A 72,089-nucleotide genomic window follows, 5' to 3' on the forward strand; every position below is an offset into this window, starting at 1 on the left:
CTTTCTGTTCTCATTGAGTCTCTTCTAGTTCCAGGTCTGGTTCAAATAGTGGAATCATCCAAAAGGATGAAAACAGTCCTCCAAGCAGACGTCAGATTGAAAAGCTCATCAAAGAACACATCCAACTAGCCAATCAGCAAAGCACTGACAAGCTGGACTTGTGCTCTCCTTCAGTGAAGAACCTCCTCCTGCTGCTCCTCCATCTTTAGCTCTGACTTTGGAAGTCTTAGCTCCTCCTCCTCACCATCACTGTGACTGTTGACGTCTTCCAACTCCTCCAGAAAGCTGTTTTCTGATGAAGCTCTAACATCTCCTCCCTGTTGCTGCTTTCAGTCCAAACTCACTCTGTTCATGTCAATTCACTCCAGAGAAAATCCTTTTTCTGGGAAGAATTTGCTCCAAGTTTTCCTCCAACTAAGAATCTGCAAACCCAGATGAGAACTCCCAGCAGGAAAAGAATTCATCTGCAGGAAACTAGAAAAAGGCCTTTTTGTGGGAGGAAACCATTCCAGATCTTGACAAACACCAGAAATCCCAACTTTTCCTCCACTTAGCCTGAGTTTGGGTTCCAGGAAGCGGTGTGTGTTCAAGCTCCGCCCCCAGCAGCATCTCATGAAGCCCCTCCTCCAACATGAGGCCACTGGGGAATTCTGAATGAACCTTTACATTTCAACAGAAATTTAAGCTACAAAACAGGAAAAAAAACTCTCTTCATGTTTGAAAACAATCAAACATTCAAACAGGAAGAGAAAACGTTTGTCAGGAAATCAACAGATTTGATTGATTGTAAATCTTCTTCCTGTTGGAGTTTGATGAATGGAAGTAGAATCTGTAGAAAGTCAGTTGATGTTTTCCATTTCAGTAAATGAAGGTTTGATCTGCAGATTTCCTGATCACTTTCTGACTGGGATCCAGACCTGATCTAGACGTGACTCATGAGGAAGCAAACAGCACAGAAACTGCTCTGAATGTTCCCTCTTCTTCACTTTCTGTCTGACTTCAACCATGAAGGGACTTGAACCCTCAACCTTCTGATCCATGAGGCCACATGGTCTGAGAGAACATCCAGGTCCAGCTGCAGGTGGAGGACAGCATCATCCAGCCGTCACAGACTGGGGGCGGAGCCTGGAGATGACTGCTGAAGGTCAGAGGGCGGAGCTTCATCAGGATGAAGGTGCTGCTTGGATTCTGCTTTGATGTCCGTCTGTTCTCAGTCCCTTCATGGCTGCTGCTCAGAGCTGTTTCTGGATGTTTCTGGAGAATTCATGTCTTTACTGATCCAAATGTGGGATTTCTGTTTTTCTTTGGACTTTTCTTTATTTCAGGCTTTTAGCTTTTGGAACTTTCTTTGTTTCTATGCTTTAACTTCCAAACGGGTTTATCTAAGACAATCTGATTGTTTTTCATTTGACTTTCTAGGAACTTTCTGTTTCATCTTTGAGGATTTGGACTTTTGAAAGACTTTTAGCTGCAGTTTCATCCTTTGAACCAGATGGATCTGAATCTAGAGTCAAAGATTCTAAGGAAATCATGGATTCACAGACATTTGATTGAATTTCTGTCTGGATCAGAAACCAACAGCAGACATTTCAAGCCGTCATCTGTTCCTAATGTTCATTCCCCGCCATCATTGAAAGCTTTTGGAATAGTCCCTAAAGCCAGCGATCGGGCCGCTTTGGAGCATGAACTCATCACTCGGTGTCACGGTGGCAGAGAGATGACAGATCCCAAATCTGAGGCTGAAATGATCACGTCCTACCAGCTACACTCTGGATTTGGGACCAAAAACCTTTGAAGAGGTTGGAGCATTGTTGGAGAATAGACTGACAACATTTGTTTGGAGGAAAGATTGACCTTTGACCCCCTCCCTCATGTGTTCCACATCCAGCTGCAGACACACCACTACAGCTCCCATTCCACTTCTGATCCAGCAGTTAGAACCAGAGCCTGCATTTGCAGCAGGTTCCAACCCACTGACCACTGATCCACACAAGGGGACGTCCTAAGGGGCGGAGTCAGCCACTGGAGAGAGCAAAAAGGAGAAATGGGGGTCACTCTGGGCCTCTCTGTGTCTGGACCTTCGGAGGAGCCCCAGCGCTGGTCTTTGCTTGGATTTGTTTTAGACTTGTTCAGAGTCAAATGCATGTTTTAAGGGGAGGAGGATTCTTTTGTTGTTGCTGTTTTTGTTCCTATTCTTACAATCCACTATATGTCCCGTGTTGAATTCTACTATTAAAATGTGGGAAACAAATGTTTATCAAATCCAAATCAATCCAAAAGCCTGGAGACTGGATGGCCGTGGTCCTCCCTTTGACCTGGACAGTGGTTGCCATGGCGACCTGCACACTCACCAAGCTGGAACTTAGAAGAAGAAAAAGAGACCAAAATGATTGATAAAGCAGGTTTTCCAGGGAAATCCCACAAAGTGTTTTCCAAGCTAGAACTAAGAATATCCAGCATGCATTTGGAAAAACTCATTAGCTTCTTGTGGAAAATGATGAGTCATTGTAAAAACATTCTATGAATGCTCAGAAAACTTCCTCTAAGGTTGTGGTTGTTTGGAGAAGTCCTCCTCTTCAAAGAAGTTCTCCTGACCATCTTCAAAGCCACTTTCTGCTTTTTCAAACGCTACTGTTCAACAAAAACTTGGTTTCTGCCACAAAACCAACCTTAGACACTGAAACAGAATGAATCCAATGCAGAAATGTGTTGACACCTTTAATTCAAAGCTTCAATCAGTTTGAATTTCATGAAGAACATTTCAAAAATCCACATTTGGATCAGGCGTCTTCATCAGAGCACAACTCATGTTTCCAGGACTGTGACTCACCAATAGATCCTCATTTCCTTTACACAATCTGTTTCCATCATTTGGATTTTTCATAAAAACTTGAGTTAGAAAAGAATTGTTGCCCCAAAATGTCCAGTTTGAATAGTCTACAGTTTGTTGTGTTTGGTTGCTAGGTAACAGGGTCTTTAATGTCTATGATGTCATGGTGGCTTTCAGAGTTGAACTCCTGAATATGACGGTAAACATTTGGATTGAACAAAAATGGGATTGAAGCTCATGCTAAATCCTGATCTCAATGCTGAAAAAACCTCCTCCTAGATTCTGGTTGTTTGGAGAAGTCCTCCTCTTCCAAGAATTCCTGAAAAAAGCCCTCATTTCTCCTGACCATCTTCAAAGCCACTTTCTGCTTTAGTTTAGTCCAAACTTGCTTTATGCTGACAACATTTACAGCTTGAATCCATCTGAAGAATCCAAGGAAACAAACCAATCTAAGTCTGCATTCATGCCACTTCAGAACCAACAAAGCATGTTTCCAGGACGCTGACTTACCAATAGAACTTGGGATTTCCTTTGCAGAATCCTTCTCCGTGTGTTTTCCTTTGTTTTTCTCCCCAAAACCTAAAGCAGAGATTTTTGCTGAGCTGCAGAACAAACGTCTGACTGCTTTAACCGCCGTTGATGGTTTGTTGTGTTTCCCTCTATAGCTGCTATGGTCTTGGTATGGTTGCTAGGTAACGCTGTCTTTGATGATGATGACGTCAGAGTGGCCTCTAGAATGGACTTTTTTCTTGTGTCACCAGGAGCTGTAACCTTTAGGGCACTAGGACCCAGAAAGAGGTCCAGGCAGTGACGGTGTTCAGGGACGGACTGCGCAGCCGCACTTCCTCCAAACGCCACTATTCATCCAGCGCGTGGAGCGCCAGAGTCCAAACGGGCTTAATCAGATCAAAAAAATGTGCCTCCATACCTCATCTGTGGATGGCGGGTTGTTGAAATCCCACTGCGATCATCTTCTGATCTAAAACTGTTCCTGATGATAATGATGCAGTTTTTAGACAAAATAAAGATATGGTAAAATATTGTGTCGTGTTCTAGGATATAGTTTCTCCAGAGCAAGAGAAGTTCATTAGTAATTCACGTCTGAGGCAGGACTGTTGATGCAGATTCAGACTGTTTTCTTCCCATCATCCATCTGTGTACAAACTCCCCCACTAACTTACAGCCCCCCTAGCTAACATCAGCAGTACAACAAAAACAGCAGCAATGTAGATCCATCCATCTGTCCAGTTTGGATCGGGATTCCAGCTCAGACCAGGAAAACAAAGACATCTGTGGATCAATCATAGTTATGGACGATCAGAATGGAGCAGAGCAGAGAGACTGTGTTCTGCAGAGTTTAGTTTTTAATTTACAAGCTTTTATAAAATGTTTCTGTTTATCAGGACAGGATTTTCTTTATGTTTTTTTGACACAAGAACGATTTTTTTTATACAACCCATCGAAGATAAAATATCAATAAAAACAGTTATTTCATTTTTCTTATTGCCTTGGCTAAGCATTACATAAAAACAAGGTTTTTAATCATATATGTTTTCAAAATGCACTCAACCATTTGGCTGAGCAGGAAGTTCACGGATATGTGATATTATTTCAAATGTAGTGTTGTTCCCTGTCAAAACACAAAAGAAAACTTTTATTTGGAGTCTTGACAACAAAATGGAGCAGGAAATAAAAGTGGAGATGAGAAGTTTTTGCCTCCTTTCTCTGCCTGTGATGTGATGAAGGCTTCAGTTTCTGTCTCTGCTGCATCGACTGTGGGAGCCGAAGTTCATCAAACCTGTCTTCTCTGTTGCCTTAAAATCCCTCCAGTTTTCTTTTTAGAACTCATGTTTGCACAAATATACATAGATGATGACAGTTTTTCAAGTGACTCAACACTTTCCACAATGTGAGAGAAAGGGGAGGAACCTGAGGTAAACCTGCAGGATGGAGAACATTTCTGTCAGCATCTTAACAGCAGCAGCTTTGATTGGTTTAGATCATAATAGTTTGTCTTAATTAATATAAAATTCAGTTTTCTTCATCGTCTGAGGACATGGAGCAGCAGATCTGAGGAAAAATAATCCTTGATTTAACCATCAGAGATGTTTGACCTCCATCCAGACACATTTAGGATCTCCAGCTGCAGAAAAACGTGTCAGATTTCTGTGTCGCTTCCTAAAGCTCAGAAAAAAACATTTTCAACTCCAGATTTTCAAATTACAGATTAATGAAGAGAAAAAAAACACAAACATGAAATAAAACAGGCTGATGAATCTACACAAAGACTGAAAAGGATCCCAGTGCATCATGGGATATCCCCCTTTATCAACTGTTGTGGCAGAACCTCAGTCCTGTCAGCCTCTATAAACTCAGTCTGAGTGTGGAGCTGCTTTCTGGAGGATGTTTTCTCTCATCTGCTCCCTTGTTTTCCACGGGGAGTCGTGACCCCCCCCCCCCCACCCCCCACTGACACTAAGGATCCTCTTCTGTGGATTTTCCACGGTCAGTCCCAGGTCAGCAGGGTCTGAGTCCTCTCTGTGAAACTGTCAGCTTCTGTTGATGAATCTGAACTGATGACAGTAGATGAGGAATGTGTCTTCCTCTCAGTCTGTTTGCTGGTTTTTCTGGAGGCAGCAATGAAGGTTTGATGTTTTTATCCAAAAATGTCATGGAGGTAAAATCTCACATTCAAATTCAAGTGGACTGTCAGAGTTTAATAATAACCTCAGGACAGAGATAACCTGATCTGATTCATTCACACGTGTTTTTACTTAGCAGATCACAGACTGCTAAGTTAACAGTTTGGTCTCACAATTCCTGCTGCAGTCACTTCATGGAGAGTAAAGATGAACATAGGATGAGGCTTAGTGAAGGTTCCTGATATGTCTGATAAGGTTCCAGAAGGACCGATCCATCTGTGATCAGATAGATGAAGGCTTTAGGATGACTACTAATCTCTGAGACAGCTGAACCCAACAGAGAAGAAGATAGTTTGACACAACTGGACAAAGATGTTGGGGAATACTTGGTGGAGTTGAAGCTATTTTAACATTTCACTTATAGGTTGCTTTGATGATTGAAAATAACTAAAATGCTTTTTCTATTCAGAAACAAGCTGCAGTCTGATGGAGGAGGTGTGAGTCTGTGAGTCTTCCATGCATTTTTATCCGTCCTTTTTATTGTTATAAAAATGAGCATATGTGCCGGCTCAAACTTAGACATATGTAGGTTCAAGAAATTTAAGTAATTGAAATGGAAAAAGGATTACTGGAGTAATGTGACATTTAGTTAGATAAATACGTAAATTTGAGTTGTATAAACAATTATTGAGTTTGAATAAATTTAACTAAATTATTTGTTACCAATAGAAGTAATTCATTTAAGTTTACAAGGGAAATGGAAACAAGATCAGAAACTGGTGCCTTTACTTCGTCTGTTATTTGTCTCCAAGCAGAAACTGTTTTTTTTGATGATGCAGCCGTGTCACTTTTTTGGTGGACATATAATCTTCATACGCTGTGATTAAAATCTCAGACTCCGTCTCAAGTGTCGCGCTCTCTTTTTTTCCCCCACGTGTTTCCATGGTGATTCCAGAAATCGGCGATCTATTGAGAATGTCTTTATGTACCTTCCGTGCACGTGCATTAACCCAGGGTTACCAAGTCGAGCGTAATTACGCCAACTCATATCCTGTCATTTGGAACTGACATACCCAGAGTAAGCAAGTTCAGGCGGATTTCAGCCAGAGTTCAGGATTAAAGTCAGGCTATTTGTAAGGAATGATTAGAAACAGAATAGTTAGAAACTCCTTTTTACATTTTATTAAACTAACTTTTACCTTTTATCACATTAATGGCTTAACCTCGATTCACTATGTATTATCATCTCAAAATTATATTACACTCCAGACAGAGCACAACCAAGACTATTGTCTCGCAAACATTCCTTTAACATCCTCCCTTTTCATCTTTGTGTGTTCTGGTGTATGCGTTCTGGCAAATGTCTCTGAGATCTGACACTTTAAGTGGTCTGACCTTCGAGCATCTAGCCTGCAACAGTCTGTGGTTCTGAATATGCAAATACAAGGTATATATGCCAGGCCTTTTTCTGAACTCCTTTGTTCGGACTTTGAATGCACCATGTTCATCTGTCTGCAACCCTGCGTACGAATCTGTGGTCTTTGTGCGGAGTAAACCTAAAAAAGATAAGTTACTGTCTCTAAGTCATTATTCATTATTTCTGTGTGCAAGAAACTGACGGGATTACGAACTAATACAATACAGTCCTTTCTAGAGAATCCAGTTTCTTCACACTATTTTAAACATGCTTCCTGGAATACTCCCCGGGAACAGCAGAACTGCTTCGTTTGTTCTCTTCATCCACAAACAGAGAAACAGATCTTCACAGCAGGAACCACTGTGGACTTCACTAACATGCTTTGGTCCAATCAGATCAGAGATGTTTTCTCTGTTTACTTAGCATTAGCCTAAAAGTAACGTGTGCAGAAACTGGATGTTTCCTTTATCGTCACCGTCTGACCACACAGAGAAAACCATAGAGATCAACAGACATGAAAGAGACAAACAAGACATGAAGCTTCAACAAGGACACTCTACCATAGCAGCTGGATTCCAGTGAGTCTGAAAGGACAACAAAGAAAGAAATGAATCCTGGATGTCAGATAATTGACTATGTTTCCTGTCAGGAAGTTCCTCTCTCCCTCTGACTGCTAAATGCCAAGTTCTCTGGTAAAGAACATTATCTAAATCCAACCATGAAGGGACTTGAACCCTCAATCTTCTGATCCGGACTCAGACGCCTTGTCCATGAGGTCACATGGTCTGGAAGAAGCCCCAGTTCCAGCTGACAGAAGTCTGGTTCTGATCCATCAGATCTCACTAGCAACAGAACCAAACCTTCACGTGTTGCAGCAACAGTTTCCATGTTTGGGAGGATCTTCTGAAGAACAGCTCAGTTCCAGATCACATCATGATGTTTGATGTTTTCTTCATTCCAGGAAATCATCTGTGTCTCCTTTGATCTGTGCTGAGTCAGCACTTTGACTTCTTTTCAACTTTAGATCCATCATTTACAATCAAGGATTTATTGATAAAGAATATAAAGAGTAAATGTATTTATCATCCAGCAGTGATTGTGGTGATTGTAAGTCTTTTATTTTGAAATTCCTCAAGGATGATCATCATGGTGGGATTTCTAGATCTGCATGAACTCATCCTGAATCCAAAAGACACTGGAGCATCAAAGAATCCAACCCGTCTCTGCCAACATGAGGCTCTTACTTTGAAAAGTCCCAACTTCCTGCAGGGAAACAGGCTTTCTGCTGCTGCACTGACAGATGTGCACGAGCTTGAAAGAGCTTCCTGACTGAGGAGCTGCAGACTTTCTCCTGCAGAGCAGCAGCTGACTTCAGCATCGTCATGGGAACACAGTCTGCTGCTGCTTCTGGAAACGTCTTCAAGGCTGTGGTGGGACTTGTTGGTCTGGAGGACAGATTCTCTGAGCAAATGCTGCTTCAGCTTCAAGCTTCAGCTCTTTTCTTCTGGCAGAGCTTAGAAGAAATGGAAACCTCCTTTGTTCTGACTGTTTGCTCCAAATCCCAGATTCAGGAATTCCTCCAAGAAGTTCAGCTCAGAGATCATCAGCAGAGAAAAGCCTGAAGTTCTGATGGAAAATGACAACAGAACATGATCAATATTATTGATCCACATGGAATCCAGAAGAAACTCTGAGGTGAAGACATGAAGACACAAGCTTCAGAGACATGAGGAGAAGTCAGAGTGGATTCATTCTGGACTTTCTTCTCACATCTTCTCTTCAGAACATCTTTGTCTTTGATCCTTCAAATCTTCTGAAATCTGATCATCCATGGATTGTTTTTGTGGGATCAGATCCAGAGTTGCTGAAAGTTCTGCTGCCCTCTGCTGGTCAAAGTGTCCAAACAGCAGAGAGGAGATTCCCTGGGATTCATTGGAGTCCAGATTCTCCTGGATGTGAACAGTCTCTGCTTCTGGAACAGAAGAGTCCTTCTCAGAGCAGCATTGAGGATCTGTTCTGTCCGGCTGAGAGCGCTCCCTGCTGGTAGGAGACAGAACCACATCAGCTGCTTTTCTTTGGCCGTTCAGAAACAGTCTGGAGACTCTAAAAAACCTCCACTTCCTGAAGCAAACGGATGCAGAGCATCATGTTTGATCCTCTTCCTTCAGAAACGGCTCCATTGTTCCATCGCTCAGCAGTTTGACTAAAGCAGCTGAGAGTCTTGATGCAAACAGACCTCAGCAGCTCATCCAGAACGCCATGACAGAAGCACATGCAGCAGCACGTGCACGCTCCCAGAGAACAGCAGCTGATCCAAGTCCTGACTTTGAGGTGAGACCTTTCTGTTCTGCTTGGACCACACTTCAATATGAACTTCATTTCCCATCATTCCATCTGTCAGGAGAGAACAGCTGCAATCAGCTTCCTTCAGGAATGACTGCAGGTAGAAGGATCTTTCATTCTTCAGCACCACCAGGACCCACATCCAGCCCATCAACAGCCAGAACATCAGTCACATCAGCGTCTGATCTTCATCACATCATCATCATCAAAGGACCACCTCGACGTTTTTACAATCTGATGGATTTCAGTCTTTCTGCAGCTTCTCATCAACTGGATTGTCAAATATTTTCATTTTCGTTAACACTCTCAGACCTGGAAAAAGCGGAAAGGGTTCAAATAAAACCAGCAAGAAGTAATATTTTATAGAAACTACATGTGATATTTAAATAGTTATTAAGAAGGGAAAAAAATCCTTAAGTGTTTATTTTGTGTGAAATAATAAAAAAATAATTCCAGTTTTTTTTTTTATTAAACAAGTCTTTGTAGACGACACAGAAACAAGACACAGAATGTCGGTGAAAAAGGGTTAGCATTCTAAAAATATTTTATTTGTTCATTCATTTTTTTCACTTTTCTTTCATTATGTTATATCTCAGTTATAAATCTCATTAACGTGTTAATCTAAGTTAACTGAAATCTAGGAAACCTCTGTTTTGTTTTTTCACCGAAAGCATTACTAAAATATTATTTGTCTTTGTTTTCGACTAGAGTTGAATTTTTATTTATACTCCTAATTATTCTCTTTAAAAACAGTTATTTAAGATTTTTTGCTGTTAAATTTCTTTTTTTTCAAATTTGTTTCTTTGTTTCCTGAAGAAATTTCTTTATCGTTTACTGTAGTTCAGGCATACACTAAACAAATGTGAACAAGGTTAATTTAACCTCTCATGCCTGTTTTTGTAAAATGAACATTGGATTGAGAACGGAACAGTGTGATGACGTCACAACGGCTCTCATAAAGTTTCCCCAAAAATGATTTTTTTTTCTATTATGATTTTATTTTCCTTATCATTTGCAGAATTAAAACTTTTTTTTTAAAATCCTGAAAATATCTTGAACCATATTGCAGTTCAGCGAAGCAATTTATGCGTTTTTGTTTCAGCCAAATGTCTGCACGTGACCCGGAAGTACACAGCACGAGGCGCTAGCAGCGTTAGCTTGTTAGCAGGCTAGCAGCGTTAGATTGTGTTGAGAGGACGGTGGTGTTTGTGGGAGTTGGAGCTGAAGATCGGAGCAGGAACCATGTCTTCCCTTCAGTCTCTGAGAGAGTTGATCAGCGAGCGACTAGCTGCTGCTGCTGAAGAAATCTACAGACTCTGTGAAGGAACCATCGTCCAGTACGAGCAGGAGCTCTGTCGTCAGCGCAGACTGCTGGATGTCATCTGGAAACCACAGCTGCAGCTACACCACATAGGTATGTGACCTTCAGCAAAGAAACAGAGAAGCCCTTTGAGCTTCATGCTTTTCTTTTACCGCGGTCAAGTGAGCCGACATCTGCGGAAGTGCGGTCACGCCAGCCGTCACTGACTTTTAGCATGCGCGTTTACATCATAGTTTACGGTACACACACCCAGCGAGCTGGAAAGACGGCATAAACCGCAGACATCACCGATGTCACTAGCCGCGGTTACATTGGCAGAATATCTTGATCGGATCAATGGTCGGGTTAAAATTCACCCGTGCACATGGGATCAGAAAACCTTTTTCCGATTAGAACAAACGTTCCCATGGCTCACACGCTCATTCGGAATGAATCATCTGGGCATGCGCAGTAGTGTAAAATCACCCGGATTAGGAAATAGGTCCCGTTGTAAACAAACCACTGCCCCAGACATTTATGCAGCAGCTCGGTAACATACGAGACGATCTTCCAAATGTGCTTTTATTAATGTTATGAATATTATGAAGTGCCTGTTCGCTCATCGTTATATTTAATCTGTGTGGTCAGTGCTTTTTTTGTGGAAGAATTAAGATGGATGAAAGCTTAGGACAGGCTAACACGGGCTAACATCATTAGCCTGATGGATGGACACAAAATACAGGACCGTGCGAGAAACGCGGCAATCTGCAGCTTTCTAAGGACTGAGCGACATTTATTTCTGCTCTGAAAAGTTCATACACAGCGCTCCAAAGCCACTCTGTGAGCTAGCGGCCCGAGCTCTCTTCGAACACAGCTCCTCCTGAGTCCTGCAGCCGCTAACCCAGAGCGGCGGGACGGCTCGCAGTCTGAATTCTCCCACACATAACAAAACAACAAAACGCACACGTAAAAAAGAACCCCCCCCATCCGACACAAAATTATTAATCCAGCTGCTCTGTTCACTCGGGTGCCAGTGGACCGAGTGAGCGTCGGGGGGCATGAAGCGCCCCTCCCCCGAATCTCCCCCGTGAGGGGTGTAAGAGAGGGGAGAGCCAGCGGGGCGAGAGCGGAGCGGCGCTTTTCACGGGGCGTCCGCAGAGCCAAACACCGTCTATGCATGACGTAACCCAGAGCAGCAGTGACACACGATCGGAATGACCGTTTACATGCTCCACGATCGGATAAACGATCGGTATAACCCACCTATCTCGATCGGAAAGAAATTCTGATCCGAATGAGTCTGATCGGGGCAGAGTATTCCGAACGGCGCGTTTACATGACGCCTTTTCTTTCCGATCAGGCGTTCTTTCCGATTACTTTTGCCCATGTAAACGCGGCTAATGTTACCCATTATAGAAATGACATGTACTGTACTCTGAAATAAATGAGAGTTATTGCATGCCCTGTATCGTTATTTGATGTACAAATGTATTCATTTGGATTGCATGTCTGTTCATTCCATAATAAACTACCAGAAATAACGTTAACATGGTAACATTATTACCAACCATAATCCAGTGAAAGTTTTGCGTCACCTTTTGATAAAGTGCCCTTTTGAAGGGTTCACAAGTTTTATTTTAACTATACAAGCAGGATGCTTAGGTGTACTATAATGTCTAAATCTCTTATTTTTTCCAGTCAAATTTCCTCAAATTTACTGTGATATTAGTGAACATCATTACCAACAATAATCCAGTGAAAGTTTTGCGTCACCTTAAATGAAGCAACTTTAGAAAGAGTTGACAGGACCAGATGTGATTTTACTTGGAGTTTCTTCATTTCTGCTTGATTCCATTCCATGTCATGCTCAACAACCCACAAAACACTCTTGTCAGTGTTGAATCTCACTTTTAGAATCTGTCTGATTATTATATTTCAGACAAAACACGTTATTTCTGGTAGTTTATTATGGAATAAACAGACATGCAATCCAAATGAATACATTTGTACATCAAATAACGATACAGGGCATGCAATAACTCTCATTTATTTCAGAGTACAGTACATGTCATTTCTATAATGGGTAACAGTGACATCGGTGATGTCTGCGCTTTATGCCGTCTTTCCAGCTCGCTGGGTGTGTGTACCGTAAACTATGATGTAAACGCGCATGCTAAAAGTCAGTGACGGCTGGCGTGACCGCACTTCCGCAGATGTCGGCTCACTTGACCGCGGTGTTAGTTGGTGGTGGTTTTTCACCAGGGGTGTCAAACTCATTTTCACTGAGGGCCACATCAGCATAGTGTCTGTCCTCAAAAAAGGCCAGATATAACTTATACATCTAACTAAATGTAATGAATGAATGAATGAATGTTAAATAACCTTTTTTAGACCGAGGGCTATTTCATGGGCACTAAGCGGTTTGAAGGGCGCCACTAAAAACCTCCCAGCGTGTGTGTGTCTTTGGTCCTGTGTGTGTCTTTGGTCCTGTGTGTGTCTTTGGTCCTGTGTGTGTCATTGGTCCTGTGTGTGTCTTTGGTCCTTTGTGTGTCTTTGGTCCTGTGTGTGTCTTTGGTCCTGTGTGTGTCTTTGGTCATGTGTGTGTCTTTGGTCATGTGTGTGTCTTTGGTCATGTGTGTGTCTTTGGTCCTTTGTGTGTCTTTGGTCCCGTGTGTGTCTTTGGTCCCGTGTGTGTCTTTGGTCATGTGTGTGTCTTTGGTCCTGTGTGTGTCTTTGGTCCTGTGTCTTTGGTCCTGTGTGTGTCTTTGGTCCTGTATGTGTGTTTGGTACTGTGTCTTTGGTCCTGTGTGTGTGTGTTTGGTCCTGTGTGTGTCTTTGGTCCTGTGTGTGTCTTTTGTCCTGTGTCTTTGGTCCTCTGTGTGTCTTTGGTCCTGTGTGTGTGTTTGGTACTGTGTCTTTGGTCCTGTGTGTGTGTGTGTTTGGTCCTGTGTATTTGGTCCTGTGTGTCTGTGTTTGGTCCTGTGTCTGTGTGTTTGGTCCTGTGTCTTTGGTCCTGTGTGTGTGTTTGGTCCTGTATCTTTGGTCCTGTATGTGTGTTTGGTCATGTGTCTTTGGTCCTGTGTGTGTGTTTGGTCCTGTGTGTGTGTTTGGTCCTGTGTCTTTGGTTCTGTGTGTGTGTCTTCGGTCCTATGTCTGTGTCATTGGTCCTGTTTGTGTCTTTGGTCCTGTGTCTGTGTATTTGGTCCTGTGTGTGATGTCCTGTGTGTGTCTTTGGTCATGTGTGTGTGTCTCTGGTAGGGCTGGGCGATATGGCCTAAAAATAAAAAATTAACAATACAGCTCATATCTGGGGTCTAAGGCTTTAAAGAAATTAATAAACCCCGTCTTCTCCACGGAAAAGATGATGAAGCAGCAGGAGTCCCCCCCGCGGCCGACTCCTCCAAAAACAAAATCCTACAGCGGCCGCGTCTCAAATGAATATATCGGTACAAGTAATAATTACAACGCAGTGTTTTTTATTAACAAATAACAGTAACAACCAACTATCTAACTAATGAACCAATTATACAGGCGTTGTAGAATGAGTATGTGTGTGTGTCAGGGCGCGTGCGTGTGTAAGAGGACTGGGCGCGTGCGAGCCTTTGACTCCGATGGGCATTAGGCAGTGTGGGGGGGTGTCTCTTCCTCCACATCTGTGGCAGTAAACCCATACCAGTTCCATCAACAGATGATTTGATTCCTTTCTTGGGAACAAACTTCCAACTCTCGCCGGTAGCCATGCTGTCGCTTGCTGCTTCGTGTGTCGATTGTCATGTGCCATACCGCCGTGTGAAACTAATGCTACGGAAGCTCTGGGGAGCCAAAAATGCGCCACATAAAAACTCGATTTAGTTATTTTTGAAATCGCCCGTAACAAAAAATTCAAATTAATTTATTTAATCGATTTATCGCCCAGGCCTAGTCTCTGGTGCTGTGTGTGTGTCTTTGGTCCTGTGTGTGTGTCTTTGTGAAACATATCAGAGGGATTTGATTATTTAAAAACCTGTTATTGTGAAAATCATGTTTAGGTCTCATAAAACATTAAAAACTTAATTACAGAACTCCTCAGTGGGATTACTCCAAAATATTTGCCATTTTCCTAATTTTTTACAACACCAACATTAAAATCCTCCAAAATTCTCAATACTTTCATAAACAAATGATCTATTGTTTATTTATGGTCTGAAAAAGTGCAGCTGTTTTCCAGCCAGCATTACCTGCTGTCTTTATTTATACGTTACTATCACCAACTAAACAACCGTAAAAATAAATGGATATGGAAAATACAGACAAGTATTAAAAATGTCTGCTATAGTTAGTGAAGAATGACATTATTAGAATGAGCTGAGTAATTTAAGCCACCCGCTGATCCGGGTGTTCCACAATGGTCTCCCTGTGCCGTTTCACCTCGCAACCTGCACCCACTACCCCTCCCCTTCTCCTCCTCACACACACGCACCTCTTTCTCAAAGGCGGGAACACCGATTCACAAGTTTTAGGCCGTTCCATCCTCTGCCATATATTTCATGACAGCAGAACTGAAGTGCATTAATTACTAAATAGCAAGCACTGAATCACCACCCTTTACTATCCAGGTAAGTACCGTTGTGCCCAAGTCTAAATTAAATATCCTCTTACTTAGTAGCGGCTCCACTTGACATGTCCGAATCTGCTCCCCGTGCCCCATGGTAAGCACAACCCCAGTTTGTCGAAAACGACACTCACATATGTTGGCAGTCTGTTATGTCTGTTAATTTTGAACACGCCCACCAACATCCAAACAGCATTAAACTCACTTCTGCTCACAGCTCCCTCACTTCTGGTGAGCAATTGAACACACCCCAGATTCCCCACTTCCCATGAGTCTTAAAAGCTGAAGGCGGGGCTAAACCCCAGATCGCCACAATATATTGATTTGCTATATGAGCAGTGCTATTTTTGGGGCACTCCCGTTAAATGATATTTACCCTTCCAATCATTTTTACATTCTCTCTTTAACTGGGATAGTGATCTTTTTGTCTTTTGTGGAAATTATGTAGAAACTGTGGAACATCTTTTCTTGGAATGTTTTCATGTAAAAGAGTTTTGGTCTTCTTTTCATAATTGGCTCAAATACAAAAATATCATCATTAGCCCTTTAAATTGGAATACAATTAAAATTTGATTACAATTTATTCACAAAAATCTGGACTTTCTGATTAATGCACTGATTGTAATTTCAAAGCATTTTATTGGGTGAAATCTCACATTAATGGATTACTCAACCGTCTCAACCTATTCTCTAAATCTTTACATTACATGAATCATAAGAATGCCCAGACATTGTGTAATTTATTTGATCTATTTCAACTTTTGTAATGGACCCTTATTTTTATGGATTATTTTTTTAAGTTATATTTATTTTAAAAAAATTTTTGTCTACCTAATTGATAGTGATAGATAGCTGTGGAAAACATTGATGATGTCATGATTGTGAGTTTCCCACAGATTTCAAAAATGTCCCACAGCTGCTCACAACAGAGGACACACTTTGGACTTGGTTATTACCTACAGCAGGGGTGGGCAATTCCAGGCCTCGAGGGCCGGTGTGTCTGCACGATTTCCAGATAGTCTTGCCCTACTCATGGCTGATTACCTGGTTCAGGTGTGTCCAGCCAAAAATCTTGCCCTAGTCATGGCTGATTACCTGGTTCAGGTGTGTCCAGCCAATAATCTTGCCCTAGTCATGGCTGATTACCTGGTTCAGGTGTGTCCAGCCAATAATCTTGCCCTACTCATGGCTGATTACCTGGTTCAGGTGTGTCCAGCCAGTAATCTTGCCCTACTCATGGCTGATTACCTGGTTCAGGTGTGTCCAGCCAATTAGAACATGCCAGAGCAGGGTATGCTGGAAAACATGCAGGAATGCGGCCCTCAGTGCCCACCTCTGACCTACAGCCTGTCTGCTGGAGGGTCCAGTCTGTCCAGTTGTGTATTTTTGTGTACATCTTTCCAAAACTGTCCAGAAGCCACTTGTGTACACATTCCAATGTACACATCTGGAGCAGCTGCTTGTGCTGGTGGAACCACACCCCGGTGTGTTCAAGTCCCGACTGTGCGCCATAAATGCAGATGCCAGTAACATGTGTCACACATGATCCATGAGTGTTCATTGATGTTTTTTTATCAGACACTACTGTGTGTTTGTTTCTGTCACCAGTGGAATCAGCACTTTCCTTCTCTAGAACCAGAAGAACAAACTGGAAGGCGGGAGTTCAACCATCACCCTGAAACAAAGTTTACCTTTAAACTGTGTCAATGTCAGATGGAGAAATAGAATAGAATGTAGAAGATTAGAAGAACTTAGAAATGGAACCTGTGTAAATCACTTAGCATTGAATTTTAATTAAATAATGACAATTTTGATTATTTTTTTCCAATTTTAAATTAATGACACGTTTGTTTAATAATATAATGGCATCTATATTTATTGCTTCCATTAGTCTCTTGTTGTCCTCCAGACTCCTCAGACATATTCATATTCCAATGATCACAGAGTTTATTGAAGCTTGACAAAACCCAAAAGTCCTAAAAACGTATAAAAGGCTCCTTGTTGTGTTTGTGTCCCTGCAGTCCTCCCCCAGCATTGGATGACTGAAGAGGCAGATCAATGCAACCAGCAGAGGAACTTTAGAGTGGAACAGGAGGAACCAGAACCTCCACAGATTAAAGAGGAACAGGATGAACCAGAACCTCCACAGATTAAAGAGGAACAGGAGGAAACAGAACCTCCACAGATTCAAGAGGAACTGCAGAGCTTTAATGTAACTGATAGTCAGGATGAAGAAGGAAACCAAAATGAAGAATCAACATCAACTACAGATGAAGAGACAGACCCACAGAACAGAGATCAGAGGAAGAGGAGGGACAGAAGTCATGTCCAAAGTGTGGACAGCTCTCACATGTCAGCAGGTCAGTGTGACTCTGATCTTCATCTCCACACTATCGGTATGTTCACTTCAACAACGGTTCTATCTTGAGCTTCAAGCTCTCCAAACATGCAGTCCATCAACAGCGTGTCCTGGAAGAGTCTCTTGTGTCCCTTCCAGTTGAAAAGACAGAAGACATTGTTGGTCAGTGCAGCCGACAAAATTATTCAAATCATATGATCTTAGTTAGTCCCTCCAGCTAACGACAAACAGGAAACCTTAACAGATCAAAGAGAAAATTGTTAGCAGATAAAAAAGTACAATCTGTTTTGTCGTCTGTGGTTCTAAGTTTGTAGTTCAGTTCTTTTCAGCAGATTTCTCTGTCAAACCCAAAATCCCATCTAAACCTCTTTGATGTCTCCATGTCTCCAATTCCAGACATTCAGACAGATTCTATTTCCAAAACTACATTTCAAGCTAAAACCCAAAGACAGGGTCCTGCTCATGGATCTGCAGACAGAAAAGATTCAAACCTGAACACATCAGTGAAAAACTGCTTAGTGTCAGAATTGTTCTCCATCTTTTTCTGGACTGATTCTTCCTCCAGTGCAGCTTCATCTTCATCAAACTGCTCCTCATTGGTGGGTGGAAACACAACAGGGAGGTTTTTCTGTGTCCAGTTCAGCTCCATGAATGTTCAGGCTGTTTAATGTCAGTGATTTCAGTTTAGAAAAACTGCATCTCTGCTGAGATTTGCTTCACTTCCATTAGAACCTCAGCAGCATCAGGATCATTTTGTTGATGGTTTGTCTGTGGAATGACATTTCATACTCATAGCTTCAGTGGAGATCAAGAGTCTGGAACCTTTAACACTAAAAGAACCATTTGATCCAGTTTCTTCCAGACCAAAACCCAACAAGAGCCACAAAGTTCCACTTCACTGTTTAACAAAATACTTTTTATTTCTGTTTTTCTGACTGCTAAGAAAATCATTTATTAAATGTAGCTTTTAAAAATTTCCCAAAAATTAAATTATGACAGTGTTTTCAGAACTGTCAAGAGATGAATTCTTTGTGTGATTAATCAATCATTAACTATTAAGTCATTTCATGAATCTATTTTTAATCTAACCTAATAATTGCTGTAAAAAGCCTGAAGTCTCAAAAGAGCTATTTATCTGAGGGCTACATGCTATGTATCCCATCATTTATCAGACTTGTCCCATAATGCAAGTCAGGTCCATAAATATTGGGACAGAGACTCATTGTCAGCATTTTTGAATTTGAATCGAAACGAACAAGATGTGTTCCTCCACGCCTAATGTTTTTAGCACGTATTAGCTTAATGCTAAACCTTCTTCCAGCCAAGAAAGAAGCACTGGTCGCACGGATTTAAAAATTATGAGCGAGCAGGCCCTTAATAATAATCAGAACAGTAATAAAAGCACATTTAGAAGATCTTCTCCTGCAACTTCACGCTGATTTTGCTGTTCCAGGACAGCTATAGCCCCATGAACGGCTCTAGCAGATTTCACCATGCTAAACTTTTGCCGTCACTGACATCATCGCCCCACATCCCTCCTGGAAATGCAAACTGGAATTGAGTTTTGAAACACTATTCGCAGAGTGGATGTGAAAACGAAAATCCCCTCTTTGCATTTGTTTTAATTATGACGCAGAATAAGCGGTTTTAATGTAGAAAAAGAAAACGTATTTTGAACGATTGATTTTTTTATTTTAATTTTGAGTCATTTGATTCAGTTACATTGTGAAAATGAAAAAGCATTTCTGTTACTGATTATAATTGGTAACGCTTTCTTTTAGAGTACTTACATGGTACTTAAGTGGTATTTACGTGGTAATTATTGTGTAACTACTGGGTACTTTTAGGGTACTTACATGGTTCTTTTTATGGAATTTACTGGGTACTTACATGGTACTTTTTATGGAATTTACTGTGTACTTACATGGTACTTCAATAGGAAAATACTAAAATGAACTAACAAACTGACTAAGCTATACTAGCATCCCTGCCCTTAGACCCCCCCTTCGCGGTAAGGAAAAACTCCTAAAAAAACAGAGTCCGGAAAAAACGAAGAAACCTCAGGGGTGCCCATATGAAGGAGGGATTCTCCCCCAGGACGGACAGGCGATTTACCAGAACTCTTAGAGAAGAATGAAATTATCTAACACAACAACTACATATATAAAGTCCAGCAGACGAGCTTCATCCAGCCGTGTTTGGGGGGGACAGTCAAAGGCGCGAGTCGAGCCGGAGACAGGAACCACAGCGACAGTGGCTCAGGTGGTTGACCGGGTCGCCAATGATTGGCGGTTCGATCCCTGCTCCCACCAGCCAAAATATTGTTGTGTCCTTGGGCAAGACACTTCACCCTCCTTGCCTCCAGTGTGGCTCCACCAGCGTGCGTGAATGATCCCCGTGATGGTCAGAGGGGCCGTAGGCGCGAACTGGCAGCCACGCCTCTGTCAGTCTGCCCCAGGGCAGCTGTGACTACAACCGTAGTTACCATCACCAAGTATGAATGAGGAGTGAATGAATAATGGACACATTGTAAGCGCTTTGAGTGTCTTGAAAAGCGCAGATAAATCCAATCCATTATTATTATTATTACAGCCAGGTGTAGGAGCAGGAGCAGAGACGAGGTACTCGGTCAGGTACAGAGCAGAGACGAGCCAGAGATGAGCCAGTACTCGTCAGAGGCAGGATCCACAGCCAGGTGTAGGAGCGGGAGCAAAGGCGAGGTAGACGGTCAGGAACTGGAGCACGGATGAGCCAACTGTAGTCTGGAAGCACTCCCACTCCCCAGGAGGGGAGAGGAAAAGAGGGACAATACATGAATCGCACTGCACCAAACAGAGGCATGGAGAACTAAATGATAAATTATGATCAAAAATAGAGAAGAGAGGAAGGGTAGAAGTAGAAGAGAAAAGAGGACAATTTAAGTCTGCACTCACGTTTCATGGTATTTACCATAAATTTACCACAGAAACTACCCCTTAAGTACACTGAAACTGGACTGTAAAAGAAAGTCAGCCCTATTTCCACTCAACTACATGGTAATTTCAGTACTAAATACTGGGTATGTTCACTTGAATATTACTTGGTATTTACCATTTAAGTACACTAAAACTGGACTGTAAAAGCAATGGCGTGCGGGCCGCTGGCTGGCCAGTAGACAGAGACAGCCAGCTGATATTGTAGTTTGGGGTCGAATAGGAATAATAATATTCAGGGCTTGTCTTTTATTAACATACTCTTTACATGAACCCTCCAACTAGAAAAACAGAGTCGTCCATGTTTGCATCTTCTGCAGCAGACAGATTGTTTGTCTCTATGTGATCCTCTAATGTCAGCAATGCAGATATCGCTGAAATTGATGTGGTTCCGTGGGCTCACCTGCTGGCCTGTTCTCCTCCCCCTCCATTCATCCCCTCTGCCACATAATAAAACTTTAAGTTAAGAACTTAACCCCGGTTCTCTGAAACATGAGTGAGGTATCTCACTATGGGACACGCCCCCTGCGCTGTCCCCCAGAAGCTCTTTTTCATTACGCCAGTCTTGACTGGCAGACAGAAGGTGACGTCTGCTCTCAGGAGGCGGGACTTCCTCCTGCTATAAGACCCGGACGCCATCTTCTCTCCTCAGTCTAAGTAAGCACACCTCTTCTCGCTCCAGGCAAGGAGGGTGATCTGGTGAGATACCTCACTCGTGTTTCAGAGAACCGGGGTTAAGTTCTTAACCTAAAGTTCTCTTTCAACATTCGTTTCTGTATCTCACTATGGGATGTAGAGACTCCCGTATTGCCAGATGAGCTTACTCCGAAGACCAACAGAGAACAACCAGGCTGATCATACAGGTGTAGGTGTGGACCCCACTAGGGTTGGGCGATGTCCCTTAAATTGGCCGTTGACGATGTATGCAGTCAACCATCGGGATGGACGATGTGATCGTCGCGGGGGGGGGGGGGGGGGGGTATTTTTACATTTTTCGTTGCTATTCTTTATTTTACTTTTTTTCATTTTATTTCCCAACTAATGGTTAATCCGCGATGATCCACTATAAACTGAGGGAAGTGACTTTAACAAAAAAAGTAACAAACAAAATAGAAAAGAAGTAGTCGGCTCCCGCACTTAACTAGTGAAGTGGACCGGCGGAGCGCGGACTTCCAGCTTTGTGTTTGATGGGAAGGGGGGGGGGTGCTTTGTTACATGAGCGGTATGTGTGGGAGATTTAAGACTGCGATCCGTCCCGCAGCTCTAGGGGTACACAAGCAACCAAACTCAGAACCGGGTCTAAAGTGTGTGTCTGAGCACAGCTCGGATCGTCAGCACACACAGCGGTTTGAGCTTCAAAGCAGAAATGTGGCTCAGTCCTTAGAAAACATTCAAACAATCACGTGGATTTGTGTTTCCAGTCGTGTCCCGACTAAATAAAGGCTGATGTTATTACCACATGTTTACGTGCAGCGCCACTCAAAGCTAATGTTGTTAGCCCGTGTAAGCATACTGCTAATCCTGGCTTCGTTTAGAAAAAGCACTGACCACACGGATCAAAATTCAAATGATGAGCAAACAGGTGTTTCATAATAACCGTAACATTATTAAAAGGACGTTTAAAATATCGTCTCGTATTTTACCGAGCTGACATGTCAATGTATATAGCCGCTCGGCGCTGTTATCGTTTTGTATTGAATTGTTACATTCAATAAAGTTTGGGAAAAAAAGCCGCTCGGCGGAAGTTGTATCCACTTCCGGTTTTCAAACCCTACTGCGCATGTGCGAATGATTTATTCCGACCGAAATTGTGACCTTAGTGAACGTTTTTATATTCTGAAAACATTTTTCTGGGCCCATCTACACGTTTGGATTCTAATCCGACCATTGATCCCATCAAGATATTTTGTACATGTAACCGTGGCTTATGGCGTCGACTCGCAACGTGGCGGGGGCGTGGCATCACAATGGTGGTCTCTCCATCGGGATGTCAGTCACCCATCACGATGGACGATGATATCGTCCATCGGCACAACCCTAGACCCCACACCTAGCACTGCGTGAGGCAGCCCTGGTCTAGTGACATCCAGTCTATAAAATCTGATGAAAGTGTGAGGCGTTGCCCAACTGGCAGCCGTGCACACATCATCCAGAAAGATGCCCTGAAAAACTGCCCATGATGATGCCATGCCGCGAGTGGAATGAGCGCGCAGGCCCGCCGGGGGTGTTAACCCCTTGCTGTTATAAGCCATGGTTATAGCGCCCACAACCCAGTGTGACAGGCGTTGTTTGGTTATAGGCTTTCCTGTGTGAGGAGAAGCCCACGACACAAACAGCTGCTCAGTTTTTCTGAAGCAAGCCGTCCTCTCCACATACATGCGCAGCGCCCGCACAGGGCGCAATGTGTGAAGCCTCTCTTGCTCCGTAGAGGAAAAAGGAGGCGGATTCAATTCCAAAAACTCAATGGGGTGGCAAGGTATGGTAGGGTTGAAAACCTTGGGCATAAATGCCGGATTCGGTCTCAACAAAACCTTAGAATCCCCTCTGGAGAACTGCAAACAGGACGGGTGAACTGACAACGCATGGATGTCGCTCACTCGTTTAGCAGAAGCTGTAATAAGCAGAGCTGTTTTAAAAGAGAGCGCTTTGAGGCTGACTTGCCTCAGTGGCTCAAACGGTGCGCACGACAGTGCGTCCAGCACCACCGGTAAATCCCAAGGAGCAACAAGGCTTTTCGACACCGGTCGGAGCCGACGTGCGCCCCTCATAAACTGACAAATAAGCGGATGCTGGCCCACTGTTTTGTCATTAACACCTATGTGACAGGCGGATATGGCCGCCAGATACACTTTAATGGTGGAAAAGGACAAACCTTTTTCAATCAGTTCCTGAAGGAACGATAGAATGACTGGGACTGGGCTCTGGAAAGGCATTACGGCCATTTTTACGCACCAGTCCTCAAAAACGCGCCATTTGACGCCGTAGGCGGAGCGGGTGGACCGCGCTCTGGCACTCTGGATCGTGTCCATGACGTTGTGCGGGAGTCCCGCTGCCATGAGATTCAGCCTCTCACGAGCCAGGCGTTCCGGATGAGGATGAAAAATTTCCCCGCGGGCCTGCGACAGGAGGTCCCTGCGTAAAGGCAGAGGCCACGGTTGGCTGTGCAGCATCTGAATGATGTCCGCTAGCCAGTGTTTCCCGGGCCACCGAGGGGCTACGAGGATGAGAGAGTGTTTCCCCATCCGAACCCTGGTGAGGGTAGGGGCAATCAATTCCAACGGTGGGAACGCATACAGAAGTCGGCACGGCCACTCGTGCGTCCACCCCCAGGGGGGCGCTCTGGTCCGTCAGAGAGTAGAACATTTGACACTGGGCGTTCTCCGCTGACGCAAAGAGATCGACCTCTGCTTGACCGTAAATGCTCCACATCTGGGCTACCACCTGGCTGTGGAGCTTCCATTCCCTGTAACGCGGGTTCCCTCTGGAGAGCAGGTCGGCTCCCCGGTTCATTATCCCCGGTACATGGATGGCCCGCAGCGACAGAAGACGGGAGCTGCTCCACATAATCAGTCTGTGTGCTAGCGTGTGCAACTGAAGTGAGCGCAGCCCTCCTTGTCTGTTGATATACGTCACCACTGTGGTATTGTCGGTCCTGACTAAAACATGGCGCCCTTTCAGGAAGGGTAAGAAATGTTTCAGTGCAAGAGACACCGCCAGGAGTTCCAAGCAGTTTATGTGAACAGATCGCATGTGGGAGCCCCACAGACCGTTCACTGTCCTGCCCTCGTGAGTGGCTCCCCAGCCTGTCAGCTTGTGTAGGGCGAGAATGCACGTAACCGTAGCAAGCACTCACCGGTGACCAAGGCGGGCGGGGCTTAGATTGAGCGACGCTACCCACCGCTGAAAAGGACGCATGTGTAAGCGGCCAAAAGGGATGACGGACAGCGCCGATGCCATCAGCCCGAGGAGTTTGAGGCACAGTCTGAATGTTATCCACGCCCCCCTGCGGAACTGTGACAGACACGCCCGGAAGGCTGTCACTCTCTCCGCTGAGAGTCGCGCTCTGAACTCGACCGAGTTCAGGGATAAGCCGATGAAAGTGATCGTTTGAACTGGTGTCAATACGCACTTTCCCCAGTTTACTGTGAAGCCCAGTGCAGTTAGGTGCGATGTGAGCAACCCGGCCTGCCTCCTGAGTTCTTCGGGAGACTGCGCTGCGAGCAGCCAGTCGTCTATATACATGGCCAGCCGAACGCCCATCTGTCTCATGGGTGCGACGGCGGCCTCCGTGCATTTCACAAACACCCGCGGACTCAGTGAGAGGCCGAAGGGGAGCACTAGAAACTCGTAAACCTTCCCTCGAAAGGAAAATCTGAGATACTTTCTGTGAGCTGTTGTATCCTTTTCCGGTTTTCAAACTGCGCATGTGCGAATACTGCGCATGTGCGAATGATTTATTCCGACCGAAATTGTGACCTTAGTGAACGTTTTTATATTCTGAAAACATTTTTCTGGGCCCATCTACACGCTTGGATTCTAATCCGACCATTGATCCCATCAAGATATTTTGTAAATGTAACCGCGGCTTATGGTGTCGACGCGCAACGTGGCGGGGGCGTGGCATCACGATGGTGGTCTCTCCATCGGGATGTCAGTCACCCATCACGATGGATGATGATATCGTCCATCGGCACAACCCTATACTGAATGATACTGCAATCATTTGTATTGATACTTAAGAATAAATAAAGTCACCATAGTAGATAAAAGGACCTGTTCTTGTGTCCCTGCAGTCCTCCCCCAGTGTTGGATGATTGAAGAGGAAGATCTCTGCATCCAGCAGAGGAACTTCAGAGTGGAACATGAAGAACCGGAACGTCTACATACTAAAGAGGAACCAGGGGAACTTTGCATCAGTCAGGATGAAGATCAGATTGATCTGAAGCAGGAGACTGATACCTTAATGGAGATTCCTACTTATGAGGAAGATGAGAACAGAGAAGCAGATCTAAACAATCAGCAGAGCTTTAATGTAACTGATAGTCAGGATGAAGAAGGAAACCAACATGAAGAATCAACATCAACTGCAGATGAAGAGACAGACCCACAGAACAGAGATCAGAGGAAGAGGAGGGACAGAAGTCATGTCCAAAGTGTGGATAGCTCTCACATGTCAGCAGGTCAGTGTGAGTCTGATGTTAGAAAAAATCCCAAGAAGACAAGTCTTGGTAAGAAATACAAACAATCTCAAAAAGAAGAAAGACTTTCCTCTATCAAGTCTGATAAAAACTCAAGAATAATTACTAACCCGTCTGACGACATGGAAACTGGGTCTGATGAAAGATGTTATATCTGTAAAGAATGTGGTAAAAGCTTTTGTAACATATCTCTGTTCAGAATTCATATAAGAATCCATGCAGAAGATAAGAGATTTTCTTGTAAAGAATGTGACAAAAGTTTTAATCAAATATCTACTCTCAAAACACACATGAGAACTCACACAGGAGAAAAGCCTTTTTCATGTGAAGAATGTAAAAAAAGTTTTAATCAAATACATCATCTCAAAACACACATGAGAACTCACACAGGAGAAAAGCCTTTTACTTGTATAGAATGTAAAAAAAGTTTTAATCAAATATCTACTCTCAAAACACACATGAGAACTCACACAGGAGAAAAGCCTTTTTCATGTAAAGAATGTAAAAAAAGCTTTTGTCATAGATTTAATCTCAAAACACACATGAGAACTCACACAGGAGAAAAGCCTTTTTCTTGTAAAGAATGTAAAAAAAGTTTTAATCAAATATCTGCTCTTAAAACACACATGAGAACTCACACAGGAGAAAAGCCTTTTTCATGTGAAGAATGTAAAAAAAGTTTTAATCAAATACATCATCTCAAAACACACATGAGAATTCACACAGGAGAAAAGCCTTTTACTTGTAAAAAATGTGATAAAAGTTTTCGTCAAGTATCTTGTGTCAACAAACACATGAGAACTTGTAAGACTTTTTCTTGACAATGTAAGGATTTAGTGTAAACTCTAAATTCTAAACTTTTCTGATAAAAGGTCGACCTCTCAACCTCTGTACCACAGCAGAAGACTTTATTTTACAGGGGAAAAGTTCTGTATCTCAGAAAAATTAAATATTTTAAAATAAGCTTTTAATGCTTAAAACTTCTGGGGTGAAACCCCAGTGTTCTAATGAAGCTTTTAGTTCATGTACACAGAGCCACAGGCTGATGGCCTCCATACCATGTTGAAGCAATAACTTCATTAGAGGGAGGCACAAGTGAATATTAAATGTGTAGAAATGAACTTTCCAAAAAAAAAAAAAAAAAAAAACCTTGGTTGTTTTGATATTTGATCCGCTACAGGAGGTTCTTTGTCCCAATGATTTGCTTCCCAGCAGCAGTTAGACTATAGAATGACACAATTTAGGACTGTTGAAACTGCTGCTGGATTTACTTATTCATTTATGACGTGTACTTTTACTTCCACTTTTTGTTATTATTTTAATTTTTACTTACTATTTGTTTTTTTAACTGCTATATTTCTTGTTTGGCTGCTGTAACAACTGAATTTCCCTCCAGGGATCAATAAAGTCTGGTCTTATCCTGACAGCTTTTTAGGTTTTCATCTTCTCCAAGCCACCACTATCAAAAGCAAAAAAGGATCAATACATTTCAATCTAATGATACTAGACAATAAGTTTCACTGCTGACAAAATATGTAAAAAAAAATCACAAAATGAATTATTTTAGAATAGAAATTAGTTGTTTTGAATCATTAGAGTTAACATCTAGCAAAGTTAACATCTAGTAGAGATAGGTATCGTTAAGATTTGATCTATTAACTCCTTTTAATCTGCTGCTTTTCATTCTGGTACCTTATTAGTATTTTTATGGATATTTTCTGGTGTAAGTTTACACTAAAATAAAATGATCAATAAATACTGTTAAGATTTGTCTGTCCTGCCTTTTTGTTTTCTATTTTCTTTATTTTTGCTCCTGAACATTGATTTGGAGGATTGTTCCAGATAGGATCAACTCCATAGCTGAAGGGGGCAGTATAAGGAAAATGTGAATCCTAATCTACCAGGTAGGTAGATGGGAAGAGGTATTTAACTAGGTGACAGTGTGCAGGTGGGGGTTTTGTCTGGCAGTCTTGGTGAGCTGAACAACAAACATTTCTGATGTCTGTTTAATTATGTTCTGTTTTATTTCAAGGTTATCAAGCTCTCATCCATTCCATTTGTTGAAAATAAAAATAAGTTAAAATGAGTGGAGTTGTCCAGCGTCCTCCGTTGTCTCCTGAGCCATTTGAGTTGGGCAGCATTGAAAATGAAGAGAAATAACTCGAAAAATACCAACATGTATTTTTAGGTAATAAGGATGGGTAACGAGCCCCGGGGCAACATTCTTCAAGACCCCAGTATTGTTAAGATCTGACCTCAACGGTTCTGCTTTCGATACTGGAGAAGTAGCTTTTATGTGTCCCACAAAATATGAACATTATCTGCCATATTTAAATCACCAACTCAGTAAATTTTTCGTTATTTAATGATTATATTAATTTCACTATTCTGACTGAAGAGGACAGGTCTCTCTGGCTATTTGTGTGCACGGGGGGCGGGGTGAAGAAGCTCACACAGGAACGCTACCAAAGATATACGATGGCAGAAAGAGCTAAACGGTCCAAAATGCTGCGGCTCTTTGTGTTTTTGTAAAATAACTATCATGTTCCCAGATTGTTGTGGTGCCTTTAACACCGTCAGAGCGGGCTGGAGGAAGAGAGCAGTGTGAGCGCACGTGGAGGGGGCGTGTCTGCAGCTGTGAACGCCAACCAGAGTCTGTTATAGGACGGAAAGTTTTCCTGGAAAGACAGTCAGTGGCGATCTCGTAGGGGACATGTGAGCGCCCAAAAAAAAAAAAAAAAAAACTTTCTATGCCCCTAGACCAGGGGTCGGAACCTGTGGCTCTTTTGATGGTCACATCTGGCTCACAGACAAATCTTTAATTATAACATCTTTTTTTCATTAGACCAGTCCTTGTTTGCGATGCTATGCCAGAGGGGCGCGCAGTAGTAGCGGTGCTTGCAGAGAGAAGAATCAGCACCATTTTACTTACTTACTTAATTAACTATTATCTATTATTTCACAGAGTTTTAACAGCCAGAAACCTGTTAATTGCTGTTCCTGCAACTGCGCGCTCCCATATCTGAGAAAGAGCGTGCAGTTGCAGGATCGGGATGAGTGAGGAAGAAAGGGTGTAGGGGTAGTGGGCACATTGTCATAACTTAAAACACAGAACCCGTCACTCACTGCAGCGTCAGTGTGTGTTTGGCTCCAAATCTGCATATGAGCAGTCTTTCTCACATCTACAGAACATTCAGACCAACCTATGATCACGTTTAACGGATGGAAGACTCAACGCCTGCATGAAGCTGAAACTCGCCACGTATCAACCAGACTAGACCATCAGCAAAACCACCACGCAGCACCAGGAGTCACATTAATGCTGTAACCAACTTCTTGGATCTTTTATTTTGGGAGAGGTGTGCCCCTCCCGAGTTACCCTAGAGACCAGGGGGCGTGGCAAGTTCAGAGAGTATTGTGGATTTTGAGTTGAAGAAGAATAAAGGAGTGGTGAGCAGATTCACTAAATGGCAGACTGAGTGTCCCGAGTTGTTTTTGACTACAGAGTGGCTGATTATTGAACCTTCCCCATCGCTCGGTTACAATGCTAAGAAATACTCATCATTTATTAGCAACAGCATAACAATGTTATTAAAAAGAATCCACAGACTTATTGGACTTTAAAAATGTTCAAATTACATCAAATGCACACATTCACTTGTATTTTTAGTTTTAAACGTATTGTAGCGGACTGAGTTTAACTGGTGGATGTTGGGTCGCGTTATATGTTCCCGAGTTCATTGAACGCATCATGCAGAGATCTGATTGGCCCTCAGTTCTGTCGTTTAGCCTGTCGTTGGGGAGTTTGGACCAATGGGGTTCATCAATGGGTCGAATAAGGGAAATGGGAGGGCTGATGCGGCAGTGAGGGAATATAAAGTTGGGAGAAGAGCTCTCGTCTCGTCTCGGCGGGAGAGATTCAGGAGTTGTTGAATTAATTGTACGGCGTTTGTTACGGTCTGCAGTAACCAGAATAAAGAACCCTAAAAGAGGTTAAATCTCTGTGCCTCAGTGTGGGAAAGGGACACAACAATATTGTATGGCTCTTTCGAAATTACATTTAAAAATATGTGGAGTTTATGGCTCTCTCGGCCAAGAAGGTTCCCGGCCCCTGCCCTAGACTAAGACCACCAATTTCCGCGTAAAATTAATTCAATTTGCGTCAGGACGCCCCTACTATCCTGTCACCTTGCTGCTATTATGAACGTATGCTGTGTCTGTGTAGAACATGCTGGAGGGGGGCGGGGGTTGCATGCGGGGGAAAACAACCAACACGTAGAGAGGTGGGGGCGGGGCTTAGACTCACCGCTTATGATTCCAGACCCGCAATAAACTAACAGCTGCTTCTTGTTAAAAATCAGTTCTCATCCATACAATTGACATAATGCATTGGGTTTAATGGATTTAAAGAAAGAAAAATAAATAGAAAAAAAGTCTGCATCAAAGTGAATTTGTTTTCATAATTTCACTCATGACAGGCGGAAAAGTCTGTTCAATGTTGTGGAAAATGGACAAAAGATAAAAGGAAACATCACATTCATAAAAAATTAAAATCAATAATTAAATCAATGTCCTGACAGTATTTGGAATCAATACAAGTATTGCCAAATGAACTATAGTGATATATCAGCAAAAACATTTATTGATTTATTTCAAGCATTGCAGTCAAAGCAATATAGAATTTACCCATATTTATCAAACTCATTACTGAAATGCTGCAGTTTCATCCTTTGAACCAGATGGATCTGAATCTAGAGTCAAATATTCTAAGGAAATCATGGATTCACAGACGTTTGATTGACTGACCGGCTGCTCTACAATAACTGGTGACCAGGGTTTTATTGTGCAAAAAGTCATAAGGAAGAAAATCCAAAAATGTTTACTGAATTTTGTTCCTCCTTTACTAATTTGTGTTTTAAAAAGTAAACTTAAAAAAAATTCAACACAGATTCAAAATTGGGAGGACATCCTCGCTGACGTCCCCACCTTAAATGTCAATAAGTCCAAGTCCAGATTTACAGACAATCATCTTCATCCACACTGAGGGTCTCAGCTGTTTGGGAGGAAGTGCTGCCAAGTGTCCAGCAGTAAAAAAAAAGACAAGAGAAGTTTAGAAGAACCATTGATGGAGGTTACAGAACTGTAGAAATGAGTCTTCTTTAGTGTTTAATATAATTCAACAGTTTAACTGAACTGTGTTAATAGGGGCGTTTAAATTAGAAAACAGCAGATATAGAAGACTAAATGAACAGAAATGTTACTGATTTGTTTACTTATTGAATTTTGTATTTACATATTTTATTTGAATGAGTTTTATAAGTACATTTTGTACAGAAAACGTTAATAATAGAGTATAGTAGTAGTGTAGTAAGAGGGAGCCGGTTTAGCTCGTGCTGGTTTGCGGCGCCTTCCGTCCGTGAAACCAGGGTTCGACTCCGGGCTGCTCCCTGTTCCCTTCTCTACCTCTGCCGGTTCCAAGCCCGTTTTAAGAAGGTTGCGTCAGGAAGGGCATCCGGCGTAAAACATTGCCAAATCTACCATGCGACTCGTTCGCTGTGGCAACCTCTGATGGGAGAAGCTGAAAGTGGAAGAAGAAGTAGTAGTGTAGTACATGTTCCATACAAATTTATTGGCTCTCAGACACTCACAAGTTGCGTGTGTGTGTGCGTTGAAGTTGCAGCCCTCCCTCAGATAGACCCTGCCTTCAGTGGCCCCCAGGTAAATTGACTTTGAGACCCCTGCTGTAGGGGATTCAGGGATTGTGGAGCGGTTGTTGTTTCCTTCTGGGTTAAAGTGCAGTTTTGTGTAACCTCCCAAAGAGGAGAAACCCAAAAAAGAAAGGAAAAGCAAAGAGACAGGTGGAAGCCATCATGATCTTCCTTTCAAACAGGAAGTTCTTTGTCATTTCATGCACTAGTTTCATTTAGCTCTAGTTGTTGAACATTCTAGAAACTCCCAAAAACATTTTCTGTCACTTTGAAACCATATGGGGCTGCATGTTTCCAGGACGCTGACTTACCAATAGAACTTGGGATTTCCTTTGCAGAATCCTTCTCCGTGTGTTTTCCTTTGTTTTTCTCCCCAAAACCTAAAGCAGAGATTTTTGCTGAGCTGCAGAACAAACGTCTGACTGCTTTAACCGCCGTTGATGGTTTGTTGTGTTTCCCTCTATAGCTGCTATGGTCTTGGTATGGTTGCTAGGTAACGCTGTCTTTGATGATGATGACGTCAGAGTGGCCTCTAGAATGGACTTTTTTCTTGTGGAACCAGGAGCTGTAACCTTTAGGGCACTAGGACCCAGAAAGAGGTCCAGGCAGTGACGGTGTTCAGTGACGTCACTCCTCAGTGACGGACATGCTGTACACAGCAGACTGCAGACCAGCACACACCAGCAACACCATAGTGAAGTTTGCAGACGACACTACTGGGGCTGATCTCTGGAGACGACGAGACGGCCTACAGAGACAAAGTCCTGAAACTGTCCAGGTGGTGTCAGGCTAACAACCTCATCCTGAACACCACCAAGACCAAGGAGATCATCCTGGACTTCAGGAAGAACAGAGCAGATCCACCCCCACTCTACATCGATGGAAACTGTGTGGAGAGGGTCCACAGCTTCACCCTCCTGGGCACCCCCATCTCTGCTGACCTCACAGGGTCTAACAACACCATCAGGAAGGCTCAGCAGCGCCTGCACTTCCTGAGAAGACTCAGGAAGAACAATGTGAACCAGGAGCTGCTGGTAACCTTCTACCGCTCAACCACTGAGAGCATCCTGTCCTCCTGCATCACAGTGTGGTTCTCCCACTGCACTGAAGCAGAACGGCAGAGCCTCCAGAGAGTGGTAAAGACAGAAGAGGATCATCAGCTGCCCCCTCCCCTCACTGAAGGACATCTACCAGTCATGCTGCCTCAGCAGAGTGACTGACATCATCACTGACTCCACCCATCCTGCTTTCTCTCTGTTTGAACTGCTGCCCTCTGGAAGGAGGTACAGGTCCATCAGAACCAGGACAAACAGACTAAGGAACAGCTTTTTTCCACAGGAAGTCACCATACGGAATACACACACCTCCACCAACCACACCCACTCTGACTTTTTACTACAATGCGTGCAATATCCTGACTGTGCAATAACCGGGTCACTGTGCAATAACACAATATCTACTATGCTGCGCTCACGGCAACTCATCTCATTCCATTCTAATTTAGCCATACATATTTAATATTTAACAGTTTCTGTACATATTGTTCATTTTTTGTTAGAGATGTAAATACAGTTATTCTATTTTATTTTATTTAACTTCATCATTTGAAGGCTGCTGCAATTTCATTGTATCACCGTCTACAATGACAATAAAGACTCTGATTCTGATTTATTTCTGGAAGACGCCATTTTTGTCCCTAAATGTTGGATTCAGGCTGAATTCCAGTCCCACTCCCAGCATTCCTGCTCCTCTTTAGCTCCTCCTCTTCCTCCTGATCAAAGTTTGAAGCCCAGAGCCAAAAGTGCGTCTGCAGCTGCTTCTGCTCCAGCAGCCGCTCCCTCTGCTCCTCCTGCCTCTCCTCCTCTGGGAGCTCCTGCATCCTCCTGCGCTCCTCCCTGTCCTCCAGCATCATCAGGAGGCTTTCAAAAGGCTTTCTGGAATGTTCCAAAGCAGAAACCTTCATCATTTGAAGATGGAGGAAGACTCCAACACTGACAGACAGACAGGAAGTCTCCTGGTTTTTCTGCTTCAGAAGGTTTTTGGGAAACTGCAGAGTTTTCTTTGTGGAGCTAAAGAGCTGCTGTCAGTCTGCTTTGGTCCATCAGGAATGAAGGTCAGGACTGAGAGGAACCTGAAGAAAGTGACTCTTCATCATCTGCTGCTGAAGAAGACAGAGGAAGATCCACTGTGAGAGCAGCTGCAGAAAGCTTTCTGCTGTTATTCTCCTCTGAGAGAGTTTGGAGTTCCCAGCAGTTTGAGTGGAGCTGAAGCAGCAGAGCTGAAACAGACGTTCTTCTGCTCCCATTCAGCATGAACGGACAGATCCACTGAAGGCCGGCCTGAAGCTCTGGCTTCCAACACGTCTGCATGGATCCAAGCGTGTGCAGTGTGTGCTGACATGCTGTTCTCTGAGGAACATGTTGGTGTCTGACTGGATCTGAGGACACAAACAGCTGCTGACATCTGAGAGGGTCAAGCTGCAGAGTGGCTCCTCAAAGCTCACGTCTCTGTGACAAACATGATGCTGCTTCTGTCTGGATCCACCACTAAAAGGACTGTCCAGAGTTGGTCCTGATCCGGTTCTATTCTTTCTGGCTCCAACTTCTCTTTCCTGTCAGGAACCCTTCATGTTCTCTGCCTTCCTCACATTTCTGTCTTCTCTCTGGGCTTGAAGCCCAAAAGGAGCTGAAAGCTGCTGACTTCAGTCTGATCCCATGTTCTGGATCATCCGTGTTCCTGAAACACGCTGCTGGACCCGTGATCAGAGGAACCCAGGAACCGGAGAACTTCCCAGAACATGCAGACACATGTGGAACTGTTCTGATCATCTGTGTGTGTTGACAGTGAAGGAGAGCTTTGTCCTTCAAGAACTTCATCTTTGAAAAAACTTTATTGACTCTGACAGAGTTTCAGTTTGAATCCATGTGGTTTTCATTCTTCCATTGAAGTCGTCTCCAGAAACTAAAGATCTGCTGAATCAATGCTCCTCTGAGAACTTTGGAGCTTTTCTCTGCATCTGTTCCACACTTGAATGTGCAGAAGATCAAAGCGCCGGACGCTCTGAGCTTCAGCGTTCCAGTCAGCAGCTGCTGAACCAAAGCCAGCAGCAGGTGAGGATCTGGGCCTCAAAGCAAACGGACAGAAAGATGAATGGAAGAAGGGATGGAGTCCCAGTGTTGAAGACATCAGCTGGAGAAGCTCTGAGGCTCTTTCAGGTGGGCGTGGCAGCGCTGCTGCTTTCCAGCAAACCAAGCAAACTGCAGCATCTGTGATCTGAGAGGCTGTTGGTGAAGAAGAGCATCATCAGCATAGAACTGTGGGCCGTTTGGGTTCAGAAGAGCAGCTTCATGGTGTGGAAAGAATCTGTGTCCTTCAACAGGTCCAGAAGATCCTAAACATGGAAACTGGAAGCAGTTTGGATTCCGGTTTCTTCCTGAACTTTGAGGACCCAAATGCTGAAAATGGAAGCTGACAGATAATGCAGCAGACTTTACCAATGTGCTCAGAACACTAGAACATCCACAGAAGAAGAAAACACTGTTCTAGTGGAACATCTACAACTTCTGTCCATGATTCAGAGGAACTGCAGAAAGATGACTCCTCCCACTTTGGGTTTGGTCAAATGTAGAAAAGAAAAAACAACCAAATCAAAACAATTTGGATCAATTCTGGCAGAAAATGTTCAAACTTTTCAAATTTCAGGAAAAAAGCTTCAAAGAAATAAATCTATTTTAGAATCTATGAAGAACACTGACTGGAAAACAGCACCAGACTGCTGCAGCTGCAGACCTTCATGTGACTGTGGGAGCTGCAGCAGCTGCAAACATCTGGACTTCCTGCTGCAGCTGCAGACCTTCATGTGACTGTGGGAGCTGCAGCAGCTGAGGAGCTCAGCATCTCTGCAGACTCAGACGGAGCTCAGAGCTTCTGAGTTGTGGAAGTTTAGTGGCTGAACTTCTTGTAGGTCCTGCTTGGTTCAGGTTGTTGCTGGTGGTGGAAAGAGCTCCTGCAGACCTCTTTGCTGTTGGAAGGATCTTCTGTCTGCAGACTCTCTGATGCTTCAGCAGGAGGCGGTGCAGTGTGGTCCTCCTCATGAGTCCTGAAGCTGCACCGTCAGCTGCAGAGCTTCAGAGCTGCTTCTTCTCAGACCACTTTCTTTGGTTCTGATGTTTTATTATATTGTTGTTATTATCATTATTATTAATTTTATTTATCTTAATTTCTTTCCCCCCGCCATCGACATGATAATATGAGCGACAGACAACACTCCAGACCAGCTGGTGGCGCTAAAGCACCATGACGCTGTTAGCCAAACAAAGAAGAAGTACAGCACGAGGTGCTAGCAGCGTTAGCTTGTGTTGAGAGGTCGGTGGTGTTTAGTTGGGACGTTTCTGAGGTTTTTGGACAGAAAGGACGATACGTGGTTCGTGTGGGAACTCTCAGCATTTTCCAAAGTGTCGTAAATGAGTGAAGAAGTGTTGAACGGAAAGACAACGTGGATTGCTGTGATTGTGAGACTAGCAGATGATCGATCGGAGCTGCAGTGAAGAGGACGGCGGTGTTTGTGGGAGTTGGAGCTGAAGATCGGAGCAGGAACCATGTCTTCCCTTCAGTCTCTGAGAGAGTTGATCAGCGAGCGACTAGCTGCTGCTGCTGAAGAAATCTGCAGACTCTGTGAAGGAACCATCGTCCAGTACGAGCAGGAGCTCTGTCGTCAGCGCAGACTGCTGGATGTCATCTGGAAACCACAGCTGCAGCTACACCACATAGGTATGTGACCTTCATCAAAGAAACAGAGAAGCCCTTCTTCTCTCACTGATTTCTCCTTCATCAGATTTGGGTTTTGAGTCTTTTTCACCTTCAGCTGCTGCAGTGGCGGTTCTACACTAACTTACTCCCTGGGCGAGTAACCCCACCAGCGCCCCCCCCCCCCCCCCCCCCCCGCACACATACAAAATTTGACAACATCCTGTTGTGTTCCCTATCTTCTATTTAGCCATTTTACTCAAAAAATGCATGAATTTTCTAGACTCGTATTACAGGGGGGTCAAACTCAGTCACACAGGGGCCTAAGTTAAAAACACGCTTAAGGTTTTGGGCCGAAGAAGATAAACATTTACTGAACACACTAAAGCTAAACTTTTAAACCTTTTAAACTGAACTTTTTGAACATAAATATGAATAAAAACAGGAACATTAATCCAGAATAACTCAAGTTAAACCTTAAATAACATGTAATATTTTGTTCTCCATATAAATATATTCTGTCAAAATTATACAAATATGAACATGCTGCAGGACAAAAAAAAGAAAGCCTGAAAATATTAATAAGAAATTACATATCAAATAATTCCATTTTTTTTGCTCTTTCATCATTTTTTAGAGCATTTTTTTTTAGAGCTGGACTCCTGCTTCATTTTTAGCAATAATTTCTTAATGTGTGACGTCCTGTGTGTGTCTTTGTGAAACATATCAGAGGGATTAGATCTAAAAAATAAAACTTATTGTGATTAATATGTTTAGGTCTTATAAAACATTAAAGACTAAATCTTAGAACTCATCAGTGGGATTACTCCAAAAATATTTGGCATTTCCCTAAATTTGTGCAACACCAACAGTAGAAATCCTCCAAAAAAACTCAAGCCTAAATAAATGGTCTGGGCTCATCCCCCCTCCCCCTCCCCTTCCCTCTGACACACGCGGCTCCGTCTCTATGACGGGAGCGCAGCTGCGGCCCAGAGTTGATTGTCAGATAGAAAAAGACTCCTAATCACCTGGTAGTGTGATTCAGCCAGCCACCGGCGAGTTGCGCTCCCCTCTCGAGTTTTTTGACTTCTGTTCCAAAGACTACCGCAAAGAGGTGTGGCCGCAAGCGTCTTGCAGCGGAGGGCGGTGGTCACGTGCGCATCGGGTCTGCCGTGTCTTAGCAAAGAATTGTGGGAAATAATCTTCATTGCCTGCTTTTTTCGAAATTGGGTTGAGCACGGGTGTTTGTTCTGCCTAATTCCTTTTCATGTGCCTGTTTTCCGTTGTTTCACTCTGAGGTATTCCTTTTTTTTTTTCTTTTTTTTTTGCACCATAAGTGTGAAGAGCAAATAGGAGGAAGACCTTCTTAAGAGTCTGATGTGGTAAATTAAAAGCATTAAGTGTCGGCTGCTGAATCAATTTCAAATTAAAAGTTCCAAGATTCCTCTTTGAATATAGTATGCAGCACATTATGTGTAACACCTTAGGCACGGCAAATGCCGCCCCCTATGAAGTGCCGCCCTGGGCGACCGCCCACATCGCCCATATCAAAAACCGCCACTGAGCTGCTGATTCTCTCTGGTTTAATAGTAATAGTCTAACTGTTGTTTTTGATTTTGTTTTTATGGGTCTGTGTATAGCCCACCAACCCCCTCCTGCTTTATTGAAGATGTTTCTTCATTTTTTGGTTTCACTTCACATCAGGTATAATAATAGGATTACAATCAATAGCCGCGGTTACATGGGCAAAATATCTTGATGTTTTGACACCAAAAAGTGTAGCTTTTCCAGCCATTCAGTATCTTCCAGTTGCGGGTAGTTCAGGTCTTTGCTTTTAGGAAAGTTTTCACGCGTTCGAAACAGACGACAAAGTGACGCTAAACGTCACCCCTGGACGGCCATCAGATTGTGTTGTGTAGCAGAAGATCAGAATATTCGCTTTCAACTTCATCAAGCAATGCGCTGAACTGACGGTGGTTCATTTACATCAGCCACCTGCCTAGCGGTCCGCTAAGAGTTACAAAAACAAAACAAAAAAAGAAAGCCCTGCTGTTAAAAACGTGTGTGCAGGCTATGACGCAAATCTTCGTTGACAGAAATTTTGGAATCCAATATTGTTGTGGCGGTCATGTGCATTTTAGGTCTGTTAGCAGCAGGGGATTGTGGGATGTGTGACGATGATCTAATAGCCTTCGTGCACGATAGAACTTCCGGTTAACTTCCGTGTTTCGAGTGTGAGGCCGACAACTTCCTGTTGGTCGTGTTATTGTTGTGGGGAGTTTTGTTGAGTTGCTAGTTTTGAGTAAATAGGAGCGGATTTCGGGTAAAAGAAAGGCGTTTGGTGTTTCAACGCGTGACAAAGACATCACAACATTGTTGTGTACCCGTGTGCGAATTTGTCAAAGTACAACAGTACTAATATAAGCTTTCATAGCTTTCCAGTATATGTGTCGGTGAGAGCCGAATGTATGGTGAACACGGCGGGAGGACTTCACCCCAAGCAAGACGAGTCGTGTTTCGTATTTGCAGCAATCGGAAAGAAAATGCGTCATGTAAACACGTCGTTCGGAATACTCTTCCCCGGTCAGAGTCGGTCGGATCAGAATTTCTTTCCGATCGAGATAGCTGGGTATACCAATCGTTGTTCATGTAAACGGTAATTCCGATCGTGTGTCACTGCTGCTCTGGTTTACGTCATGCATAGACGGTGTTTCGCTGAGAGAAAGCTAGTGAGCTCATACAGGACCGACCAGCGGCTCTGCGGACGCCCCGCGTAAAGCCCTGCTCCGCTCTCGCCCCGCTGGGTCTCCCCTCTCTTTCACCCCTCACGAGGGAGATGCGGGGGGGATGCGTGTCCACTGATGTCTGGACCCGGCATCCGAGCTCTGCGTTCGGGCTCCGGTGCCAGTGGACCGAGTGAACCTCTCTGAGCAGAGCAGCTGGATTTATTAATGTATTTGAGGGGAGGGTGCTTTGTTACGTGTGCGTTTTGTTATGTGTGAGAATTCGGACTGCGAGCCGAACCGCAGCTCTGGGTTAGCGGCTGCCGGACTCGCGAGGACAGAGCAGAGCACACAGTGTGTGTGAGCTTTTCAGAGCAGAAATGCCGCTCAGTCCTTAGAAACTGTTCAAAAAAATCACGACACATGGAATTGTTTCTAATTGTGCCCCGACAATAAAGGCTGATCATTTACGTGCAGCCAGGATGCAGATTGCAGCGTTTCCCACATGGTTTGTCCTGGATTTTGTCTCCATCAAAAGGCTAATGTTGTTAGCCCGTGTTGTTAGCCTATCCTAACACTGGGTTGTTCTTCAGTTCTGTTCTTCTTCCACAAAAAAAGCACTGACCACAAGGATTAAATATAAAATGATGAGCGAACTGGCACTTCATAATATTCATAAAATTAATAAAAGCACGTTTGGAAGATCGCCTCGTATATTACCGAGCTGCTGCATAAATATATGTGACAGCACAGGTTTGTCTACAAAGGGACACATTTCCTTTCGGTATTTTCGACACTATATATTTTAGACACGATATTTTGCCCATGTAACCACGCACTGGTCGACAATCCTGTAGATGTCGTTCACGTCGATTTTGGGAGACCTTGTATAAAACAGGTGAAATATACCATCTTTCGCAATCAAAATCTGCCGTGTCGCTGCTATAGAAGTCGCAAGCCGGAAATGGTCGGCCTCACACTCAAGGCGGCGGAAGTAGAACTGCCTTCTTTCGTGCACGGAGCCTATTAGGGGTCAGCATGAGCGTTTCTGTTTGCCCACGTTTCTTTTCATATGGCAGTTTTGTTGTTCCACCTTAGTTTATTTTTCCTGTTATGTTGTTTCTCTATGTTGCACCATTAGTGTGGGAGGGGGAGAGGTTGATGTGCAATGCTCAATGTGGTGTTTAAAATAAATGGACTTGTTCTGCGGGAAAGGAGACTGTTCTCTCAGCTTCTCTTCCTGCCTCCTCCTCTCTGGGGCTGTTCGGAATTGTGCGGAATTGGGACACGGACAGTTCTCCAGCGCAGCCAGTTTACTGACAGCTCAACTTGTTGACAACTTGGCTCCCGTCCTGCAAGTAACGTACCTGCTGAGGGTTACAATATTCTTACACATTCTTACAGCATTGGAAAATGTTAAGAATGTTTGTGTCTTGTTTTTCCTCCTACAGAAACCATATTATAACAAAAAATATATTTCTCTCCCCCATCTTTTTACATGTTTAAACATTTTTGAAAATGCTCCAGGGAGCCACTAGGGCAGCGCTAAAGCCCTAGCCAACCCTGCCAACCCCCGGTCTAGGTAAACAATACTATCCAGTTTCAGGTCTGACTCCTCCCCCAGGAACACATATAAACCAGCTCTTTCAGCAGCCTTGTCAAAACTGACAATTTGGATAAGAGGTGAAATGTTTTCAATTTTTAAAATGATAATGTCCAGATGACATTTCTTAAACCTACTACTGTGATGGAAACAAACTGGATGATTGAGAGTCTTGTTTTTAGATAAGCATTTAATTGTTTATTAACAACACATAAAGTCTTCAAAACATTAAAAATGGTCTCTTTTTGTGTCCCTGCAGTCCTCCCCCAGCATTGGGTGACTGAAGATGAAGATCTCTGCAACCGACAAAGAAACGTCAGAGTTGAACTGGAGAAACCAGACCCTCCGCATAATAAAGAGGAACCGAAGGAACCAGAACCATCTCCAATTAAAAAGGAGCAAGAAGGGTTCTACAACAGTCAGCTTGATCTGAAGCAGGAGACTGATACCTTGATGGAGATTCCTACTTATGAGGAAGATGAGAGCAGTGAAGCAGATCTAAACAACCAGCAGAAAAACTTCAGAGTGGAACCTGAGGAAGCAGAACCTCCACAGATTAAAAAGGAGTCTGAAGAACCAGAACCTCCACAGATTAAAGAGGAACCAGGGGAACTATGCATTGGTCAGGACGAAGATCATCTTAATCTGAAGCAGGAGACTGATGCCTTGATGGAGATTCCTACTAATGAGGAAAATGAGAACAGTGAAGCAGATCTAAACAATCAGCAGAGCTTTAATGTAACTGATTGTCAGGATGAAGAAGCAAACCAACATGAAGAATCAACATCAGCTGCAGATGAAAAGACAGAATCAACACCAACTACAGATGAAGAGACAGACCCACAGAACAGAGATCAGAGGAAGAGAAGAGGCAGAAGTCTTGTCCAAAATTTGGACAGCTCTCACATGTCAGAAAGTGAGCGTTACTCTGATGGTAGTAGAAAAGATGATTTGGTTAAGAAACGCAAAGAATCTTCAAAACAGAAAACACTTTCCTCTTTCAAGGCTGGCGAAAACTCAAGAATAGCTAAGAAACCCCAAAATGTAAGATTTCATACAGTAGAGAAGCGATTTTCATGTAACGAATGTGATAAAAGTTATGGTCAGCTATGTCATCTCCAAAGACACATGAGAATTCACACAAGAGAAAATCTCTTTTCTTGTAAAGAATGTGACAAAAGTTTTATTCAATTATATGATCTCCAAAAACACATGAGAACTCACACAGGAGAGAAGCCTTTTTCTTGTCCAGAATGCGCTGAACGTTTTAGTCAAATATCTAGTCTCAAAAAACACATGAGAATTCATACAGGAGAGAAGCCTTTTTCTTGTAAAGAATGTAATAAAGGTTTTAGTGATTCATCTGATCTAAAACAACACATGAGAACTCACACAGGAGAAAAGCCTTTTTCTTGTAAAGAATGTAACAAAAGTTTTAATCGTACATTTCACCTTAAAACACACATGAGAACTCACACAGGAGAAAAGCCTTTTTTTTGTAAAGAATGTTACAAAAGTTTCAAGCGTATATCTAATCTCAAAATACACATGAGAACTCACACAGGAGAGAAACCTTTTTCGTGTAAAGAATGTAACAAAAGCTTTAGTCAGAGCAATTGTCTTAAAATACACATGAGAACTCACAACAGAGAAAAACAATTTAAAACATTTTAACAAAGGATTCATAAAAAACTTTAAACACAGGAAAATTTAGAGCATAGAAATTGTGCAGTAAAAAACATATTCTTTAAGCAACAATTATCAAAACCAAAGGAAAAAGAACCAATATATTTAAATCTATGTGCAAAGAGACTAGACGATAAGAGTTTTGCTGCTTTCATGGACAAAAATGTAATTATTATACTTACATCTTGAATGGATTCAATGTGGTTAGTTTATGCTGAGATGATGAGTATGTTGTTCATGTGTGTGTTACCATGACAACACGAGAAAGATTTTGTAGATGTCTTAAATTCTGACACTTAATGTGATCAGTGAATATTTGATTATTATTTCAAACATAAAGTAGTAACTGCCGTTTATATTTTGTGAGACCAAGTTAGGTGAGGAAAAGATTTTTCTAAAAATGTATTCAGGAACAGGCGGATAAGGAACCAGACTGGTGTTTGTGTCTGGTGTTCTTGTGATTCATGTTTTCTAGTAGACATTAGACCTGTTCCTCTGTTCTTTTTGGTTCTCAGTGTTTTGTGTTCCAATCTGTACTGTGAAGAATAAAGTGGACATGAACATCAGTCAGAAGTGTGGAGTCTTTCCCACAGTCTGGGTTTCTGCTGTTCGTTGGTTCTCTGCAGGTTCCAAAGCTGGACTCTGTTCCAAAAGGCAGGCTATGTGACGTACCCGGGTGAGTTTAAGGGTAAATGAGTTGATGTTCTTCATTTTTAGTCCCAAATCTGTATGGAACTTTGAATACGAAGGACTGCGTTCACTATAAAACACGTATTTTCAATAATCCATCCATCCATCTTTCTCCGCTTATCTGGGACCGGATCTGGGTCAGCAGTCTAAGTAAAGATGCCCAGACTTCCCTTGCCCTGGCCACTTCCTCTAGCCTCCTCTATGTTATTCCCAGGTCAGCCGGGAGTTGTAGTGTTGTAGTATCTTGCTGGTCCTGGGCCTTCCCCGGGGCCTCCGCCCAGTGGGACATGCCTCCCCAGACTAGATGCCTGAGCCATCTCAGCTGGCTCTTTTAGATGTGTAGGAGAAGCGGTTCTACTGCAAGCTTTCCGTGGGTGACCAAGCTTTTGACCCACTCTCTAAGGGAGGGCCTAGCCACCCTACAGAGGGAAGCTCATTTCAGCTGCTTGTATTTGGGACCTCGTTCTTTCAGTCATGACCCATAGCTCATGACCATAGGTGAGTATTGGAACAAAGATCGGCCGGTAAATTGAGAGCTTTGCTTTTTGGCTCAGCTCTCAATAGACCAATAAAGCAACAGCACAACTTAAGACGCTGCTCCAATATGCCTGTCAATCTCACGCTCGGGTCTTCCCCCATTCGTGAACAAGACCCCACGCTATTTAAATTCCTCCACCTGGGGCAGGAACACTCCCCCCACGAGAGATGGCAAACTACCTTTCTCCGGTCGAGAACTATGGCCTCATCCCAGCCGCTTCACACTCTGTAGCAAATTATACCAATGCAAACTGGAGGTCCAGGCTAGATGAGGCCAACAGGACAAAATCATCTGCAAAGAGCAGAGAGGAAACCTAATGGTCCCCAAACCAGACGGCCTCCGGCCCCTGCTGAGCATAAAATGACTTTTTAGGAGAATTAAATCTTGCTTCAATTTTTAAAATTAGATGGAGACTGAATCATTAACAGGTTTAATAGTATGAATAGTTAAGCTAAAATATAACCAGTGTGTTTGTGACTGAAAGATAGAATGAAGTAGACATAAATATGATGGAGAAATCAATAGAATCTGCAGTTTGGATCAGTTTCTATTGAAAAAGGCTGCATAAATATGACAGACAGCTTTCAGGTTCAGATGCAGTTCTGAAAAACAGCAGAAACATGATCTGATGGAGGCTCTCATTTATCCTCATTATTCTTCCAAACAGCCCAATCAAGTTGGCCCAAAGGCACATTGGCAGAGCAACATGTTGTCTATGAAGAACCTACTCAGCTGTGCTACAAATAACAACAAACATCCAAACCACAACGGTAACAATCAAGACCAACACAACTGTCAACATCCAGAATCCAGCAAATATCCCAAACAGAACAGTATTACCCACAATGCACCTGCACAGGTCCTGCAGCAGACAGGGTCTTTCCAATAACTTTATTAGTCTCATCTTTTTAAAACTGAAAAGATTTTTCTTCAACATTTTAAAAATAAAACAGGAAATGAAAATATTTGACAATCCAGTTGATGAGAAGCTGCAGAAAGACTGAAATCCATCAGATTGTAAAAAGGTAGAGGTGGTCCTTTGATGATGATGATGTGATGAAGATCAGACGCTGATGTCACTGATGTTCTGGCTGTTGATGGGATGGATGTGGGTCCTGGTGGTGCTGAAGAATGAAAGATCCTTCTACCTGCAGTCATTCCTGAAGGAAGCTGATTGCAGCTGTTCTCTCCTGACAGATGGAATGATGGGAAATGAAGTTCATGTTGAAGTGTGGTCCAAGCAGAACAGAAAGGTCTCACCTCAAAGTCAGGACTTGGATCAGCTGCTGTTCTCTGGGAGCGTGCACGTGCTGCTGCATGTGCTTCTGTCATGGCGTTCTGGATGAGCTGCTGAGGTCTGTTTGCATCAAGACTCTCAGCTGCTTTAGTCAAACTGCTGAGCGATGGAACAATGGAGCCGTTTCTGAAGGAAGAGGATCAAACATGATGCTCTGCATCCGTTTGCTTCAGGAAGTGGAGGTTTTTTAGAGTCTCCAGACTGTTTCTGAACGGCCAAAGAAAAGCAGCTGATGTGGTTCTGTCTCCTACCAGCAGGGAGCGCTCTCAGCCGGACAGAACAGATCCTCAATGCTGCTCTGAGAAGGACTCTTCTGTTCCAGAAGCAGAGACTGTTCACATCCAGGAGAATCTGGACTCCAATGAATCCCAGAGAATCTCCTCTCTGCTGTTTGGACACTTTGACCAGCAGAGGGCAGCAGAACTTTCAGCAACTCTGGATCTGATCCCACAAAAACAATCCATGGATGATCAGATTTCAGAAGATTTGAAGGATCAAAGACAAAGATGTTCTGAAGAGAAGATGTGAGAAGAAAGTCCAGAATGAATCCACTCTGACTTCTCCTCATGTCTCTGAAGCTTGTGTCTTCATGTCTTCACCTCAGAGTTTCTTCTGGATTCCATGTGGATCAATAATATTGATCATGTTCTGTTGTCATTTTCTATCAGAACTTCAGGCTTTTCTCTGCTGATGATCTCTGAGCTGAACTTCTTGGAGGAATTCCTGAATCTGGGATTTGGAGCAAACAGTCAGAACAAAGGAGGTTTCCATTTCTTCTAAGCTCTGCCAGAAGAAAAGAGCTGAAGCTTGAAGCTGAAGCAGCATTTGCTCAGAGAATCTGTCCTCCAGACCAACAAGTCCCACCACAGCCTTGAAGACGTTTCCAGAAGCAGCAGCAGACTGTGTTCCCATGACGATGCTGAAGTCAGCTGCTGCTCTGCAGGAGAAAGTCTGCAGCTCCTCAGTCAGGAAGCTCTTTCAAGCTCGTGCACATCTGTCAGTGCAGCAGCAGAAAGCCTGTTTCCCTGCAGGAAGTCTGAGACTTTTCAAAGTAAGAGCCTCATGTTGGCAGAGATGGGTTGGATTCTTTGATGCTCCAGTGTCTTTTGGATTCAGGATGAGTTCATGCAGATCTAGAAATCCCACCATGATGATCATCCTTGAGGAATTTCAAAATAAAAGACTTACAAACACCACAATCACTGCTGGATGATAAATACATTTACTCTTTATTTTCTGTCAATAAATAATATTTATCAATAAATCCTTGATTGTAAATGATGGATCTAAAGTTGAAAAGAAGTCAAAGTGCTGACTCAGCACAGATCAAAGGAGACACAGATGATTTCCTGGAATGAAGAAAACATCAAACATCATGATGTGATCTGGAACTGAGCTGTTCTTCAGAAGATCCTCCCAAACATGGAAACTGTTGCTGCAACACGTGAAGGTTTGGTTCTGTTGCTAGTGAGATCTGATGGATCAGAACCAGACTTCTGTCAGCTGGAACTGGGGCTTCTTCCAGACCATGACATGTTGTTCAATAAAGTTCATTCCAAAGTGTGACTGATTCATGAAGTGGTTCCTTGAGCCGTGAGTTTTGCCAGCAGCAGGAATCCCTGAGAGTTAGGAGACAGTTTGTGGAGAGAGTTTGTAGATTTAGGAGAAACCAACGTTTGAAATGAAACCAAAGTGTCCTAAACCAAAATCACTGAGCACATCTCAATGTTCCACAGACAGTCATTTTCCACAGTGGACCGTCACCACACACTTTACAAGACAGTTTTTCACAACTTTATGACAACAAATCCTGAAATTGTTCCATTCAAGGAAACATTGACTAATATTTGTATTGATGCTGTTTTCCATCTGTGTTTTCAAACCTGCATCAAGAATTAGCTCATGTTTATTGATTCACTTTCTTTGGAAGTTTGGCTTCTCTGATGAACCACCAGAGGGCGACAGAGAGCTGTTGATATTATTAACACAACAGTCAAAGAAATCAACATTTAGCACAAAGTGAACAAACTTAGGTCACGTGCTAACGTTCTGATTCTGTTGGAAAAGCCTTTTGTTTTGATTTCTTCAGAAATTTGGCTCAAAAAGACCAATGACAAATGAAACTCCAATAAAGTTGCTTTATAATGAGGAAATGAAATGTTATTTTTATTGAATTATCAAATGGAGACTCAGCTTCAGGTGATAAAAATGGTTGGTGTTATTTCCAGTTTTAGAAAGAACATGCCTTCTGCACAGTTTGCAGTGAACGTTACTCATTTATGTCAGTTTTTAATGAACTGAAATACCTCCACACAGGAGACGACATTTAATTTTTGGCAACATATTAACACTATTTTACACAGAAATACCTTAGGTGTTTTACTTTTTGAACTTTTCTGTGATTTGTTTAATGAAAATAGCATCACATCACCGTCACTGCCTGGACCTCTTTCTGGGTCTTAGTGCCGTAAAGGTTACAGTTCCTGGTTACACAAGAAAAAAGTCCATTCTAGAGGCCACTCTGACGTCATCATCATCAAAGACAGCGTTGCCTAGCAACCATACCAAGACCATAGCAGCTATAGAGGGAAACACAACAAACCATCAACGGCGGTTAAAGCAGTCAGACGTTTGTTCTGCAGCTCAGCAAAAATCTCTGCTTTAGGTTTTGGGGAGAAAAACAAAGGAAAACACACGGAGAAGGATTCTGCAAAGGAAATCCCAAGTTCTATTGGTAAGTCAGCGTCCTGGAAACATGCTTTGTTGGTTCTGAAGTGGCATGAATGCAGACTTAGATTGGTTTGTTTCCTTGGATTCTTCAGATGGATTCAAGCTGTAAATGTTGTCAGCATAAAGCAAGTTTGGACTAAACTAAAGCAGAAAGTGGCTTTGAAGATGGTCAGGAGAAATGAGGGCTTTTTTCAGGAATTCTTGGAAGAGGAGGACTTCTCCAAACAACCAGAATCTAGGAGGAGGTTTTTTCAGCATTGAGATCAGGATTTAGCATGAGCTTCAATCCCATTTTGGTTCAATCCAAATGTTTACCGTCATATTCAGGAGTTCAACTCTGAAAGCCACCATGACATCATAGACATTAAAGACCCTGTTACCTAGCAACCAAACACAACAAACTGTAGACTATTCAAACTGGACATTTTGGGGCAACAATTCTTTTCTAACTCAAGTTTTTATGAAAAATCCAAATGATGGAAACAGATTGTGTAAAGGAAATGAGGATCTATTGGTGAGTCACAGTCCTGGAAACATGAGTTGTGCTCTGATGAAGACGCCTGATCCAAATGTGGATTTTTGAAATGTTCTTCATGAGATTCAAACTGATTGAAGCTTTGAATTAAAGGTGTCAACACATTTCTGCATTGGATTCATTCTGTTTCAGTGTCTAAGGTTGGTTTTGTGGCAGAAACCAAGTTTTTGTTGAACAGTAGCGTTTGAAAAAGCAGAAAGTGGCTTTGAAGATGGTCAGGAGAACTTCTTTGAAGAGGAGGACTTCTCCAAACAACCACAACCTTAGAGGAAGTTTTCTGAGCATTCATAGAATGCTTTTACAATGACTCATCATTTTCCACTAGAAGCTAATGAGTTTTTCCAAATGCATGCTGGATATTCTTAGTTCTAGCTTGGAAAGCACTTTGTGGGATTTCCCTGGAAAACCTGCTTTATCAATCATTTTGGTCTCTTTTTCTTCTTCTAAGTTCCAGCTTGGTGAGTGTGCAGGTCGCCATGGCAACCACTGTCCAGGTCAAAGGGAGGACCACGGCCATCCAGTCTCCAGGCTTTTGGATTGATTTGGATTTGATAAACATTTGTTTCCCACATTTTAATAGTAGAATTCAACACGGAACATATAGTGGATTGTAAGAATAGGAACAAAAACAGCAACAACAAAATAATCCTCCTCCCCTTAAAACATGCATTTGACTCTGAACAAGTCGAAAACAAATCCAAGCAAAGACCAGCGCTGGGGCTCCTGCTAGTTTCTTTTAGAAGAGCCTGCCTCTTCAAAACATAGAATGTTCAACAACTAGAGCTAAAAATGTCTGTTGGTAGATTTCTGGATGTTGGCCGTATCCCAGCGAGCAAGGCCAAGTCAGCCCCATATGGTTTCAAAGTGGACAGAAAAGGTTTTTAGGAGTTTCTAGAATGTTCAACAACTAGAGCTAAATGAAACTAGTGCATGAAATGACAAAGAACTTCCTGTTTGAAAGGAATCTCATGATGGCTTCCACCTGTCTCTTTGCTTTTCCTTTCTTTTTTGGGTTTCTCCTCTTTGGGAGGTTACACAAAACTGCACTTTAACACAGAAGGAAACAACAACCGCTCCACAATCCCTGAATCCCCTACAGCCTTTATCGAAACATTTACATTGACCATTATCACACATTTGATTGCATTTTCTCAGAAAAACAAGCACAACTTCCCGTTTGTTTGTGTGTGAAATGATTCCAAAAAGCCATGAGTCATCCTGGAGGGACTGGTTTCTCATCAATGCAGACCACCAAGTTTCTCTGGTTTCTGACTATTTGGTGGCTGGTAGGCCTTTTGGGATGTTTGTCAGGGAAAGACGTGAACCTGGGCTCCAAATATTGGAAGACACTGATCTAAAAGTACTAGGACATCTGGAGAAAGCTCTAGTTCTGCTCCAACTCAGTCCAAAGCACTGAAGATAGATGGAGTTGGATTTGGGAGAGGACTGAGCTCATTCAGATGAAGAAAGAACAAGTCGACAGATGAAGAAGATTTCAGGAAGTTTCCCATTCAACAAGTTCAAGTTTCCAGAGAGCTAGTTTAGCATCCGTGTTCTGGACCAAACCACTGTCCCTCTGAAGGTCCAGACACAGAGAGGCCCAGAGTGACCCCCATTTCTCCTTTTTGCTCTCTCCAGTGGCTGACTCCGCCCCTTAGGACGTCCCCCTGTGTGGATCAGTGGTCAGTGGGTTGGAACCTGCTGCAAATGCAGGCTCTGGTTCTAACTGCTGGATCAGAAGTGGAATGGGAGCTGTAGTGGTGTGTCTGCAGCTGGATGTGGAACACATGAGGGAGGGGTCAAAGGTCAATCTTTCTTCCAAACAAATGTTGTCAGTCTATTCTCCAACAATGCTCCAACATCTTCAAAGGTTTTTGCTCCCAAATCCAGAGTGTAGCTGGTAGGACGTGATCATTTCAGCCTCAGATTTGGGATCTGTCATCTCTCTGCCACCGTGACACCGAGTGATGAGTTCATGCTCCAAAGCGGCCCGATCGCTGGCTTTAGGGACTATTCCAAAAGCTTTCAATGATGGCAGGGAATGAACATTAGGAACAGATGACGGCTTCAAATGTCTGCTGTTGGTTTCTGATCCAGACAGAAATTCAATCAAATGTCTGTGAATCCATGATTTCCTTAGAATCTTTGACTCTAGATTCAGATCCATCTGGTTCAAAGGATGAAACTGCAGCTAAAAGTCTTTCAAAAGTCCAAATCCTCAAAGATGAAACAGAAAGTTCCTAGAAAGTCAAATGAAAAACAATCAGATTGTCTCAGATAAACCCGTTTGGAAGTTAAAGCATAGAAACAAAGAAAGTTCCAAAAGCTAAAAGCCTTAAATAAAGAAAAGTCCAAAGAAAAACAGAAATCCCACATTTGGATCAGTAAAGACATGAATTCTCCAGAAACATCCAGAAACAGCTCTGAGCAGCAGCCATGAAGGGACTGAGAACAGACGGACATCAAAGCAGAATCCAAGCAGCACCTTCATCCTGATGAAGCTCCGCCCTCTGACCTTCAGCAGTCATCTCCAGGCTCCGCCCCCAGTCTGTGACGGCTGGATGATGCTGTCCTCCACCTGCAGCTGGACCTGGATGTTCTCTCAGACCATGTGGCCTCATGGATCAGAAGGTTGAGGGTTCAAGTCCGATGATTTATTTATGTATTTTTAAAATTTATATTTTTCCTGAATTTTTGTCTTTGAAAGTCATTGTGTTATTTGGTCATTGTTTTATTTCATAAATAATGTTGTTTATTTTATTAACCCTTGTGCTATCCCAGGCACTTTAACGTTGGGAGTTGGGTCATCTAGACCCACTAGACAGTGCTCTGAACCTTTTTTCTTCAATGATTTGTGATCTTCACTGGTGTCCATGGATTACATGAAATCTTTCCACCTTAATCCACCTTTGTCATGGTGGGGAGAACACGTCAATGGAAGGATCCCAATGGTAAAGTGCCTAGGAAAGCACAAGGGTTAAAAGGATCATGAATGAATGAAACTGTATTCATATAGAACTTTACAACTCCCTCAAGGTACCAAAGGGCTTCACAATAAAAAAGAGATCTAAAATTGGAACAAAAGTTTATTATTATATTAATTGTAAACTAAAAAATCTAGAATCTTCTGTTTTAAAATATATAATTTTCAATCCAAATGTTTTCATCTACATTCCATGTTATATCATTCTCACTCCATGCATCTGCTTCTGGTCCGGCCCTTCTATTAAATTTTAGAACCCAATGTGCCCCCCCGAGTTAAAATAATTGCCCACCCCTGATCTAACCTACCATTAAAGCTCCTTATTGGCTAAACACACCTGATCCAGGTAATCAGCAGCAGATGAACTCAAATGACCTCATGAGTCATTCTATCAATCAGTCTGCATCAGTCAGACTCCTGGTCTGAACATATTGCTGTGACCTGGATTTGAACCGGGGTTCCTGCGGCCACAACGCAGAGTACTGACCTCTGTACGACCACAGCCCTGGACCTGGAGGAACACAGATCTGGTCTATGCTGGTCTCTATGAACCTGATGTTGGAACTTCAGGAACAGCAGAACTGCTACGGTTGTTCTCTTCATCCACAAACAGAGAAACAGATCTTCACAGCAGGAACCACTGTGGACTTCACTAACATGCTTTGGTCCAATCAGATCAGAGATGTTTTTTCTGTTTACTTAGCATTAGCCTAAAAGTAACGTGTGCAGAAACTGGATGTTTCCTTTATCGTCACCTTCTGACCACACAGAGAAAACCATAGAGATCAACCAACATGAAAGAGACAAACAAGACATGAAGCTTCAACAAGGACACTCTACCATAGCAGCTGGATTCCAGTGAGTCTGAAAGGACAACAAAGAAAGAAATGAATCCTGGATGTCAGATAATTAACTATGTTTCCTGTCAGGAAGTTCCTCTCTCCCCCCTGACTGCTAAATGCCAAGTTCTCTGGTAAAGAACATTATCTAAATCCAACCATGAAGGGACTTGAACCCTCAATCTTCTGATCCGGACTCAGACGCCTTGTCCATGAGGTCACATGGTCTGGAAGAAGCCCCAGTTCCAGCTGACAGAAGTCTGGTTCTGATCCATCAGATCTCACTAGCAACAGAACCAAATCTTCACGTGTTGCAGCAACAGTTTCCATGTTTGGGAGGATCTTCTGAAGAACAGCTCAGTTCCAGATCACATCATGATGTTTGATGTTTTCTTCATTCCAGGAAATCATCTGTGTCTCCTTTGATCTGTGCTGAGTCAGCACTTTGACTTCTTTTCAACTTTAGATCCATCATTTACAATCAAGGATGTATAGATATATATGATTTATTGACAGAAAATAAAGAGTAAATGTATTTATCATCCAGCAGTGATTGTAAGTCTTTTATTTTGAAATTCCTCAAGGATGATCATCATGGTGGGATTTCTAGATCTGCATGAACTCATCCTGAATCCAAAAGACACTGGAGCATCAAAGAATCCAACCCATCTCTGCCAACATGAGGCTCTTACTTTGAAAAGTCTCCGACTTCCTGCAGGGAAACAGGCTTTCTGCTGCTGCACTGACAGATGTGCACGAGCTTGAAAGAGCTTCCTGACTGAGGAGCTGCAGACTTTCTCCTGCAGAGCAGCAGCTGACTTCAGCATCGTCATGGGAACACAGTCTGCTGCTGCTTCTGGAAACGTCTTCAAGGCTGTGGTGGGACTTGTTGGTCTGGAGGACAGATTCTCTGAGCAAATGCTGCTTCAGCTTCAAGCTTCAGCTCTTTTCTTCTGGCAGAGCTTAGAAGAAATGGAAACCTCCTTTGTTCTGACTGTTTGCTCCAAATCCCAGATTCAGGAATTCCTCCAAGAAGTTCAGCTCAGAGATCATCAGCAGAGAAAAGCCTGAAGTTCTGATGGAAAATGACAACAGAACATGATCAATATTATTGATCCACATGGAATCCAGAAGAAACTCTGAGGTGAAGACATGAAGACACAAGCTTCAGAGACATGAGGAGAAGTCAGAGTGGATTCATTCTGGACTTTCTTCTCACATCTTCTCTTCAGAACATCTTTGTCTTTGATCCTTCAAATCTTCTGAAATCTGATCATCCATGGATTGTTTTTGTGGGATCAGATCCAGAGTTGCTGAAAGTTCTGCTGCCCTCTGCTGGTCAAAGTGTCCAAACAGCAGAGAGGAGATTCTCTGGGATTCATTGGAGTCCAGATTCTCCTGGATGTGAACAGTCTCTGCTTCTGGAACAGAAGAGTCCTTCTCAGAGCAGCATTGAGGATCTGTTCTGTCCGGCTGAGAGCGCTCCCTGCTGGTAGGAGACAGAACCACATCAGCTGCTTTTCTTTGGCCGTTCAGAAACAGTCTGGAGACTCTAAAAAACCTCCACTTCCTGAAGCAAACGGATGCAGAGCATCATGTTTGATCCTCTTCCTTCAGAAACGGCTCCATTGTTCCATCGCTCAGCAGTTTGACTAAAGCAGCTGAGAGTCTTGATGCAAACAGACCTCAGCAGCTCATCCAGAACGCCATGACAGAAGCACATGCAGCAGCACGTGCACGCTCCCAGAGAACAGCAGCTGATCCAAGTCCTGACTTTGAGGTGAGACCTTTCTGTTCTGCTTGGACCACACTTCAATATGAACTTCATTTCCCATCATTCCATCTGTCAGGAGAGAACAGCTGCAATCAGCTTCCTTCAGGAATGACTGCAGGTAGAAGGATCTTTCATTCTTCAGCACCACCAGGACCCACATCCAGCCCATCAACAGCCAGAACATCAGTCACATCAGCGTCTGATCTTCATCACATCATCATCATCAAAGGACCACCTCTACGTTTTTACAATCTGATGGATTTCAGTCTTTCTGCAGCTTCTCATCAACTGGATTGTCAAATATTTTCATTTCCTGTTTTCTGTTTTAAATGTTGAAGAAAAATCTTTCCAGTTTTAAAAAGATGAGAATAATAAAGTTATTGGAAAGACCCTGTCTGCTGCAGGACCTGTGCAGGTGCATTGTGGGTAGTAATGTTCTGTTTGGGATATTTGCTGGATTCTGGATGTTGACAGTTGTGTTGGTCTTGATTGTTTAGCGTTGTGGTTTGGATGTTTGTTGTTATTTGTAGCACAGCTGAGTAGGTTCTTCATAGACAACATGTTGCTCTGCCACTGTGCCTTTGGGCCAACTTGATTGGGCTGTTTGGAGGAATAATGAGGATAAATGAGAGCCTCCATCAGATCATGTTTCTGCTGTTTTTCAGAATCTGAACCTGAAAGCTGTCTGTCATATTTATGCAGCCTTTTTCAATAGAAACTGATCCAAACTGCAGATTCTATTGATTTCTCTATCAGATTTATGTCTAGGGGTGTAACGATACGCTAAAATCTCAATTCGGTTCCATTCAGAGTCTCATAGAGCTCAGTTCCATACGTTTTGGTTCGGTACGGCTGTTTAACAAATCTGTCTGATATGAACTTCTATTTTATGAACTATTACTTTATTGTTATTTATGGTGTGTGTTTGTGTGACTTTTATCTTCCACTATGAAGCTGTCTAACCTGATCATGGTTGGTGATTTTAACATACACGTTAATGATGACTCTGACCTCTTTGCCAGAGGTTTCAGTCTCATGGACTCTTTTAATTCTATTCAGCATGTGTCTGGGTCCACACATGTTAAAGGTGGAACACTCAACCTTGTTTTTACATTAGGTGTGCATTTTGACTATTTTTTCTGAGGGGATTTTCATTTATGACCAACATTGTTTTTTTTTTCTTTCTTTTCTTTCTCTGTGTCACTCTTTCCTGCACATAGAGAAGTTAGCTCTCACATGTTTAACTCTTGAGACCTTTTCTAACACTTTTAATCTGGTTCTCTTTCCGTGCACAGATGTTAATTCGTTATTGTGCACTTTTAATAGTTACTGTCTTTCTATTTTAGATGGAGTCTGTCCCATTAAAACTAGACTGGACCCTGTCACTAAGGTTTCCCCTTGGATAAATGACAGCATTCAGCGTCTAAAACAATCTTGAAGAAAATCAAACAGTTATGGAAAAGAACTCATTTACATGTTCATTTACTTCATCTGAAGGATCTTTTAGTTTCTTTTAACATTGCGGTTAGAGATGCGAGGGCTGCTTACTTCACTAATCTCATTTCTAAAAGCAGAGGTAATCCTAAAGTGTTTCTATTCAACACCATTAGTGATGCTGTGATGACCAGTCCACCTGCCGTCCCCATCCATTCAAATGACAATTGTGATAGGTTTTTTTTATTATTTTTTATTAACAAAGTCAGATCTGTGAGAAGCTCTCTGTGTCACACAGCTGGTCTTGGTTCAGTTCCTAGTCCACCTCGGCCTGTAATTTTAGGCTGCATTTACACTGCATGGTTCAAGTGACCCAATTCCGATAGCACAGATCGGATATGACATGTGACCATGTAAGCAGGACAAAAGCGCATTGATTCCTATTTTCTCTGTGATGGTGTGGCACCGTCAGATGGCGAGGTGTCAAAGTTCTTGAATAAAGAAAGAACCTCCTCACCTTGGCTCCTCTGCATCCTTTTCCGACGGGACTCCGTCACATTATGGTGTCAGAAGTGGGATCGCAGAGGAGACCACAAAAAGGTGAGGACGCAGAGGTGGGGAGGAAGATCTGCAGGCACAGCTCCATTCCAGGAAGTCAATCCTCAAAGGAAGAGGGGGTGGATCCGGGTGGCCTCGGCGGTGCATCAGGCCTGGCCAGGGGCCCTGAAAGACCTACGGCGTCCAACTCAGCGCCCATGACGAGCGGCGGACCTTGCGGACAGCAAGGGCAGACCGCCGGAGCACGGAGATGGCCGGAGGCGGGATGGGCACACTGCCTGGTTCCACTGCCGCCTACGCAGGCGTTGAAGGCCTGCGCGGAGATGGACAGGGGGCGGACCCACGTCTACCGGGTTGTCCACGGGGTGCTCCGGGAGAGGCGTAACATCTCGCCAGGAACTTGCTGTCGGTGGCCCCGATCGGCTAAGGTGCCATCCTTAGAGACACGCGGGGGCGTGTGGCCAATGGAAGGGCCTTTGCTGGGGCTGGGACCGACCAGAGCGGCGCACCAAGGAGCAGATCGGAGGGGTCGCCGTCATGGAGCAGCTGCAGCCCATGCATCCATCCGGCGTCGGGACGTGGGTGGAGGAGCACGAGCCAGAGGAAGGACCCGCTGATGCCTGGCCAATGGACTGCAGGGCCTCTACTTTGGACGAGGGGCGCCTGCTGAACTGTCTGGTGGATCGGCGTGCTGCCTGCACTGTGGCAGATGGCTGGAATGGATTGCCGCACATCGTCAATCCCTCGGAGGAGGGGGATGGTGTGACGGTGTGGCACCGTCAGATGACGAGGGGGGCCACACTGTGTTTCATTATTTGTGCATTTATGTATTTTATGTTTAAAATGACTACCTGTGGTGCCACCCGGAAGCTAATGGAGAGCAACGCCCAATGGGCGTGGCCTGTGGGAGCTCCATAGGTAGTGAAATGAGGAGTGTGACGGAGGTGCCAAGCGCTGTGTGGCCCTGCGTGAAGCAATAGTGGTGTCAAAGTTCTTGAATAAAGGAAGAACCTCCTCACCTTGGCTCCTCTGCATCCTTTTCCGACGGGACCCCGTCACATAATGGTGTCAGAAGTGGGATCGCAGAGGAGACCACAAAAAGGTGAGGAGCAGATCGGAGGGGTCGCTGTCATGGAGCAGCTGCAGCCCGTGCATCCATCCGGCGTCGGGACGTGGGTGGAGGAGGGTTTAACTATTTCACTTGTTGAATAATGTTCCCACAAATATCAGAATATAAATGAAATTGAAATAAACATACACCGTACCAATGGCATCAACAAAGTCATCCAAGCATTGAAATGTTTGTTGTTCAGCTCACTATGACTACCAGACAAAACCCCCACCTGCACACAGTTACCTATTTAAATACCTCTTCCCATCTACCTACCTGGTAGATTAGGATTTACATTTTCCTTATACTGCCCCCTGCTGCTATGGAGTTGATCCTACCTGGAAGAATCCTCAAAATCAATGTTCAGGAGCAAAAATAAAGAAAATAGAAGACAAAAAGGCAGGATAGACAAATCTTAACAGTATTTATTGATCATTTTATTTTAGTGTAAACTTACACCAGAAAATATTCATAAGAATACTAATAAGGTACCAGAGTGAAAAGCAGCAGATTAAAAGGACTTAATAGATCAAATCTTAACGATACCTATCTCTACTAGATGTTAACTCTACTAGATGTTACCTCTAATAATTCAAAAAAACTCATTTCTATTAACAGGTACATCTAAAATAATTCATTTTGTGAACAAGGTTTTACATATTTTGTCAGCAGTAAAACTCATTATCTAGTATCATTACACACAGATTCAAATGTATTGATACTTTACTTTGTTGCTTTTGATAATTGTGGCTTAGAGAAGATGAAAAGCAAAAAAGCTGTCCAAGAAAGTCAGGATAAGATAAGACAAGTCTTTATTGATCCCCAGAGGGAAATTCAGTTATTACAGCAGCAAAACAAGAAATATGGCAGTTAGAAAAACAAATAGTCAGTAAAAAATAAAATTGTAATAAAAGTGGAAGTAAAAGTACACGTCATAACTAAAGCAAACACCCCAGCAGTTTCAGCAGTCCTAACTGTGTCATTCTATAGTCTAACAGCTGTTGGGATAAAGGACCTCCTGTAGCAAATCATACATTAAAACAACCAAAGTTTTTTCTTTTCTTTTTGGAAAAATTCCTTTCTACACATTCAATACTCACTTTTGCCTTCCTCTGATGAAATTACTTCATCAATATGGCATGGAGGCCATCAGCCTGTGGCTCTATGTACATGAAATGAAAGCTCAGGTTGCTATGGAGTTCATTAGAACATTGGGGTTTTACCCCAGGAGTTTTAAGCATTAAAAACTCACTTTAAAATATTTAATTTTCTAAGATACAGAACTTTTTCTAAAGTCTTCTGCTGTGGTACAGAGGTTGACCTCTTATTAGAAAATTTTTGAATTTAGAGTTTACACTAAATCCTTACATTTATTCATTCATTTTTTCCCTTTCGGGGTCACAGGGCTGCCGGAGCCTATCCCGGCCACTTGGGCGTAGGCAGGGGACAACCTGGACAGGTCACCAGTCTGTTGCAGGGTAGAACATCCACAGTCACACACCCATTCACTCTCCCACTCACACCTATGGACAATTTAAAATCGACAAATAACCTATGAAGCATGTTTTTGGATGGTGGGACGAAGCCTGAGATCCTGGAGAGAACCCACGCATGCACGGGGAGAACATGCAAACTCCACACAGAGAGGTCCCCCATTGATGTCGTGTTTTTCATGTCCCCCCAGCTGGGACTTAAACCGGGGGCCTTCTTGCTGTGAGGCAAGAGTGCTAACCACTGCGCCACCATGCAGCCCTAAATCCTTACAATGTCAAAAAGTCTTACAAGTTCTAATGTGTCTTTTGAGATGAGATACATCACAAAAACTTTTTTTACATTCTTTACAAGAAAGAAAGCCCTAGTGGTCAAGGCAGAAGAGCACTATTTACTGGCGTACAGAAGAGAAGCGCCATCTTTTGAACTTGTCCGGACATGCCCCTTACACTCCAATCAGCAGAGAAGCAGTTGCCAGAGGTGTGAAGCTGTAAGGATTCACTGTGTGTTTCCCCTTCTCTTTGTGTGCATTCTTGAGGAAATGTAAGTCGTTCCTGCTTCTCATTTATCAATAATTTTGTGATTTATTTTATATTATAAGATATTTATTTCATATTATAACATGTTGTGGAAGTTTGAGTTATTTGAATATCTGTCTTTAGTTCTACTTCTACATCATCCTACACACATGGATGAAGGCAACAGCTGCTGTAGTTCATCATCTTCCAACGTTGTTCAATAAAAGAAGAAGCTTCAGTCTCTTCTCCAAGTGCCATGATTCTCTGACCGGAATCTTGTTCCATGATCTGCCTCCTCAACCACAAATCTTTAAGCGAGGCTCGACCCCCTCGCACATCCTGTATGAGTTCTCATGTGTTTTTTGAGATGAGATATTTGACTAAAACTTTTATCACATTCTTGACAAGGAAAAGGCTTTTCTCCTGTGTGAATTCTCATGTGTATTTTGAGATGAGATATTTGACTAAAACTTTTATCACATTCTTTACAAGGAAAAGGCTTTTCTCCTGTGTGAGTTCTCATGTGTAATTTGAGATTAGATAAATCATGAAAACTTTTTTTACATTCTTTACAAGAAAAAGGCTTTTCTCCTGTGTGAGTTCTCATGTGTGTTTTGAGATGAGTTATTTGACTAAAACTTTTATCACATTCTTGACAAGAAAAAGGCTTTTCTCCTGTGTGAATTCTCATGTGTGTTTTGAGATGAGATATTTGACTAAAACTTTTATCACATTCTTTACAAGAAAAAGGCTTTTCTCCTGTGTGAGTTCTCATGTGTGTTTTGAGATTAGATGTTTGACTAAAACTTGTATCACATTCTTTACAAGAAAAAGGCTTTTCTCCTGTGTGAGTTCTCATGTGTTTTTTGAAATGAGATCCATCACTAAAACTTCTATCACATTCTTTACAAGAAAAAGGCTTTTCTCCTGTGTGAGTTCTCTTGTGTGTTTTGAGACTAGATGTATGACTAAAACTTTTATCACATTCTTTACAAGGAAAAGGCTTTTCTCCTGTGTGAGTTCTCATGTGTATATTGAGATGAGATCTGTCACTAAATCTTTTATTACAGTCTTTACACGGAAAAGGCTTTTCTCCTGTGTGAGTTCTCATGTGTCTTTTGAAACAAGATCCATCACTAAAACTTCTATCACATTCTTTACAAGAAAAAGGCTTTTCTCCTGTGTGAGTTCTCTTGTGTGTTTTGAGACTAGATGTATGACTAAAACTTTTATCACATTCTTTACAAGAAAAAGGCTTTTCTCCTGTGTGAGTTCTCATGTGTATATTGAGATGAGATCTGTCACTAAATCTTTTATTACAGTCTTTACACGGAAAAGGCTTTTCTCCTGTGTGAGTTCTCATGTGTCCTTTGAGACTAAATCCGTTACTAAACCTTTTCTCACATTCTTTATAAGAAAATCTTTTATCTTTTGCATGGATTCTTGTGTGAATTCTGAACTGAGCTTTGTTGCAAAAGCTTTCACCACATTCTCTACAGATATAACATCTTTCATCAGACCCAGTTTCCATGTAGTTAGTAATTATTCTTGAGTTTTTACCAGACGTGATAGAGGAAAGTCTCTCTTCTTTTGGAGATTGGTTGTATTTCTTACCCAGATTTGTTTTCTTTGGATTTTTTCTTACATCAGTGTTGCACAGACTTTCTGACATGTGAGAGCTGTCCACACTTTGGACATGACTTCTGTCTCTTTTCTTCCTCTGATCTCTGTTCTGTTGGTCTGTCTCTTCATCTGTAGTTGATGTTGATTCTGTCTCTTCATCTGTAGTTGATATTGATGCTGTCTCTTCATCTGTAGTTGATGTTGATTCTTCATGTTGGTTTCCTTCTTCATCCTGACTATCAGTTACATTAAAGCTCTGCTGATTGTTTAGATCTGCTTCAATGTTCTCATCTTCTTCATAAGTAGGAATCTCCATCAAGGTATCAGTCTCCTGCACAAGCTCAAGATGCTTTTCATCCTGATTGATGCAGAGTTCCCTTGGTTCCTCTTTAATCTGTGGTGATTCTGGTTTCCCCCATTTCTCTTCATTTTGTGGTGATTCTGGTTCCTCCTGTTCCTCTTTAATCTGTGGAGGTTCTGGTTCCTCGTGTTCTTCTTTAATCTGTGGAGGTTCTGTTTCCTTCTGCTCTTCTTTAATCTGTGGAGGTTCTGGTTTGTCCTGATTTTCTTTAATCTGTGGATGTTCTAGTTCCTGCAGTTCCTCTTTCATCTGTGGTGGTTCTGGTTCCTGCTGTTCCTCTTTAATCTGTGGTGGTTCTGGTTTCTCCTGTTGCACTCTGACATTTCTCTGCCGGTTGCAGAAATCTTCTTCAGTATCATAGTGCTGGGGGAAAACTTCAGGGACAAAAACACAGAAAGGAGCCTTATTCTTTTAAAGGACTTTACATCTTGTCAAAAAGCAATAAATATCAAAAACCTCGCAGTAAAAAAAAATGCATGAAAAAGTTTTGTTTTTAAATGTATCTACTCAGATGTCATTCAAAGTTAAGAAATTAAGAAGTGATTTTGGTCTTGAATTTATTTATAAGTTAAAAAAAACACTCATGTTTTTGCAAAGAAGAAGAAACTAAATCAGATTGAGATCCGTAATTTGACTATAGCATATAAACAGACATGTATTTAAGTTTTAATAAATTATTACATTTGCTACAGGGATCTATGGGGGAAAAATCCTGTTAACAATACCAGTATGAACTAAAACCAAAACTTTATCGATTTGTATAACATCTTTCATTCCCGTTACGCACACAAATTGCTTATCATAAAATAAAATAGCAATAAAAAAATAATTAAAGAAGAAAACACAGGATAATAGTAATTATGTCAAGTCTTAACATTGTTACCTGGAATGTGCGTGGACTTGGCTTTGGGTCAAAGCGACTGAAAGTGTTAAACAACCTGACTGATCTTAAAGCAAATCTAGCTTTACTGCAGGAGAACCACTTATCTAAATCAGCTGATCATCTCTTGTGCTGCTAACAATTTCCATTCATGTATTCTGCTGGTTACAACTCCAAACAAAGATGAGTTTCTATTTTTAATTAATAAAAACATTTATTTTACTCATAAAGATACAGTTACTGACCAAAACATTTTGGTACGGCACTTTCGGTTCGGTTCACTCTTGTACTGTTTCGGTAGCCCCCCCCAATGTGTTAACTGTGCAGAGGAGGTGGAACTAATGTTACTCGCGGTATTCCGTTGAGACTCTCAATGGTTTCTGCTCTCGCATGCCTATAGAAGGGGTCAGAGCATGGCCACGCACATCAAGCAAGCAGCAACAAGAGTGTTCTGTTTATGTAGCTCAGTTATGGAGGGTCTGAATGGTGCAATGAACCCCGAAGGAAGAGCCGTCTTCCACGGTCAGAAATGTCATTGCAGTTCAGGTTCAACAGCCAAAGTCTTCTTCTTTCTCTTTCGGCTTTTCCCATCAGGGGTCGCCACAGCGAATCATCCTTTTCCACCTCACTCTATCATGGACATCTTCTACCCTAACATTAGCCAACTTCATGTCCTCTGTTAAGACATCCATGTATCTCCTCTTTGGCCGTCCTCTTGCCCTCCTGCCAGGCAGCTCCATCTCCAACATCCTTCTACCAATATATCCACTATCCCTCCTCTGAACATGTCCAAACCATCTCAGTCTGGCTTCTCTGACTTTGTCGCTAACACAGGCAACACGAGCCGTCCCTCTGATGTACTCGTTCCTTATCCTGTCTAACCTGGTCACTCCTAAGGAGAACCTCAACATCTTCATCTCCGCTACCTCCATCTCAGCCTCTTGTCTCTGTCTCACTGCTACCGTCTCTAACCCATAGAGCAGAGCTGGTCTCACCACTGTCTTGTACACCTTTCCTTTGAGTCTTGCTGGCACTCTTCTGTCACACAACACTCCTGACACTTTCCTCCACCCGCTCCAACCTGCCTGCACTCGCCTCTTCACCTCTTTTCCACACTCCCCATCACACTGAACTGTTGACCCCAAGTACTTAAACTCCTGCACCTTCTTCACGTCAGCCCCCTGTAACCTAACGCTTCTACCTTGATCCCTCTCGTTCAGACACATGTATTCTGTCTTACTACGACTGACCTTCATGCCTCTTCTTTCCAGAGCAAACCTCCACCTCTCTAGCTGTTCCTCCACCTGCTCTCTACTCTCACTGCAAATTACAATGTCATCCGCAAACATCATTGTCCAGGGAGATTCCTGTCTTACCTCGTCTGTCAGCCTGTCCATCAGCATAGCAAACAAAAAAGGACTCAAAGCTGATCCTTGGTGTAGTCCCACCTCCACCTTGAACTCCTCTGTCTGACCTACAGCACATCTCACCACCGTCATACTTCTCTCATACATGTCCTGAACTACTCTGACATACTTCTCTGCCACTCCAGACGACCTCATACAGTACCACAGCTCCTCCCTCGGCACCCTGTCATACGCCTTCTCTAAATCTACGAACACACAATGCAGCTCCTTCTGACCATCTCTGTACTTTTCCATCAACATTCTCAAAGCAAAAATGGCATCAGTGGTGCTCTTACGGGGCATGAAACCATACTGCTGCTCACAAATCCCCACCTTCTTCCTAAGCCTGGCTTCCACTACTCTTTCCCACAGCTTCATTGTGTGGCTCATCAACTTTATTCCTCTATAGTTGCTGCAGTTCTGCATGTCACCCTTGTTCTTAAAGATCGGAACCAGAACGCTTCTCCTCCATTCCTCAGGCATCTTCTCACTCTCTAAAATCCTATTGAACAACCTCGTTAGAAATTCCACTGTTGTCTCTCCTAAGCACTTCCATACCTCTACAGGTAGGTCATCAGGACCAACGGCCTTTCCGCTCTTCATCCTTTTCAGAGCCTTCCTAACCTCATCCTTTCCAATCTCTGCTACTTCCTGCTCCACAACAACCACATCTTCCTCCCTTCTTTCCCTGTCATTTTCCACGTTCATCAGCTCCTCAAAATACTCCTTCCATCTTTTCTGTACACTCTCCTGGGTTGTTAGCACCTTTCCATCTCTGTCCTTAATCACCCTTATCTGTTGCACGTCCTTCCCATCTCTGTCTCTCTGTCTGGCTAGCCTGTACAAGTCCTTCTCTCCTTCCTTTGTGTCTAACCTGTCATATAGCTCATCGTAAGCTTTCTGTTTGGCCTTTGCCACCTCTCTCTTCACTCTACGCTGCGCTTCCTTGTACTCCTGTCTATCTTCCTCAGTCCTTTCTACATCCCACTTCCTTTTAGCCAACCTCTTCCTCTGGACGCATTCCTGTACTTCCTCATTCCACCACCAAGTGTCTTTACCGTCTTTCCTCTTTCCAGATGACACACCTAGCACCTTCCTACCTGTTTCCCTGATAATCTCTGCTGTAGTTTCCCAGTCATCTGGAAGCTCATCCTGACCACCCAGGACCTGTCTCAACTTCTGCCTAATTTTCTCACAAGTTTCTTCATTCTGTAGCTTCCACCACTTGGTCTTCTTTTCTGTTTTCCCTCTCTTCTTCTTCCTGACCTCCAGAGTCATCTTACACACCACCATGCGGTGCTGTCTGGCTACACTCTCTCCTACCACCACTTTGCAGTCATTAATCTCTCTCAAATGACCTCGTCTACATAGGATGTAGTCCACCTGGGTACTCCTACCTCCACTTCTGTATGTCACTCTATGTTCCTCTCTCTTCTGGAAGTAAGTGTTGACTACAGCCATTTCTATCCTCTTTGCAAAGTCCACCACCATCTGTCCCTCCAGATTCCTTTCCTTCACACCAAACCTGCCCATCACCTCCTCATCACCTCTATTGCCCTCACCAACATGCCCATTAAAGTCTGCTCCAATAACAACTCTCTCTCCTCTGGGGAAACTCTATATGACCTCATCCAGCTCACTCCAGAATCTCTCCTTCACTTCTAACTCACAGCCAACCTGTGGCGCATACCCACTGACTACATTCACCATCACCCCTTCAATTTCTAACTTTAGGCTCATCATCCTGTCTGAGACTCTTTTCACCTCTAAAACTCCCCCTTCAGGATCACTCCTACCCCGTTTCTCTTCCTATCAACACCATGATAGAACAGTTTGTATCCTCCTCCAATATTACGTGCCTTGCTGCCCTTCCACCTTGTCTCCTGCACACACAGTACATCTACCTTCCTTCTCTCCATCATGTCTGCCAGCTCTCTGCCTTTCCCTGTCATTGTGCCAACGTTAAGAGTCCCTATTCTCAAACCTATGTTCCTGCCTTTTCCCTTCTCTCTCTGGCCACGGACCCTTCTGCCTCCCCTCTTTCTTCGACCAACAGTAGTCAAATTTCCACCGACACCCTGTAGGTTAACAGCATCTGTGGCGGTCGTTGTTAACCCGGGCCTCGACCGATCTGGTATGTCTAAAGTGTTGTGGATGATTCGCATGGTTATTTTGGCAATTTTTACGCCGGATGCCCTTCCTGACGCAACCCTCTCTATTTATCCGGGCTTGGGACCGAGAGGCAACTGGCTTGCAACCCCTGTGGCTAGATTGTTCAACAGCCACAGTGTTGGACAAAATTGTTGGTACCCCTCAGTTAAATAATAAATTCCACAATGCTTACTTGAAAGGTTCAAAAGTAACAATAAATTACAATGTATTGAAAATTAAATAATCAAAATCAGCCATTATGTTTGAGTTGTTGATTAACAGAATTATAAAAAATGTAAAAAACTAATGAAATGGGCTGGACAAAAATAATGGTACCTCTATAAAAGACTGAGAACTAATTGCCCAGGGGGGTCATGATAAACTTAGGTATGTCCTTTAATTGACAACACAGCTGTTTTCAAACCCATAATCAGTCAGTCTGCCTATTTAAAGAGAGACAAATAGTCAAGTTGCTGTTTGGTGAAAAGGTATGAACCAAAGTGAACATGGACAACAGAAAGCCAAGGAGAGAATTGTCCCAGGACATTAGAAACAAAATTATAGACAAACTATAGCCGCGTTTACATGGGCAAAAGTAATCGGAAAGAACGCCTGATCGGAAGAAAAATGTTTTGTTGTTTTGCAAAGCCCTGCATGTGTGAGAATTTCGGACTGTGAGCCGACCGGCCGCTCTGCGTTAGCGACTGCCGGACTGACGAGAACCAAGCAAAGCTCGAGCCACCAGCTCACACAGCGGCTTTATGGCGGTGTGTGAGCTTTTCAAAGCAGAAATGCCTCTCAGTCCTTAGAAATTGTTCAAACAATCACATGGATTTGTGTTTCCAGTCTCGTCCCGACAAAATAAAGGCTGATGTTATTCCCACACATTTACGTGCAGCCAAGATGCAGATTGCAGCATTTTTGTCCATCAAAAGGCTAAATGTTGTGAGGTCTTGTTAGCCTCTCCTAACAGTGGCTTCTTCCAGTTCCGTTCTTCGGTAACGTTTTATAATTAGAGTCCTTAATAGACTATTTATAGGACATTACCAAGTCCTTAATAAACTATTTACAAAACATTAACAAGCACTAGAAATATCTTAGTGAGCTTCTTATAAGTACATTTATTAGCATGAATAAGTCCTTAATAAACTATTTATAAGACATTAACAAACACTAGTAAGGTTTTAGTAAGTTGCTTATAAGTACATTAATTAGCATTTGTTAATGTGTTACAACTGACTTACAAGTTGAATTAATCTGCTTATAAATATATTGACATGTCCCTTAGTAAACAACTTATAAGACATTAACAATGATGAGTAATGTTGTTTTAAGATGCTTATAAAGACATTTATTAGTATTTGTTAATCCTGTTCACAAGTTATTTACAAATTGCTTCATCATTGCTTGTGATTAATAAACATATTAACAGTGTTCTTATTAACAGTTTATTGAGTGTTTTGCAGCCCCCCAATCTAAAGCGTGACAAACCATTTATAAATTGCTTGTATGTGATTAATAAACATATTAACAATTCCCATGTCAAGCTGGACTCAAATTTTTTTAAGTCTGGCTGATGTGACTCAACCTCAATACTACACCACCTGGATGAACGAGAACCTTCATTGACAGTTTGAGTTTTTTGCTGCCTCCTAAGTGTGGGCTATGTTCTGCCACAAAGAACCACAAAGTACAGAATATGGAGAGGGTGGAGAGGGTGAGCAGCTTCAAGTGCCTTGGTGTAAACATCTCGGAGGACCTGACTTGGACTACTCACATTCAAACACAGGTTAATAAAGCAAGGCAAAGACTGTACCATCTGTGACAGCTGAGGAATTTCAGGGTCTCACCAGCAATCCTGAAAACTTTCTATTCCGGTGCCATAGAAAGTGTATTGACTCAGTGTATCTCAGTGTGGTATGGGAACAGCTCTAGTCAAGACTGCAAAGCCCTGCAGAGAGTTGTGCGCCTAGCTGAGCGCATTTCAGGGTCTACTCTCCCCTCCCTGCAGGACACCTACCTCAAACGCTACAGAAGTAGAGCTGCAAAGATCATCAAAGACTCCACCCACCCCAGTAATCATATTTTCACTCTGCTGCCATCTGGTAAGCGCTACCGTAGCCTGATGGCAAAGACAGAGAGACTCAGGAGGAGTTTCTACCCCCAGGCCATCAGGCTCTTAAACTCCAAACGGGTATCTTAATTATCTAAGTCTACAGTTTACATTCATGCACATTATTTTTGCGTTCCCCTGGAAACCAGGCAAACACAAACCCTCAATACTTGCACAGATCTTATGGAGCCCCTCCTCTTATGGAGGAGGGGCTCCAGGGAGAGAGTGTAGAGCATGCCAGACAGAGCACAGCCCTGCCGTATGCCCAGATCCACTCTAAAAGTAGCACAAAGACTGCCGTTCACCTTCAGTACACTCTCAGCCTCGGCGTAAAATACTCTGATTTTAGCAATGAAACCAGCGCAGAACCCAAACTTCTCCATAACTTTCTAAAGGAAGCTGTGTTCAACGCGGTCAAAAGCCTTTTCCTGGTCAAGAGAAATCAGACCTGTTCGTATGCCCAAAAGCTCAGAGACCTCCAAAACATCTCGAATTAAAAAGACATTATCGACCATGAGTCAACCTTGGACACAGTAGGTCTGGTCCCGGTGGATGATCTGCTCCATAGCATCCCTCAGCCTATTGGAGAGAGCGGTGTGACGGCTGAGAGAGTGGCGTGACGGTTTCAAACACGCCATTGATGGAGATGCCCTTCTCAACCAGCGTGTTCACCTGCTCCACCCTCTCCACAAACAAAACAATGGCTCCATTCATGCGAGCAGCAGATTTAATTGAAGCATGCCCGATAACTTCCCCCACGGCCAGAACCACATCCTCCACGCTGTGCAGGGAGCCGGCACCTGTTTTTTTTAAAAAAAATTATTTTATTTTTTTACTTGTCCTGTCCAACAGCTAGGCAGGCAGATGAGAGCTGAGGGCCTCTTGTGTTGGACATATTTTACTTTAACAAGAGGGGTTATTAATGTTCAGACAAACCAAAGGTATGACTGAATAAAAAGACATTATTTGCATTATTTTTCTCATGATGGGCACGTTTAAAAGAACACGTTTAAAACTGCACATCTGAGTATTCACTCAAATTGGGATGAATCGGGAACAGACAAAATAAATGCAGTTTGAGGAAGGTCTCTATTGTGACGCACCACATGCTCTGCTCTATTCTGATGCGTCCACTTGCAGACAAACAGATCCATTAACATCTTCATCATACTTGTCTGAGCTTGATATAAACTATGGCCAGAAAGCTTCAATATTGCTCACCATTTTGGTTTCACCACTAATGTTAGTTTTAGGTTGGAAGGACTGTAAGCTAGAGGGAGAGGGTGTAAACAAAGGGATGATCGGACATCAGCAGAGGGTAACTACTGTGTCAATAGCCCCGCCTACAACTCAGAAGTTAATTTCTGATCAACTCCAAACCACTCTGCACAAACTGTCTTTAAACATCATCTCAAAGTGCTTTAACCCCAGTAATCAGTGCTTGCAGTTGTATTTTTTATTATTAATATGGACTTTTAAATTTGATCCAATAGGTGGTTGCTGTCATTGGTGAGGATGCATCATCCGTTGAAGGTCATGTGAATGTCCTGCATATCCAGTACAGCAAGGTGCGAGAGGATATATTAAAGAAGTACCCTTTCTTGAAGACAACCTCAGGGGTCAGTGACATTTTAAATCAGTTCTCAGCTTAAAATACATTTTGAATGTCAATATGAGCTGAGACATCTGCTAAAATGACCAATAACAGCTTTAACTCTATTGTAAAAACATTGTAATTTTCTAAACCCATATATAAATATATAGTCATTCAAGCCAAGTAATATTTATACAATGAGATCACTAAAGGGAAATGGCAATGAAAGAGGCAACAAAGAATATTAGAATGTTTTATGTCTTTTGTTTGTTTTAGATAAAGTGAATGATTAGTTTTCTATTTTTTTTCCAATTTTCAGTTGTTTGATGAAGTTGACCGAATGCATCCATCACCTGTCAGTTTAAGCCAGCGCTTCAAGGACGGCGTTTACCAGTATTGTGCCAAAGGTGCTTGAGCTTGTTCAAAGAAAAGCTCCATTAGCCAAAGTCTCCAAAGAAGCAAGAGAAGAGATGCTTGCAGAGGATCTACTAGGTATTGACATAAACGTAATCCTTGGTAATCTTTTGTGTTTATAGTTCTTCTTTTTAGAATTCGTATCAATATTATCTTATCACATGTATGCATTTTATTATTTAAATTATGCATTTAAACTTGGTTATAAGTTTACTTTTTTATTATCTATTTTTAGAAAATGTAGAATGCAGTTGAAAGATTTACTTAAAATGAGGTCTAGTGCTTCTTTTGTTAATGTCACAAGTTTTATTTCATGGTTTAAAAATGGTAACTGAAGTGCTATATGCTGTTTACAATTGATCAAATGTTAAGGTTATAGTTACAATGAATGCAATGTGAACTGAAGGAAAAATATAGATTTTTCATTATTTTAAAATTGCTAATAATTGTAAATATATGCATCATTTTGTGACATTGTGGAGCTTAAAACATTCATACTGTGAAATGTCAGAATTGTAATTGTTTTGAATGTTTAATAAATGTGATAAACAGTATACTGGTCTTTTAATGTGCTGTATCTGGTACAAATTTGCCATCAAAGGGTACAAAAGGCTTGTCACTGGGGCAGTACCCTTAAAAGAACAAATTTGTACCTTTTTTAAAGGTACATTATGGTACCATAGCACTATAAGGTACAATTTAGTCCACAGAGGTACATATTTGCCTTTGAAAGGTACATAATGAAAGGGTACAGATGCGCACCTATATGAAAGGGTACAACATTTGTACCCTTGAGGGTACTGCCCCAGTGACAAGCCATTGTACCTCTAAAGGTACAAATTTTGCACATTTTTTCTGACAGTGTATGTTTGTGGCTGTGATTCATGTTATAAAGGTCATTTTTCATATTCTGTACTTTGTGGTTCTTTATGGCAGAACATAGCCCACACTTAGGAGGCAGCAAAACACTCAAACTGTCAATGAAGGTTCTCGTTCATCCAGGTGGTGTAGTATTGAGGTTGAGTCACATCAGCGGACTTAAAAAAATGTAAATCCAGCTTGACATGGGAACTGTTAATATATTTATTAATCACATACAAGCAATTTATAAATGGTTTGTAAAGATCAACCGCTATTTGGTCACCCTTTAGATTGGGGGGCTGCAAAACACTCAATGAACTGTTAATAATAACACTGTTAATATGTTTATTAATCACATACAAGCAATTTGTAAATAGCTTGTGAACAGGATTGACAAATGCTAATAAATATCTTTATAAGCATCTTAATACAACATTACTTATGCTTGTTAATGTCTTATAAGTAGTTTATTAAGGGACATGTAAATATATTTATAAGCAGATTAATTCAACTTGTAAGTCAGTTGTAACACATTAACAAATGCTAATTAATGTACTTATAAGCAACTTACCAAAACCTTACTAGTGCTTGTTAATGTCTTATAAATAGTTTATTAAGGACTTATTAATGCTAATAAATGTAATTATAACAAGCTTACTAAGACATTTCTAGTGCTTGTTAATCTTTTTTAAATAGTTTATTAAGGACTTGGTTATGTCTTATAAATAGTCTATTAAGGACTATAAAGCGTTACCCGTTCTTCCACAAAAAAAGCACTGTCCACACGGATTAAATATGAAATGATGAGCGAACAGGCGCTTCATAATAATCATAACACTAATAAAAAGCACATTTGGGAGATCGCCTCATATATTACCGAGCTGCTGCATAAATGTATGTGCCAGCAAAGGTTTGTTTACAACGGGACCCATTTCCCTTCCGGCATTTTTAACACTACTGCACATGCCCAAATGATTTATCCCGACCGAAAGTGTGACCCATGTGAACGTTTGTTCTAATCAGAAAAAGGTTTTCTGTGCCCATGTGCACGGTTGAATTTTAACCCGACCATTGATCAGATCAACATATTTTGCCCATGTAACCGCGGCTATTGTAAAGGTAAAGGCTATAAAACCATCTCTAAGCAGTATGAAGTTCCTGTGACGACAGTGGCACATATTTTCAGAAGTTTAAGACCCACAGGACAGTAGCCAACCTCCCTGGACGTGGCCGGAAGAGGAACCTTGATGACAAATTGAGGGGACGGATACTTGGAACTGGATCCAAAGAGCCCAGAACAACCTCCAAAGACATTAAAGGTGAACTGCTAGATCAAGGTACATCAGTGTCAGATTGCACCATTCATCATTGTTTGAGCCAGAGTGGACTTCATGGGAGACGACCAAGGAGGACACCACTGTTGAAAGGAAATCATAAAAAAGCCAGACTGGAATTTGCAAAAATGCATGTTGACAAGCCACAAAGCCTCTGGGAAAATGTCCTTTGGACAGATGAGACCAAACTGGAGCTTTTTGGTAAGGCACATCAGCTCTATGTTGGTAGACTCAAAAATGAAGCATCCGACCAAAAGAACACTGTCCTTACTGTGAAACATGGAGGAGGCTCAGTTATGCTTTGGGGCTGCTTTGCGGCATCTGGCACAGGGTGTCTTGAAGTTGTGCAAGCTCAAATGAAATCTCCAGATCATCAAGGCATTCTGGATAGAAATTTGCTGGCTGATGTCAGAAAGCTTGGTCTCAGTCGCAGGTCATGGGTCTTCCAACACGACAACCATCCAAAAAAAAACAGCCAAAAGAACCCCAAGAATGGCTAAGAGAAAAGCGTTGGACTATTCTGAAGTGGCCTTCTATGAGCCCAGATCTGAATCCCATTGAACGTATGTGGAAGGAGCTGAAACATGCCATTTGGAGAAGACACCCGCCAAACCTGAGACAACTGGGGGGTATTCCAGAAAGCATGTTTAAACTACCCTGACTTTAATCCTGAACTCTGGCTGAAATCCGCCTGAACTTGCTTACTCTGGGTGTGTCGTTTCCAAAAGACCGGATA

At 42.6% G+C, this 72,089-nt stretch overlaps 3 protein-coding genes across 4 annotated transcripts in view; 2 read left to right on the forward strand and 1 right to left on the reverse strand.

The window, feature by feature from the left end:
• The first annotated feature begins 9,997 nt into the window (after positions 1-9,997).
• LOC144987352 (uncharacterized) lies at positions 9,998-27,738 on the forward strand. 2 transcript variants are annotated; one of them, XM_078936722.1, is made up of 4 exons: positions 9,998-10,646; positions 17,145-17,483; positions 20,075-20,202; positions 25,248-25,356. In XM_078936722.1, exons 1-4 carry the CDS (start codon positions 10,475-10,477, stop codon positions 25,266-25,268), a joined length of 660 nt encoding a protein of 219 aa, XP_078792848.1. In that variant the 5' UTR covers positions 9,998-10,474; the 3' UTR covers positions 25,269-25,356. The 2 variants fall into 2 exon arrangements, with proteins under 2 accessions (XP_078792848.1, XP_078792845.1); XM_078936719.1 differs by lacking the exon at positions 20,075-20,202 and having other exon boundaries at positions 10,007-10,646; positions 25,248-27,738.
• Positions 27,739-35,618: 7,880 nt separating this feature from the next.
• Positions 35,619-42,681, forward strand: LOC144987639 (uncharacterized). Its single transcript, XM_078936940.1, has 2 exons — positions 35,619-36,130; positions 40,692-42,681. Exons 1-2 carry the CDS (start codon positions 35,959-35,961, stop codon positions 42,104-42,106), a joined length of 1,587 nt encoding a protein of 528 aa, XP_078793066.1. The 5' UTR covers positions 35,619-35,958; the 3' UTR covers positions 42,107-42,681.
• A 14,331-nt stretch (positions 42,682-57,012) lies between these two features.
• The window catches only part of LOC144987048 (uncharacterized), a 24,640-nt gene continuing 9,563 nt past the window's right edge, over positions 57,013-72,089 (reverse strand). The window contains exon 2 of the mRNA XM_078935922.1: positions 57,013-60,974. Within this exon, the coding sequence (XP_078792048.1) occupies positions 58,927-60,974 (2,048 nt within the window). The 3' untranslated portion in view covers positions 57,013-58,926. The remainder of the gene's footprint in view (positions 60,975-72,089) is intronic.

The sequence above is a fragment of the Oryzias latipes genome, chromosome 2 (genome assembly GCF_053564925.1).
Source record: "Oryzias latipes strain Hd-rR chromosome 2, Olatipes_Hd-rR_3.1".
NCBI lineage: Eukaryota > Metazoa > Chordata > Actinopteri > Beloniformes > Adrianichthyidae > Oryzias > Oryzias latipes.

Excerpts from the sequence above, each read along its gene's own strand:
- LOC144987639 (XM_078936940.1), top strand. The coding sequence starts at position 35,959 with ATGTCTTCCCTTCAGTCTCTGAGAGAGTTGATCAGCGAGCGACTAGCT. Across the intron at positions 36,131-40,691 it reads GCTGCAGCTACACCACATAG|TCCTCCCCCAGCATTGGGTG; the intron begins GTATGTGACCTT and ends GTGTCCCTGCAG.
- LOC144987352 (XM_078936719.1), top strand. The coding sequence starts at position 10,475 with ATGTCTTCCCTTCAGTCTCTGAGAGAGTTGATCAGCGAGCGACTAGCT. Across the intron at positions 10,647-17,144 it reads GCTGCAGCTACACCACATAG|TCCTCCCCCAGCATTGGATG; the intron begins GTATGTGACCTT and ends GTGTCCCTGCAG. Across the intron at positions 17,484-25,247 it reads CAGCTCTCACATGTCAGCAG|TCCTCCCCCAGTGTTGGATG; the intron begins GTCAGTGTGACT and ends GTGTCCCTGCAG.